This window comes from Danio rerio, chromosome 7 (assembly GCF_052040795.2).
Source record: "Danio rerio strain M-AB ecotype USA chromosome 7, GRCz13ab, whole genome shotgun sequence".
Classification (NCBI taxonomy): domain Eukaryota; kingdom Metazoa; phylum Chordata; class Actinopteri; order Cypriniformes; family Danionidae; genus Danio; species Danio rerio.
The window spans coordinates 7,931,543-7,982,188 of NC_141027.1; the positions used below are offsets into that span (position 1 = coordinate 7,931,543).

The following is a 50,646-nucleotide window of genomic DNA, read 5'->3' on the forward strand; positions in this document are numbered from 1 at the left end:
ACATATTCAGTGATAGACCGACGGCAATAACTCACACACCTCTTACCCTAAACAGATCTAAACTGTGTTTCCTACAAAAACACAAAGCAGGTTATGTTTCACATGTTATGTCTTTTTCCCGCTCAATATTATGAGCACTGCTCTGTTTAAGCCTTAGCCATAGTAACGTTAGTCATACTAATAGCGAATAGGTCATAATGACATGAGTTAATGATCCGGAAAATAGGAATCTGTGAATTTGTTGCTAACTTTACTGAACTTCATAGCTACAAATATTTGAAATGACAAATCAACAGAACAAAACAAAGGTATGATCACAAACTGAGCACTTGCGACCAATATACAGTACTTTACCAGCAGCTGTTTTTCAGTGATTCATAAATAGCACACAAACATACTGACAGTAATAGGTACTGCACATTGTTATAGGTCAGTGATGCTAATATTTGCCACAAATCCATCAGTTTCCCCCTTTTGGCTGTTCTTTCTATGAATTACCTATGTGAAAGCACTGTCCATGCATGTTTCCTCATCGGTTAGTAAGGCTATATTTCATTGCACAACATTAATCTATCAGGATTTTTGGCTAAAAATAGAGAAATCACAGTTTAATCGGTTATTACTAGATTATTTTTAAATTTCACCTCTGAAGCTGAGCATGAACTAAGCTGTTGAATGGTTAGCATATGAGGCGGCTAGGCTAAGCTAGCTTTAATTTTGATTAAATTATTTTCTAACCGGTTGCCTATTATGTGGTAAATATACCCCTGTAATGCAGACTGCAGTGCTTTTTTGTCTGGCTTTCTCGGATATTTCACCTGTTCACCAAAAATGACTAATTATATCCCTGGTAATGTCTGACACTGACGCTTACACAATGTAAAAGCCGTGCCAGGCACGAAAGCTTGACAGGTGTAGCAACCGTAACTAAGGAGGGCGGGGCTGAGCGAAGGGTCAATTAGATAAAAATAAATGCATATTATAGGACAATGAGTGTTTTTTGACCTTGCATGCATATCAGGCTGTTTTTGGAGATCCTTAAAACCAAAATATGACTGTTTTAATGCATGATAGGTGCTCTTTAATAAGTCAATCATCAAATTATGAGTGAATAACTTAACGGTCACCTGTTTTCATGATTATGAGTAAACACATAGAAAGAAGTCCAAATCAATCCATGTGGCTCCAAGAGATACACTGAGGTCTGTGCAATAATATGAACATTATTTACAGTAATATTAGCTTTAATCCATAGCCAGGGCAAGCAATTTTTGACATGCAGATGAGTGTGTTGAGCATAAGCTGTGTGTGAGAGCAATTTTTTTTGTGTATCTCCTCAGTGTATCATCATCAGAAGGCACAGGTATGGAGTGGACTTGTTTGTGTTTGTTTATTGGGTGATCATTGACTTTCATTACATGAATCACCAAGGCAAGTATCATGAATTCAGCTTAAAATGTTCTTAACATTCTACTGAAGAGAAAAAAAGATGTTCAATGGCTTGAGGCTAAATTAAGTCTATATTTTTGCTTTTGGATCAACTATCCCTGTAACACTTTACAATAAGGTTCATTAGTTAATGCATTTACTAACATGAACTGATCATAAACAACACATCTACAGCATTAATAATCATAATTGAACATTTACCAATGCATTATTAACATCCAAAACGTTAACTAGCATGAACAAATATTGTAGTAAATGTATTGTTCATTGTTTGTTCATGTTAGTAAGTGCATTACTTAACATTAACTAATGAACCTTATTGTAAAGTGTGACCACTATGCCTTTAAGGTTGACGTGTTGCCATGGACATGAAACTGGAATAAAGTGTAATGTTCTAATGCTGAAAAAGAATCCCTCCAAGAACAAATTCCCAAATGATGAAAGGTTGTCAATCAAACCCAAAAACCAGAAAACCTAAGAACAAAGTTTTTTTAAATTACATTTATTGTTGGATTTCAATAAAATTAAAATAATTTATATGCAAGAAATAACCTCTTAAGCCTGTAAAATGTACTGTGTGATCAAATATTTAAATCCTGCAAATGTTAACATGGCTCAAAAATTGATAAGAACCTGATATACATTATCTGCGATATGACCATCATCAGATTTATAGTTTACACCATTTTAGCTAATAAAAGGCATTTTAGTGTAATAAAAGGTAATAAAAATAACCATTAGGCTTTGTTATTTCGTTCAGGTTTACCTCTACATGTTCATAAAAATAAGTACTTAAACGTTTATTTGCATTTATTTAAGTATCTGCAGTATGATATAGATATTCAGGATGAAAGATAAACTGTTATATATATATATATATATATATATATATATATATATATATATATATATATATATATATATGGGTAATAGCATTAAACAAATACAGCTGAGAATGAAGAATTGAGTTACAATGGAAGTTTCATGAATGAAATGGAAATTTCATTACAAAAGTAAATTTGCAATCACTTATTATAAACTGCTGCAGAAATAAATGTTTATCGTATTACTAATATAACTAATTAGTTAGCTCTGACAAATATAAAACTAAATGTAATTTAACTAACTGGTTCTAGATCTCTAAATTAATGCGTAGATTTTTTTAATTAAACTAAAGTGTATACGAAGCGAGGCAGTGGCGCTGTAGGTAGTGCTGTCGCCTCACGGTTTCCTCCGGGTGCTCTGGTTTCCCCCACAGTCCAAAGACAAGCGGTACAGGTAAATTGGGTAGGCTAAATTGTCCATAGTGTATGAGTGTGAATGTGTGTGTCGATGTTTCTTAGAGATAGGTTGCGGCTGGAAGGGCATCTGCTGCGTAAAAACTTGCTAAATAAGTTGGCGGTTCATTCCGCTGTGGCGACCCCGGATTAATAAAGGGACTAAGCTGACAATAAAATGAGTGAATGAATGAATGAATGAATGAATAAAGTGTATACCCAGCAGACACACAACGTCATTATATGTTAATATTCGGTTAGATTTAGGTCATCAGCGTCTAATGACAACGTTATTTTGACGTTCAATAATAGTGTGAAATGACACTGAGATTTGATAGATTTTAGGTTGTGTTGAAAAGTGACCAAAATCCAGTGTCAAGCCAACAGCGTAAGCCAACGTCATGTTGACGTCAAATACTGACGTTTATTCGTCAAGTATGACAAACAAAATCCAACGTCTGATAGATGTCATAGTGGTAATGTCCACACAACGTCAAGCTGTAACATCATCAGATGTAGATATTTTGTTGTTGTTTTTAATTACGTTGGAAAGTAACCAAATTGCAACGTCTGTTCAACACAGGACATTGACGTCAGCCTGACGTTGGGTTCTGACGCCAATCGGATTTTAATTTCCAAACACAATGCAACATCCCACAATGTTGGGGCACAATGTCAATCTGACGATATGTTGACAATCTGTGCCTGCTGGGTAACTCATACTTATAAACCATCCAGTGTTGACGCTAAGGCTGATTTTTGTTGAAGTTCACTTGAATGTAATGAGGTAGTCTGGATAAGCCTGGCAGTCGTGAAAAACTACAAACATTGTGGGATCCTGGGTGTTATCTACCACACTGTCATAGAGCTGGTCTGGAGCAACACGGACAGGGGGTTTCTTCATGCTCCCAAGACCCTGAGTATAATGACCCGTAAGCACACGAGCCACAAACATCAGCTGAGTCCCGTCTGCTGCTGGAACTGCATAGGTCGCCTGAGCAGAGTAGCTGGCGTTCACTGCAAAGTACGTCCCATGACCGTAGGCAGTGGCTGAGAAATACATAAAGATAATCACCATCAGTTTCAAATAAGCATCAGTATCAGTTGATTATTCTGCAAACTGAACCGTCAGTGGAGAATCAGTTAGCTATGTATTTAATAAAATATAAAGTAGACGTTTAATCCATGTAATAAAGGTAATGTTCAATGAGAAATTACAATTGTCAAGACTTTCTGCTGTGACAAAATCCTAGTGTTATCAGTGCAAGTGTTATCAGTGAACAAATTACAGTGTGAATGAGTAACATTAATGTAGCTGTTTACATCCACCATTTTTTTGTACATGTTGGAAGATCGCATAATTTTTTTTAACAGAAACACCAAGGTGTGCATACATTTTGAAAATGTGAATTAAAAACTCTTTACCTCATGAGAAAAATGTGTTTAAACTTTGATTGAAACACATTTACTGAATAAATGTCATTTTGTTCACGTGATTTAGTTTTTACAGGTCAAGTGAAAACAAATGGTTGTGATGGGACTAGGCATGGGATGACAGCTGGTTTCAAGGTTTACTGTTGTTGAAAACTCATTGTTTTTTACCCAGACTTTTAAAAACAAACCTATTTAAGAGCAGTAATTTAAATACCGTGACTATCAAAGGTTATCATATAATCAGAATCTTATACCGAGGCCTAGATGGGATGAATTAATGGATAAATCTGAAATCTGACATGTAGTTTAGGTCTTTCTAAAAACCCCTTAGCCAAAGTACATCATGACAGTGGTTCAGTATTATTATATTATTATTATTATTATTACCTCCAGAACTGTCTTGATTATCTGTGCTCCCAAAAAGAGTCTCACGCCTCCAAATGCGGACATGTGTTTCTGTTACGCTCGCGTCTTTTAAAGCACTGCACACTAGCCATGTCAAGTTAAAAGAACATCTACTTTTACACGCATCGCTTTTTGTCAATGTCAGTTTTAAACCAGTGGACCAATCAGAAGAACTCAGAGGCTGCTGCATTTCACAATTTTAGAAGTGAAGATGTTCAGTGTAAATGAGCCCAAGACAAGATGGCGATATTTATAAAAAACAACATTAGAATTTACATGCAAAACATAAAAAAAGGCTATTTTCTTTGCATTTGTTGATAACTTTTTATTTTAATCGACTTGAATCAAAATGTTTTATCTAAGTTTGATAAGAAGCTGTTTTTATATGCTGCACAGAAAACAGCAGTCAACATTTGAAGTGAGCCAAAAAAGTTTTTCAAAATGATCCAACACAAGAATGGGTGTTGATTAATAGTTAGATGAAAGGTTTTGATCCACTTCAAATGTTTTTCCAGTGTAGCTCCATCATTGTTATAAATAAGGTAAATCTTTATGATCTTAGTTTTATTGAACAACAGGGGCCTCATGTACACCAGGTTTCACGGCCAGAATCGATCACGTTTGGATTTACTAACGATGAACTGAACGTGGGAATGTGCGCAGCTTCACGGCAGCTTTATGGCTGGTGTACGCACATTTTTTGTGCGTGTCTGTTTTATTTACATTGGCGACTCCTAGAGGCAGTTGTGTTAAATTGCTCTCTACAAAGTGTCTGAGCCTTGCAATGGCAGCTGTATGAGACGGGTTCATCTAGCAGGTATATAAGGTTTCCATACCATACAGTTGACCAGCTAAACATTAAAGCACAATTTGCAGCGGTCGCCTGTTTTCCCAATGTAATCTGAGCTATCTACTGCACGCACATTGCTATAAAGACACTATCTGAAGATGAATTTGCATGCGTGAATCAGAAACATTTAAAATGCAAATAAAATATGATGCACAAACTTATTAATGATTCCTACTTGTCTTTCTCGTGATAAATAGTAAGCAAAATCTGATATGTAGTGGGAGAAAAAAGACGAAAGAGTTCATCAGACGCTGGTTTCGAACCGAGTTCATGCTCAAATGTGTCAAAACATGTTGACATGCGCTTTACGAGCTGCGCCACTGAGACTATTAAGAGCACTGTAACATTTTACACATATAAAACACACTATTTCTTTTTTAATGCACTCAGTGCGATGTTCAGACCCAACTGTGTTAACCGCATCAGCTAAACTCTCCCACTCTATTTTTCTCTTTTGTTGTTAATTCCGGAGAACAAACTTGCAAATAACACAGCTTTTCTCCAGTCTACCTCCGAAAGCAGCACCTCCAATTCACATTCTGTTCAAAGTTTCTCTTTTTGCTTGCTTTTGATGTTGCTTTTTCGTTGGGTTTTGCCAAAGTAGAGTCATTTGCATATTCATACGGAGGAGGAGGCAGGGAGGGGTTTTGCGCTTGTGCATGTTGCGCTCAGTTCTACGTTCATTCAATGTACAAAAGAATATGCGTGGGATTTTATACATCTGAATTATTTTCTGCGTACGCACATTTACAGCTTTGTGCGTACGCAATGTTTTAGTATGATTTCCAAGCAAGTCTTCGTACATGAGGCCACAGATGTTTAAAAATCAAGGATTTTTCCCCGTTTTGCTGTATTGAAAACATACTGAACCATTACACCATTGTCATATCGAACCAAACCATTCATTTTGTGAACACAACATTATAAACGACAAATCATTTATAACCTAAATTTTTTAAACATGCTAATTATTTGTCTTTAGAAAATAGACATAGATACATTTTACAAATACATTTTTAGAAAATAATACAAATACATAAAAATCATATTTACGCTTGAACTTTCAAAAAAACTTTGAAATTACCATTTTGCCCAGCCAAACTGCGGTCGAAGTTTGTGCTCATGATGGATGAGCAGGATGCCTGTGATGAGCCGTGATAAAGGATTTTCTCTCCTGCTCCCACTGTTTGACTATTTTTGGTCTCTAGCTCTGATTTTCGTGCCTCATATAACCGCCGAAGATTGATGTTCTGGATGCGCTCGATCTGTTGAAATGCATTTACACACAATCAATAACAAATAGTGTAGGTTATTTTTAAAGCCAACCGCACATGAGTCCACACTTGTAGGAATTTTCAGTTTATTGCCTCTTAGTAATCAACCATATTTTTTTAAAATCTGTAACTGTGTCCAAAAATCCAATTCTCTTGTGATTATAGCACAATAAAACTTTTTTTTTTTAGTTTTTTTTTAGTTTAGTTTAGTTTATTTGTTTACAGGGTCAATGCACATTAATAAACATTACTGTAAAATGTGCCAGAATTAGCCAAGAATGGCTATTTTTCATCCGTCCCATTCAACTAATTCTTGTTCTTTAAAAAAAAACAAACAAACAAAAATTAAAATATCTTGCTGACTCAAACTACAAAACTGTTTATGTCTTTCAGGATGTTTTTTTGTCATGCAATGGCCATTATAGTTGTGTCGAGTATCAAACCTTGAGCACAGTCTGTTTGACGGTCTTCTTGAAATCTGCCTTCACTGTCTGGTACTCTGTTGATTGCGGATCCAAATCAACCAATTTTAAATGCTCGTCTTGTCTCATGTTGTCCCAGTAGATGGGCAAAGAGAAATCTGAAATGAAGAATAGTGAGAGATGCGTTTAACCCTTTTAAGGACAAATTCTTTCTTGCAATTTGAAAACATGTATTAACAGCTTTTATTTCCTAACACACAAACCATTCAGTTGATAAATTGGTTTAAGTCATACTTAGCTGACCGTTACCAGTTTGTGAATATTAATGGAGATGATACTCAATTATATATTTCAACTAAACCTGATGAGATGTCTGAACTGTCTAAACTAACTGTATTAAAGATATTAAACACTGGATGACCAACAATTTTCTTCTCTTAAACTCAGACAAAACACAATTATTACTTATTGGGCCTAAATCTTGTACACAGCAGATCTCGCAACTCAATCTACAATTAGAGGGATACAAAGTTAGCTTTAGCTCTACTATAAAAGATCTGGGTGTCATATTAGACAGCAATCTAACTTTTGAAAATCATATATCCCATGTCACAAAAACTGCCTTCTTTCATCTGAGAAATATCGCTAAATTACGAGGTATGCTACCAATCTCAGATGCAGAAAAACTAGTCCATGCTTTTATGACCTCTAGGCTGGATTACTGTAATGCTCAGTTTGCTGGCTCCAGCATCCTCTATTAACAAACTTTAATTAGTACAAAATGCAGCAGCCAGAGTTCTGACCAGGTCTAGAAAATATGATCATATCACCCCAATTTTATCCTCCTTACACTGGCTGCCTGTTAAGTTTCATATTGAATTTAAAATATTACTTCTTACCTATAAAGCTTTAAATGATCTAGCTCCTGTTTATCTAACCAACCTTCTGTCTCGCTACAATCCAACTCGCTCTTTAAGATCTCAAAACTCAGGGCTTCTGGTAGTACCTAGAATAGCAAAGTCGAGTAAAGGAGGTCGAGCCTTCTCATTTATGGCTCCGAAACTCTGGAATAGCCTTCCTGATAGTGGTATGATACATGAATGTGCTCCACGCAGGTTTCTGCATCTCATGTATATACACTATGAACAGCAGCTACGCTAATTATTCTCTTTATTCTCCATTTCCACTTGGGGATTCTCATCCCGAGGTCCTCAGACTATGCAGCGCCACTGATTTATACCAAGACCAGCGACGAGATGATCTCAAGGTTTCCATAATCCTGAACCAGGCTGTATCCTGAGCAGCTCCTATGGTGGTCAAGGAGGAGCGGGCAGCATGAGACTGATTTATGTGATGCTCCGGGAACAGACAAGTCTTCTATGAGGTCCAGCATTCTTCAGCCTACGGCACCTAGACTGCAGCTTTGCACAAGATGTTTGGCCATAGGAGACATAGTCGTGCCCAACTGAGTCTGGTTTCTGTCAAGGTTTTTCAATTCTTCACTTTCGCCAATTGGTGAAGTTTTTTCCTCGCCGATGTCGCCACTGGTGCGCATGGTTCGGGATCTGTAGAGCTGTGCATTGATAGGTTTGCTCTTCAGCGTTTGGACTCTTAGTAGTGATTATTAAACCACACTGAACTAAGCTGAACTTAACTTAAACTTTGAAAACTGAACAACACTGATTCAATTCACTATGATCTTTTATGTGAAGCTGCTTTGACACAATCTACATTGTAAAAGCACTATACAAATAAAATGCTGGTTAATTTAGCTTTTCTACTAAGGAAACTGTATTGGAATTTAATCGTTCTCAGTTGTTAACAACTGAACAATGTGTTCAACTAACGGTAACAATTATGCCTGTTAACAAATGTCTCTCATTGGCTGTAGCTCGTCACTACATCTGACCACACGTGGGGTTGAGTCGGCCGACTGCTCTGGAATATTAAGCATGCTAAATGTTGGATTTCCGTCTGCGAGGTGTCAAAACTAGAAAGTTTTCAAAACTAGAATATGGCATAAAACATCTGCAAATTTAGCAGCTTTTTCATCCAATGATTCAAAGAGGTTATCGTAATTGATTAAAAGATTACGAGTGCAAAATGTACAAATTAATGAAGTGCACTGATAAACCATCATTTATAACAAGCACTACAATATACAAATAAAAATTAAAAAATACTTTTTGATTTTATGCAGATAATTATGAAAATAATCAGAATCATATATAAAGAAACCTCACCTGGAAGGTTCTCCAGGCGTTTGAGAGCTGTCACCTGTCCTGAAACACATGCTGTGGCCTCCATTTTCTTTAAATCCACAGTCCATTTCACACCTTGTGCGTCCACAATCCCATCATTTACATCAGCTCTCTCAAGTTTATGATTGGCCTCTACTGAAACCTTCTGCCAAATGCCTCGGAGTCCCAAAATGCACCACGTCACTTGAGTGAAGAGGTTATCCTGTTCCTTCTCTCTTACCTGAAGGTTTGAAAGAATTAATAGTTAGGGCTTCTTAAAATTAAAAATAAAATATTATTTGCTCATTTAAAAGGTGTTTTAAGTTACACATTAATCAAAATTATCCTAAACACTGCAGCAATAATTATAAAAACTATTATTCGTAACTTTTTTGTGACTAACTTATTTTTGCAAGTAAAACATCACAAAAACATGCTATTTCACACTGTCATTGTCTGGCAAATGCTAATTTTGTTTTACTGTTTAATTTCTCACCTGTCTGCGAAGTGCATCACGCCATATCAGTCTTGCCACTTCATTCACTCCATCTTTCAGCCCTTTTACCACCCATTCTCCAGAGCTGTTGGTTTCTAGCTTAAGGTGCAGTGAATCTACTTTAGAGCGCAGCTTGTCCAGCTCATCCTTAGTAAGATGCTCAATCTCATCAGAGTGGAATGACTGTGTTAAACACTGACTGTCGTACGCCCGCTGAAGCTCTCTACAGGCATCAGACACGTCTTTATCACGGTCACCAATCACCAGGAATGCTGCTTTGTCCTCTGTTACTGGCAAAGATGTCAACAGAGACCTGAAGTCATATGTAGTTGGTAAAGAAACTGCTCGTGATCTGGTTGATATTGCTGATCCACTGCGCCCTCTGGTGGGTACGCTGATAGGTACAAGAGGAGCAGGCGCTGAAAGAGGTACAAGTGCAACATTGTGAACTACCTTTGTGCAATCAACTTTAATAATAATACACTAAATGAAAAGCTCATCATTCACTGTCATAATCATCTTTTTCCATACACATCAGAGCTCCTATGTTGCTAGATTTACACTGTCCTAAAAACACAAAACATGGAGCTGCGACATGTGTAAAATGTTTTATCCTTGACAGCGATGTGCAATTACTATTTTAAAAACGGTTTCTATTCTATTTTGCGTTTCTATATGTCGCGTCTTTAAAAATAAATAAATAAAAAATACAGGATTGTAATGCAATAAATCTGCACAGAACTCAAAACATTTTCTTGAAATTTAATAGAAAAACATAGTCATAGCCTTTACTTCGCTATTCTTTTACATTGGCTTTTCTATTTTAAACTACTTCGAAATGATTAAATAAACAAGTCTTTTCTAAAGTGATATTACCAAGAAATTACCAATACCAAGAAATTATAAATGTTTTGGTTACGTACATAACCCTCATGCCCCTCAGTTGATCACTGAGTTTACGTCGAGTGGATCGACTAAGGGATCACTCTGATTTGTATAAAAATGGGCTAAGTGACCCTTCGCTAAGCCCTGCCCTCCTTAGTTCCCCTTCGATTGAGAAACTCCAGTACTATAAGTGGATTTGATGTTTTAAATCCACGTATAGGAGATTCGGTTCAGAAGCTACTTGTCTGAAAGAGTATTGAACGGGCCAATGAAAGCAATTAATTGGCAGCGTAAGCTTGCGCAGGTGTGCTGCATCGCCAATTAACTGAGCATATAAGCACACCTGGTGCCAGCAAACGCTATCCTTTTCACTTCAGAAACTTTTCTGATCGAGCTTCATGAGGGTTCCTCTTGCTGTCTACAGCCACAGAGCGAACGAGTGTCTCCCGGTCCAGAGCGAGTCCACGCAGCGGCAGACGGTCGAGCTGGGTTTTCTCCTTTGCCTGGCGTCCCTTTGGGTCCGGTCCTCCAGAGTGGTGCGTATTGTTGCAGTTTCCTAAAAAAGCAACACAGTCGTGCAGCACGTCCTTTTCAGGATGGCGCTCTGACTGTGCGTTTCTGGTTGCGGGGGTTTCCTGGTTCCGGATGATGGGCACGATCACTGCATTACATGTTTCGGGGTCCAGCATGTTAATGTGGTGCTACGGACCGCGAAGCGTCCCTGAGACAGGCCATCCGGAGAGGAGGAAACTTGCTCTTTCCCCGCTGGAGGGCGGGGCCCATATTCCAACGGTACTTTTCAGTGCCACCAAAGTTTTGAACAAAGAGCATTTTTCCCCTTCCCCGGATGTCACAGCTCAAGCCCTGCCAGTCTGAGACACGCTGCCTCTCAGCTCGCAGAGTGTGCATACTCTGCCAGAGGCTCACGCCGGTCTCCCTTCTCCCAGCCCCCAAGCCCCCCTTCGGAGTCAGGGTGCGGAACCAGAGCGAATCGCTCTCCTCCAGCTCTTCTGTGGGACCTTCGCGCTCCACGGATCAGCACACCCACTCCGCGCTGCCCCTCCGCGGGTACGTCAACGATTGCTGCGATGACTTCATTAGCGAGGGCTCTGCCTGCCTGGTTAGCGCGGGCCAGCCTCTCGCGGTGGCTCATACGCACGATCAGACTCGGCTCTGAACTACAGTTCTCCAAACGGCCTCCCAAGTTCACGGGCGTGTATTTTACCAGGGTCAATCCCCTGTCCGCCCCTGTCTTGGGAGAGAAGATTGCTGCCCTCCTGGCGAAGGGTGCAATCGAGCCGGTACCTCCAGCCGAGGTGGAGAGCAGGTTTTACAGCCCGTACGTGATCGTACCCAAAAAGAGCGGTGGGTCACGGCCAATCCTAGATCTGCGCGTTTTAAACCGCTGCCTTCACAAGCTGTCGTTCAGAATGCTTACGCAGAGGCGCATCCTCCGATGCGTCCGCCCTCAGGATTGGTTTGCAGCCATAGACCTGAAGGACGCGTATTTTCATGTCTCCATTCTTCCACGCCACCGTCAGTTTCTGCGGTTTGCGTTCGAAGGTCGAGCATGGCAGTACAAGGTCCTCCCCTTCGGGCTCTCTCTGTCTCTGCGGGTCTTCACCAAACTCGCGGACGGTGCCCTAGCGCCCCTTCGGCTCGCAGGCATCCGCGTACTCAATTATCTCGATGACTGGCTGATTTTAGCCCACTCTCGGGAGCAATTGACTGCGCACAGAGACGAGGTGCTCCGGCATCTTCGCCTATTGGGGTTGCAGGTCAACTGGGAAAAGAGCAAACTCGCCCCGGTGCAGAGGATCTCTTTTCTCGGGATGGAGCTGGACTCGGTCACCATGGTAGCGCGCCTCTCCGGAGAGCGCGCTTGCCTGCTGCTGAACTGTTTGAGGGAGCTCGACAGCAAAGTTGTGGTCTCACTGAAATATTTTCAGAGGCTCCTGGGGCATATGGCTTCCGCTGCGGCTGTCACGCCGCTCGGACTGCTCCATATGAGACCACTTCAGCACTGGCTTCAAGATCGAGTTCCAAGACGTGCATGGCATGCGGGCGCACACTGAGTCTCTGTTACTGCGCTGTGTCGCCGCACCCTCAGCCCCTGGAACGACTCCTCGTTCCTGCAGGCCGGTGTGCCTCTGGGACAGGCGTTCAGTCATGTTGTTGTCTCAACAGATGCTTCCAGTACAGGCTGGGGAGCCGTGTGTCGCGGGCATGCAGCTGTGGGTAGGTGCCCAGCTGCATTGGCATATCAATCGCCTAGAGCTGTTGGCAGTGTTCCTTGCTCTCCGCCGCTTTTCTCCGGTGCTGGAGCAGCAACACGTGCTGGTCAGGACGGACAGTATGGCAGTGGCAGCGTATATCAACCGCATGGGGGGTATGCACTCTCGCCGCATGTCTCAGCTCGCCCGCCGTCTACTCCTCTGGAGTCACCCGCGGCTGAAGTCGATGCGCGCCATTCACATCCCAGGTATGCTCAACCGTGCAGCCGATGTGCTCTCACGGCAGCAGATTTACTCTAGAGAATGGAGACTCCACCCCGAGTCTGTCCAGCTGATATGAGCGTGATTCGGGGAGGCCCAGATCAATCTGTTTGCTTCCCCCGAGAACGCTCATTGCCAGTTGTTTTATTTCCTGACCGAGGGCACTCTCGGCATGGATGCACTGGGCCACAGCTGGCCTCGGGGCATACGAGCCTCGTATGCATTTCCCCCAGTGAGCCTGATCGCGCAGTTACTGTGCAAGGTCAGGGAGGATGAGGAGCAGGTTCTGTTAGTTCTCACCAGCCTGCGATTTGATCCCTTCGAGCCACTCGATTCAGTATCCTTAAGATTTCTGTCCCTGAAGACAGCTCTGCTGGTCGCGTTGGCCTCCATTAAGAGGGTCGGGGACCTGGAGGCATTTTCGGTCAGTGACTCGTGCCTGGAATTCGGGCCGGATTATGTGCCCAAAGATCCTAACACTCCCTTTAGAGATCAGGTAGTAACCCTGCAAGCGCTGCCCCCGGAGAAGGCAGACCCAGCCCTGTCCTTACTTTGTCTAGTTCGCGCTCTGCGCATTTATGTGGACCGTACTCAGAACTTTAGATCTTCTGAGCAGCTCTTTGTCTGTTATGGCAGACGGCAGCAGGGAAGTGCCGTGTCCAAACAAAGATTATCCCACTGGATTGTGGAGGCCATTTCATGTGCTTATTTGAGCAGAGGTCAGCCGCGTCCCCCGGGAGTGCGTGCGCACTCCACTCGGAGCGTTGCATCCTCTTGGGCGTGTGCACGCTGCGGGCTGGGCGACACCCAACACATTTGCAAGGTTTTACAATCTGCGAGTGGAGCTACTGAGTGCATCTAAGTTATCGAAAAATGCAGATGTTTTTTTTTTCTCTCATTCGCCGTGCTGTATCAAACATTGCATAAAAATTACATGCTCATCAATTCCTCGTATCAAATATCTCGTTTGTCACGAGGGGCATGAATGAAATCTTCCTAAATGAAAGAGCAAAACTGCAGTTAAAGTCCACCATTTAATAATTTGGCAAATAATTTGATTACTGATGCCCTTGTAAACACAGTCACTGTATTTCTCCTCTGCGTCTGTGTGTTTGTTTTGCCTCTGTGAAAATCAGCGTGTGCCCAACTTCTAGGTGGTGTCCCAGACAGTGTCCCCAAATGGGCCAGCCTACAATATGAGGGTGTCAAGAAAGCAAGCTTTGTTGACATCACTCTTATTCGCCAGTTTTAGCTGTGCTTTGGGAAGGCATGGGTGGCTGCTTTAGTGGTAATCACAGCAAAGTCAGTCACCGACCTGAAGTCGTGAATGACCCCTGGGAAAGGACCACCCACATGCAGATCAGACATCAATTGGTAGTGCTAATACGTTGCCATCACAATGCAGCAATGTAGGCTATGGCTGGCCGCAAATGATGCAGAAATCCTACATGCTTAAAATGGGAGACAGGGATCATCTTTCTTATCTGGACAAAGATTGACTGCTACCATCATTTTCCAGCTGATTTACTCCAGACAGGCCAGCATTAGTACACTCTCTGAAGAGATGCACTCTTTTTTGATTTACTGCAATTGCCTTCTCAAGCTGGGGAATAGCCATGTACCCCCTTGCCGCATCATTGTCAAGTGTGGTGATGATGGAGGTGCTAACTAACCAGGCCGAGAAGGGAGCCTTTCAAGCCAGCATAAGGAAAACTCGCCCTCCGATGCTGTGATGGACATGGAGGTTTTAGCTGGTCAACTAGGCTGGTTTTAGAGGGGTTTTGGCCACTTCCAGGCTGGTTTCCAGCCATTTCCAGCCTGGTCTTAGCTGGTTAGGCTGGGAGATGACCAGCTAAAACCAGCTTGACCAGCCTAGCAGGCTGGGAACCCAGCCAAAACCAGCTATGTCCAGCTTAAACCAGGCTGGTCAAGCTGGTTTTAGCTGGATTTAGCTGGTCATTTTCCAGCCTGACCAGCTAAGACCAGGCTGGAAATGGCTGGAAACCAGCCTGGAAGTGGCCAAAACCCCTCTAAAACCAGCCTGGTCGACCAGCTAAAACCAGCCAACTAGCCTAGGCTGGTTTAAGCTGGATTTTACTAGCAGGGTATTGTTTAATGACAGGAAACCACCGCATCCCAAAATGCATGGTGGACCTGAACAGGACCCAGGCCAGCATTGCTGAATGCTCTAGATTGAAGTCTATTGAGCTCCTCTGAAAGGCAGCCTTTTATACCCCTAATTTAAGAATGGCCACACCTGTGAGAGCTTCACTCGCCAATTTCATATGCATTCCATTGGCCCATTTTTCTACAAAAAGTAACTGGTAATTCTAAGTGAATTACCTAGCGATAAACTTTTAGTGATCTGTCACGTTATGCAGATCAAAACAGGAAAAAAAAAAAACGGAAGTAGAATCCAAGTGCAGTTTAATATAGTATTGTGCAGAGAAAGTGACAAAAATGCAAAAATCCAAAGTGCAAAGTAACAAACAAAACAAACAAACAAACCAGGAACTCAAACAGATCAAACTCGAACTAGACTTTAACAAGATACAAGGATACAGACTGTGTTGGGATAAATTGCAGACCGTCTGTGAGTTTCCTCAGTAAGCTGGAGCTCCAGGAAGACAACAAAAACTGAGATGTGAATTCAACAGTTTATTGCTCTCTTCTGAAGAAGACTGGGGTATTCCCAGCTTTTATACATCATACTCAAGGGTACATGGGCTATGAATACGTGCAAATATTAAGCTCAGTTAAGCAGAACAATTTTATCCAGTGCCCAAGAATGTCAAGGCGCAACATCAAGGCGCCTGCCTTGTACAGGGACAACTTAAGATAAGACAGTTACAAAAACAGAATATTTGGAGAGTGACTACATGGATATTTCTTTCAGACTGGAATCAGGAACAAATATACCGATAAAGACGACAACGACCAACTGACAGAGGATGAATGACTGAATATATAGTCCAGGTAATCAACGGAGAACGGAGACAGCTGTGGTTGTAAATCAGTGTAGATGACAGACCGGGTGTGTGCGCGAAAGAATGTATGGAAATGTAGTTCTAAAGCCACTGTAGTTCGCTGGGGGTTGCTGGCGAACTACAGTGGCATCTGGTGGACAAACACAGTCATGACAGTGATCAACCAAAGGGAAACCAGCCAACACCAGTTAAAAAAAACTTTGTGTTTAATGTGACAATAAATGTGTATAAAAACTACATATTTATTTTGCAGACAACTGCAGTATTCTATAATATGAAACACTGTTTTCCATAAAATAACTGTATTTGTCATTTTCAAATTCAAAGGGCAGAAATATTAAATAAATAAAAACCAGGGGCCTCATGTATCAACGCTGCGTACGCACAAAAACTTTGCGTACGCCAGGTTTCACGCTCAGAATCGCTCACGTTTGGATTTACTAACAATGAACTGAACGTGGGAATGTGCGCAGCTCCATGCCAGCTTTATGGCAGGCGTACGCACATTTTTTGTGCGTGTCTGTTTTATTTCCATTGGCAACTCCTAGAGGCAGTTTTTTAAAATTCCACTCTACAAAGTGTCTGAGCCTTGCAATGGCAGCTGTATGAGACGGGTTCATCTAGCAGGTATATAAGGTTTCCATACCATACAGTTGACCAGCTAAACATTAAAGCGCAATTTGCAGCGGTCGCCTGTTTTCCCAATGTAATCTGAGCTATCTACTGCACGCACATTGCTATAAAGACACTATCTGAAGATGAATTTGCATGCGTGAATCAGAAACATTTCCATTCAATAAAAGTGCAAATAAAATATGATGCACAAACTTATTGATGATTCCTACTTGTCTTTCTCGTGATAAATAGTGGGCAAAATCTGATTTGTAGCGGGGGAAAAAAGAAGAAAGAGTTCATCAGACGCTGGATTCGAACCGAGTTCATGCTCGAACATGTCAAAACATGTTGACATGCGCTTTACATCTGCGCCACTGAGACTATTAAGAGCACTGTAACATTTTACACATATAAAACACACTATTTCTTTTTTTAATGCACTCAGTGCGATGTTCAGACCCAACTGTGTTAACCGCATCAGCTAAACTCTCCCACTCTATTTTTTTCTTTTGTTGTTAATTCCGGAGAACAAACTTGCAAATAACACCGCTTTCCTCCGGTCTACCTCCGAAAGCAACACCTCCAATTCACATTCTGTTCAAAGTTTCTCTTCTTGCTTGCTTTTGCCATTGCTTTTTCGTTGGGTTTTGCCATTAGCATAGTCATTAGCATATTCATACGGGGGAGGAGGCAGGGAGGGGTTTTGCGCTCGTGCATGTTGCGCTCAGTTTCACGTTCATTCGGATGTACAAAAGAATATGCGTGAGATTTGGCGTAAGCAGTGTTTCATACATCTGAATTTTTTTCTGCGTACGCACATTTACAGCTTTGTGCGTACACAATGTTTTAGTAAGATTTCCACGCAAGTCTTCGTACATGAGGCCCCAGGTGTGTGTGGATTTTTGTTCATTTGACAGTTATGATCCATTACTATTTGAAAGATTCAATGACCAAGACACAATGAGTAGCTCTCTGTCACTTTCAGTTTTTAAAAAGTAGCTTGCATATGTTCCAAGGTTGGAGACCTCTGATATAGACAATATTGTATGTTCAACTATATTACGTGCAATTTAAAATTTAAAGTAAGTGTGTTAAATAAATAAGTGTACTTATGTGTATAAAAAAGTTGTATGTTTTTCAGTTTTGTCCACAAAGTACAAGGTTTTTTTTTTAATAAATTTGCTTGCCACCTCTGCTTGTTAACCTCACCTGTCAACTGGGCATTCCCTCCAAAGACTTGCTGTGCCACTGCTTTGAATGCCAAGAAAACATTTATCTTCAGCAGAATGATGCGAATATTTCGGAGATATTGAAGATTCGCTCCTTGAACACCCTCCTTCACTCCCTCTAGAATGGAATTGGCCACCACATTTGGATCCAAACCTCCTTGTCCTGTAAAGCACACAAACATTACATTGACATTATATATATATATATATATATATATATATATATATATATATATATATATATATATATATATATATATATATATATATATATATATTCTGTAATGTTGTACAATGAAAGTTAATTTTCTTTCCATTTCAGCTGCTCAGTGTTTTCCGACTGTCTCTGTAGCTTTAAAGGGGAAATGAAGTACTCAGTCAAGTTCACTTCATGCATTGCAACTTCATGCATTGGGTTAAATTAGGCTTTACAGTCTCCTTTACTTCCATTGTTTCTGTTCAGCGCTGGAAACTCAACCAACACCGTGATATCAGAAACAGGGACATTCCAAGATGACTGCGCCCTAGGTCTAAAATCAATAGTAAAACACAACGATTTCTGCTTAATGGTTATATTGATCGAGTTTGTTTAATATATTTTCATTAAAGTGGAATCCAATGCACAAAATAAGGTGAACTTGACTAAGTACTTCATTTCCCCCTTAAAAACAAAACATTAATCTCATAACACAAGATCCCAATGCAGCAACAAAAGATCACAATGTTTGTGTTTGAAATGCAGTTGCGTTAACTATCATACACCCGGGGCAATAAAGCAAGACATGTTTGCCTCGACGTGTTGCTATTTTTAGACCAACGCAATCTTAATTTTCCCGTTTCCCGCCACATTATTTAAATAGCAAATCCATTTGCAGCACTTTCTTTATGGATTCATGGGGGTATTGGTATAGAAAGGAGGTGTGTTACGGCGCATTGTTGGAGCGTTGCTATTTTGAGCAACTGAAAAAGACAGCGCTGGACTTTAGACTTGCTTTCAGCTGGTCTATTGAACAGAGTGTGTTAGTTACCTTGCTTACACATTGCTGAAAACATGCAGGATGTAGGGCAATACACTAATATCTTTACAAATTAAACAATTAAAGAATTTAAATATTACAAAAATGATTATTTTCTACATAAATATAAAAACCACTGCCTCCATGCCCTCATCTCTGGGCTTTATTTTTTTCAGTTTATTTATTACAATTTGCTTTTGTATAATGGTATTATTATCATTAGTATTATTTATTATATGCATATTTATATTTGTTTTATTAAAAACAAGTTTAGATTTGTCCACTTGTCAGGTTTTAGACCATTTGGGGCAGCATGTGTATTTTCGAAATAACTCAGTTGTTTGACCACTCTTCATTATTACTGTTCATTTATTCCTTTGCTGAAAATTAGAACAAAATTTTGAAATAGTTTTAAAACAAATCTTTGCTCTTAACAAACAAAATTAATAATGCAGGCTAATGAATGTCTGTGTACAACACGTTTCCTTATTCATGAAAGAGAGAAAGTGAAAGTGAAAGTGAAGGCAGATTGGAGAAGGCTCATTCTCACGCTGCAGATGCTCTGTTTAACTGTTCTCTCTCTAGTGAATTGTTCAGTTTTTTTCCCACTTACAAAGTCCACCATGTAAATAGTGAATGCACCATGGTGTGATGCAGCTGACTCTTAAAGGGAATGGGAGATGAGACTCTGATTGCTTTTCTTAAAATAGCAAAAGTGGATTCGGATGTGCCCTTAATGCTTTTGAGCTCTGCGTTTTAGACTTTGCGCCTAGATAGTTAAAATAGAGCCCCATGTTTGCTTTCTGAAATCTTGTTGAGTTGTAATCTCAATGTCGCTGCACTGTGCGATAAATGCATGCTTTTTGAAATGTTATTGTGTTGTACACTACTGAACGACAATACGTATCTTGTGAGATACCAAATGTTCTTGAGATAAAAAATTATAAAGATCTACAGTTATTTCATGTTGTGTATATTTTTACAGCAAAACGTAAGTGTATCAGTTTGAGTACTGACTGAGCAGGATAATTACAGCCACAGAGAATTTTTTTTAACAGGTACAGTCTAGTGACTGCATTTGAAAACAGCATAACAACAGGCAAAACATGTCAAACAACATAATAAATAGCACAGTACAGAAAAAATACATGTTATACACAGGCAATGAAAATTAAACAAACATAAAAATGACAAACAAAAATTCCCTGATATTCCACAACATCAAAGAACATTTTATGACCTGTAAGAACCCAATGTTAATGAAGCCAGGAGTACTGACCAGCACAGATGGCAGGAATGGCCACAGACTGGTAACGGCTGCGCTCACACTGAACCACTATTTCTTTTGCTAAGGTCTTGATGACGCTGGGGCTTCTCTCTCCACAAACATGCATGATGGTCTTACAAGGGAAGCTTCCTGCTGAGGTTGTAAAGATCTGCCCACTTGCGGTCTGAGCTGAAATATAAAGACATAGGATTAAAAAAATTGGATGCATAGAATTTCTGCCTTTTAAGTGTAAGTATTAGCAATGTTAATTTAGCATATGCCTTTTTTTAAAGATAATATTACATTGTTACACACCACACACGTGCACTGTGGGATACTAGTGTGCAAAATATAAACTGCAGCAGCTGTACCAATGCTGCATTTTTTTTTTTTTGCTACATTATTTAGCACTGCTTTGATTCTTGGTTAAATCACACTGCACTGTTTAAAAAATATATTCAAAGAACCTATGAACATAAACATGAACACAAAACAGAAATTGAATATAAATTGTTCATTCATTTATTTTATTTTCTTTCAGAAGATGCCCTTCCAGCTGTAACCCAACACTGGGAAACACCTATACACTCATTCACAAATCGGCCAATTTAGCTAATTCAATTCCCCTATAGCACGTGTTTTTGGACTGTGCGGGAAACCGAAGCACCCGGAGGAAACCCACGTGGACATGGGGGAACTTGCAAACTCGATAGAAATGCCAACTGACCCCGCCGTGGCTTGAACTAACAATCTTCTTGCTGTGAGGTGATCGTGCCACCCACTGCGCCACCGTGATGCCCAATATAAATTCTATTATATTTTTTTCTAATGAATGCACACATTTCTGCTTTATTTAAAAAACTGCAACACAGCAAGAACAGATAAATTTACTGATCCTATAAAACTCTGACAAAAATACAACTGTCAATACCATGTACGCAAAGTTCGGACTTGCGGCTTTGGAAGTTCAGACTTGGAAGAATGAACACCCGAGGACATGAAGACACAAGTCGGCTACTTCTTTAAACGACAGTGCACTATATAACGTCACTTACCTTACCATGAATTCATCGGTTTTACTGTACATTAACAATAAAATGATTTAATTATATAAAGCACGGCCTTATATTTAATATTACGTTATTATTATGAATCAATATATTTGATAAAATTTTTTTTAAACATAAATCACTACAAATGTGAAGTAAAATGGTTTATTATGCACACTTAAGTCTCAGATTATCGGACGTAATAAACTACAATGCACAATATCGAGGATAAAGTACAAGACCTAAACAATAAGAGACAATAGGAGATAAGGATAATGTTAAGCAATTTGGTAAACAAAGACAAACAGCATAATTGTAGCATAATTAAAAACAATTATGAAATGTAACAAAATGACACTGGCAAAATAATACACTTAAGAAAGAATTATACATTTAAATGACCAAAAACTGTCCGTTAGATATTCACAAGATGTAGTAAATTTCATGTTTTAACTACAACAGACAGATGCAATCTAGCAGTACATCTGAGATGGACTGGTTAATGCAAAGCTGCTCTTAGTGAGGGAGGTGTTCACGAAGCTCCCGCTGACAGTCTGGGTCTCAGAGTTCACATAATCTGAAGCACATCGTCAAAGATGCGCTATGTAAATAAACTGTTGAATCGAGTTTAAAACAACTACATTCTTGCCTGAAAAACTCTTGAATCATTATTTTGTAACACAACAGAGGAGACTTTTTAAAGCCATGCAGGTTTTCTCCTCTGCCATTAGCTTTCACTGGTTACGCTGCAATGCATTCTGCACTTTGCAAGTTCGCACAAGTCACCTCTCGATGCATCCTTGACAAAAGGGGCGGAGCAAGAACACACCCTGGAATTTTATCTGTACTTGGCAAGATGCAAACTTTGTATTAAAACAGTACTTCGGCGATGACGTTTTACGGGGACATAAGAATGCAAATACAGTCAAGAACGCATTTTGAGAAAAAGCCAATGTATATGTACACAGAAAGGCACATTATACTGCACTCAAAGATACAGTATTTAAAAATGCTTATTATACATGTAATAAATAATAAGCTCATTTTCTATAAGATATGATGGTTTATTTATTTTCTTACCTCCTGTCAGCTGACCCTGAACATGAGGTCCAGCTTTAGTGAGGATGTCCTTACACACTCCTGTGAAAGATTAAGTAAAAAAAAAAAATCTCGGTTACGTACTGCATACAAAAAACTTGTTCTCAGAAAGTGGGAACAGAGACTTGATGTCAGAGATAGATGAATGGGGATTTGCTTACAAGTCTAATCACTCTGAATTGTCTATGAAATTGAAAAGTGCAATCTGTGCAGCCAAACCTCCAATTAGAAGTTTATAAGTCACACCGGAGTGGGACTCTTTTTCAGCCCTGGAGTTTCAAGCCTCAGACCGGCCCACCTCAGTTCACCACTGACTATATTAAAATAAGGTCTTTTCCAATTCAGTTTCTAATTACACTATAACGTCTTTTTTTGAGAAAACAGCTGTTTTAGAACTTCAAATGTTCAACAACCCTAACAGTATTATATGTCTTAAAAAAAAAAAAAAAAAATGTTACACAGACGAGGACCGAACCCGGGGTGGCGGCGTCATAATTTAACATGCTAACCACTGAACCACAACAGCTGTACAATGAGGGGTGACTTATCTAGTTATATCACCATTAACCTGCAGGCTGCATCTTGCTCATGAAGCTAATAGAGAGAATAGATAAAAAAGAGCAGAGCTGCGGTAAAATAATGAATAAGAAGGCTGTGGTCAAGTAAATAAATAAATAATTTTTTAAAAGTGTGACTGCTGAAAGCAACAGTTTCTAGAGCTTGGGACACCGGCCCTCGCGGCCAAAAAACAGACCGGCCCACCGGAAATTCTCCCGGTCCTCCCGATTAGCCAATCCGGGCCTGCCTATGAGATGGCACATTAGGCTTATCACTGAGAAACCAATCATTCTGTTTGTGATTCAGCTTCTGAGTTTGATGTGCGGCATCAGGATGAGCAGAGATGGCAGCAATGTAAATTTTACATCATTTGCTCGCCTTTAAGAGGACACTAAGGTAGTCATCACAGTAGCTTGAGTGATGTCGTTAACTAGAGTTAGGTCACCAAAGTCATGAAGAGGTTCCAAAGATTTGGATGCAGGTGCCACCCTAGTAGCAAAGAATTCTGGCCCAGATTTGGCATAAAGCTGGCACAGTAGGCATTCATCCGGCAGTGGCATACAGCATGTGGGCCAAACATGGCCCAGGTTTGGCAGAGGTGGCACCGCCTTTAAGGTGGCACACAAGATTTGGGCCAGATGAAAAACGTAGTATCTGGCCCAGATTTAAAAATGTGATAAGTGGGCCATGTGAGTTTGGCCAGTCTTGACCCACATTTAAAATACACTAAAATCATTTTTGAGTAAAGAAAAAAAATTCTACCAATCAGGTCACTTTGAGAAAAAGCGTGCCCATAGTGTGCCTAAAGCGCATCACTTCATGGGTTTATCAATTTCATTGCAATCGTGACACACCAACCTATCTGGCCCAGTTCAGGCCCAGTTATGAGTTATTAACTTGGCTGAGACTTGGCCCAGATATGGTCCGTGTTTGGCCCTTGTCTGGAAGCCAGATTTGGTCCAGTCATGTACCGTAATTCACTGCGGCATGTGGGCCAAGCAAAACCTGATTGTGTGGGCCAGAGCTGGGCCAGAGAAATTTTGCTATGTGGGCAGATGGTGCCACGTCTCTGAGAAAAAATGTCTTTATGTGAGTATAAGGTTGGCAAACCAGACCAAATGAGCCAGTGTGTCACAACAAATAAGACCTGGTCCTCATCCTCCCTGAAAGACAGAGACTGTGTCAGAAGGCCCACTGGAAAAACACATACTTGTGCAGACCCTGGGGCCAGCTGTGAGCCAGTGCATCCTTAGTGAGAGAATCCTCTGTCAGGGGATAACACAAATGGCAATAATGCAGAAATATTTTTTCATCTACAATAGTTATCAGGCTAAGTACATAAACATAACCTGGAGTTAAAATAAAGTTTATATAATTGCTTGATTCCTAACATTTATATTGTGCATTTCTGGACACTCAAAGTTGTTTACACATATCTGGGCAGAATCTCCTCATCCACCAGTCTGCAGCATCCACCTGGATTCACCTGGCAACCATTTTGCGCCAGACTGCATACTACATACCGGCAGATTGGTGTAGAGGAGACAGAGTGATAAAGCCAATTAGGATATGGGGATGGTTAGGAGGCCATAATGGACAGAGGCCAGTGGGCAGATTTGGCCAGGATGCCGGAGTTAGACCCCTAATCATTTCGGACGACATCTGGGATTTTTATTGACCACAGAGAGAGTCAGGACCTTGGTTTAATCACTCATCCAAAAGACGGCATTTACTGAGCAGTTTACAGTCCCCATTACTTTACTGGGGCATTAGGACTCACACAGACCACAGGTTGAGATTGGATTTATCAAAACTTGTGCTGGATAATAAGTGTCAACGCTGCACTGAAGGTACTGTATGCCCCAAGAGACTATTGAATGTGATTGGAAAAGTATTTGGATTCAGGTATTTACATGCTCATATTTTGCTGTTGGAATGGATTACAAAAGAGATAATCCACCCTTTCCAATTCAATCGAAATTTCAAACTCGACATGAACAGTTTTTAATTCAATTGAACCATCAATCTGATTAAAAAGGATTATTTGGGTGCATGTAAATGTAGCCAAAGAGTGCTCACTGCAATGTGAGGAAAAACAGAGGGAGCTCGCACTTGAGTGCACCAACAGTCATGCCTTTACTTTCCCGAACAATTCAGAGTGATTGTTCTTCTTAATGAATTCTCATTTGTCAATCTCCTACCTCAAAGAGACCAACTAAAGGCAAACAAGCACGTATAGGGTCTAAACCAGAAGTGCCCAAACTGGATCCTGGAGGACCGGTGTCCTGCAAAGTTCAGCTTCAATTTGCTTCTATACACCCGATGGAAGTTTCTAGTATACCTAGTACGAGCTTGATTAGCTGGGTTCGGGTGTGTCTACTGAGGGTTGGGGGCAAATTTTTCAGGACTATGGCTGTTTCTCAATTCCAAGAACACAGAGAACGGACTTGCGTTCTTGTGAAGACCGTTCTTGCCAGGTCACCTCAGGAGATTGAACTTGGGAGACTGCAAGAACAGAGAACGTGTCCTGTAAGAATTGAGATGCTGCATTCTTCCTGATGGTCACATGACCTTCACCCATTTTTATTGAAAAATTATTTAAAGATTACATCATTCGTACAAAAATGTATTGTTTTTCCTCTTTTCACTATATATACATTGCATAAAGCCTTTCAAATATACTTTGCACAATACAAATAAAACAGATTTTAATACGAATTTCAGCAAAGCAACACCCTAATATGTTTATGCCTTTATTAAGATGTCCATGATAATGTTTACTTTAACTGTTTAATTTAGGGAAACTCCTGAGATCAATAAGTGATATCTCTGAACTTTAATAATAACTCTAAATAAAAAGCTGTGCTTCCCGCCTCCAGTCGCAATGACTTCTGGGACTTTAAGAGCAAGTTCAGTGCTCAAGCCTGCATCGATGCGTCCCCGATATCAAGAACACATCAGGAACTTTTTTACGCGTCCTCTGTATTTGTGGTCTTGAGTATTGGAACTGAACTTTGGCTGTTGACGATGACGTTACACGAGAACACGAGGACGCAAGACCGCTGAAGAACGCATATTGAGAAACAGCCATTAGCTCCTTTCACACAGTGATATTGGCAAATATCCGTTAAATTTCCAAAATGACTTTAACGTTCCGTAATTTTTCCAGAAAAGACCATTCACACATTCATCCCAAAATACAGGTTTCAAGAGTTCCCACTTAGATATGCTTGGCACTTATAGCAGGTTTGGCATGCTGTCCCGGGAGAGAACCCTGAGTTTGGAGATATTTGAGCCCAGGGCTCCCGCCCGGTCTAAAAGCATATCAGGAGAACTGAGATCAGGTAGGTCTCGATCGCTCCCCCTTTAGAAGGGGAGAAAAAAGGAGGAGATGGGGTGGAAGGGGGGATTCTTCCAAAACGAAAATAGAGCAATAAGGAGAAAGTGATCCATTTATAGTAAGCTAGGATCATTCTGATTGGATTATTACTGATTACGGATGAGTGGCCAGCGGTGCACAATCATATCATGTGCTCCTCTCGAAATTAGTTTATGAAACTTCACAAATTGACACCATTAATCAGAAATCTAAATGGCCACGCTTGTATTTGTAAACATAAAGGGGCTCAGGCTTTTTGTTAATGGTTTCACTATTTAAAACTTACGCATTCAGGCAACTGCTTTTGTCCTGGAAACATCCAAAGGCAGAAGTGCTAACCACAGCAGCATTGCGGTAAATTACCAGTAATGTTACAACTTCCCTTACTGTAAAATTGGCAGAATTAATTTACCGGTATTTTCAAATTGGGCCTGTTTACACATGATCTGAACACATGAAAGGTCTGTAGGTGTGAAAGTGGCTATTGTCTCTCCAGGAATTAGTCTGGGCACCCCTGGTCTAAACATCAACACATTAAGATGTTTGGATTATTTAAAGAAGGAATTTGCATGAATACCATTTTTCTGGAAGTCTATAAAGTTTGTGCTGTTCACGATGGCATCAGTCGTCTCATTAGTGATGTCACCAAACACTAGATGAAGTTCAATCCTGTTTACTGCCATGATGACCTCATCAAGGTCAGAAGTCAGCGAATGAAACAGAGCTGTGTTGACAGGGGAAGATGTGCAGATATGAGAAGATGTGCAGATATTTTTTTTTTTGTAATTCTTTGCGAAGCTTCTGTAAGAAGCTGAAAACTTAAACTTAATTAAAGTCTCAGATTTTTCTTCTGAGCAACCTTCTGTTGTCATCAGTTTGATGGCTTCAACCACAATATTTGAGCTATCTCTAGGGAATGATGCACAGAAGGAAAGCCCCACCCTCTACTCAATATTCTGTTTCAGTTAGATGTACATAAACATACCGAAATAAAACTTCCAGGTCAAACAGACTTTAAAGAAGATTGTTTTAGCCCTCTGATATGAATCTAATTGAGCATGCATGCAAAACATTATTAAGCTCTTTGCCACACACTGACGTCTTATAAAGTGAAACAATAGCTTCAAGCAACAAACTGAACTTTATTTACTTACTGTAACTTTATCTATCACCTGTTATCCATACATGTTTGCTTAACTATGCCTTTAATTTATAATTGCTTAAATTCTTAAATCGCTTGCCTTGTCCTGTTCTGTCCACCATTTTTGCACTCAGATTCCCAATGACTGCTCGAAACATCTGAAAAATATTTCAAAGATAGAGTTAGGTATTAACATCACTTTGGCAAACATCATTTCATAGGGATTCTTTTATAGTACATAGACTGCTTACCTCTTCAGAATGGGGGTAATTAGGCATTATTGGGATATAGATGGTTTGCAGGAAAGCAGTGGGCTGAGATAAAAATGTACAGATCTCCTGAGTAAGGATATTAACAGAATCTCTGACAGGTAAAGACAATACTATTCCGGGTCCAATTACTGGAATCACAACTGAACCCCAAGAATTCTGCTCACAAAGAGTAAAAACTTGGCCAAGTCCACAGCGAAGTGCCTACAACAAAATACATATTATAAAAAAAATAAAATAAAAAAATGAGTAAACTAAAATCTTTTCTGGGAATACCGTACCATCTATTTTAGTCTTTTTCCACTTACTTTTTCGCTTTCTTGTTTTTTCCCCTTTGGTGCACATTCGATGAAGAGAACCTTTGAGCATCCCAACCCTGCTGTCGCATCCACCATGAGCACATCACCAGGTGTAAGAGTACAACGTCTCTTAGCAGTGTTGAAGTTAGTTTGAAGCTGCTGTCCTGCTTTATACAACAGCGACGAACCAATTAACGTTGAGGTCATGTTTGCTTGGACCATTGGCACAACAAACACATCGGCCTGTATTCATGATGACATTCACAAAAACAAAACAAAAAACACACATTAAATAAAATAAAGGTAGCTTATTCCACGCAAACATTTTCTCATAATTTACTCTCCGTCATGCCTTATTTATTTGACAAAAATCCTTCTAAATATGCAAGTAAATGGACTTTTCAAAACCCATACAAAAGCAGCACAACGTTAATCCACACAACTTTAGTTTATGAATCGTCTGAAAACAAACACTGACAGTGTGTGAAAGTAAAAACATCTGGACAACAGAATAATTCAATTCTGTAAAATACAGCAAGTTGGAAAATGTGTTAAGATTCACAGAATCTATGCTTTCTGTGTGACATTCGACATTAGTTGCTCAACTTTGTTGTTCCAAACCCCTAAGACCTTTGTTCATCTTTTGAACATCAATTAAGATGTTTTGGGTGAAATGTGAGAGTCATCTGATCCTTCTTAGAAAGCAGTAACTAGAAGATTACTTTTGAAGGCTCAAAAAACAAAAATAATCACTTCACCCAAAATGTTTCTTCTCTTCAGCATCGGTTCAGGGCACACATTCAGAAGATCAATATGCATGTCACTGCTGATGTATACCCAAAATGCACACAAGTGACTTCTTCTATTAAAACAAAATGTGGGTGCATACAGATTTTATGTATATAGTATGCAATGCATATAAAGCACAGGTCTCTCCTGAACTGAAAACAAAGAGAAGAAACAGTTGAATAATATTGGACAAAATATTTATGATCTGTTCTGAAGATTTTTATGACCTTTCTGGACTTTTAGGGCTCTATTTTGACGGTCCATGCGCAAAGCGCAGAGCGCAGGGCGCAAATGCTTTCCACTTTTGCTAATTTAAAGATGGAAAATGCGCTTTGCGCCATGGCGCATGGTCTAAAAGGGTTGAGTTAATTTTCTTAATGAGTTATAGGTTTGTTTTGAGAATAAACCAACCAGAGTCTCATCTCCCATTCCCTTTAAGAGCCAGCTGCGTCGCGCCATGAGCGCATTCGCTATTTACATGACATAAAGTAAGTGTAAGTGGAAAAACTGACCATTTCACTAGCAAGAAAACAGTTAAACAGAGAATCTGCAGCGCGAGAATAAGAGATAAATTACCTACTATCACTTTAACTCTCGTGGATAGGAAAACCTTTACGCACAAACATCAATTAGCCTATAAATAATTTATTTGGTTTGTTAAGCGCAAAGATTCGTTTCAAAACTATTTCTAAATTCAGTTCTAATTTCCAGCAAGCGAATAAATGAACAATAATAACAAAGTGTGACTAAAAACTGAGTTACATCCAAATACTCATGTTGTGCCCCATATGGTCTAAAACCTGCAGGTGGACAAATCTAAGCTTGTTTTTAATAAACCAAATATAAATATGGATATAATACATAATACTGCTAATAATAATAACATTATACAAAAGCAAATAGTTATGAATGAACTGAAAAAGCATCAGGAGATGAAGAAGGCAAAAAAAGCAGTTGTTTTTCATATTTATGTAGGCTAGAAAATAACATGTTTGCTAGTTTCACCTTGGCGCAAGAGTCGTTTTAAGGCGTTGCGCTATGCTGTTTAAATAGCAAATGCATTAGCGCTCATATGTGCTCCCATAGGTGTTCTGCTCTAAAAAGAAAGGCGTTCTGAGACGCATTGTTGGCGCATTGCTATTTTGAGAAACTATAATAGATTTTTCAATAGACCAAAACCAACCGCACTGCTTAATATACACAAGATGTAGAGAAATATGCAAATATCTTTACATATTAAAAAGAATTTAAATATTAATATAGGATATAATAAGGATATATATAGGATATAAATATAAAGGATTACAATATTACAAAACAACTATTGCGTCACACCTTGCGCCGGGTGTATGATAGGGCCCTTAATGTTTCAGGAATCTTTGCTGTCTATCAAGGATCGGAGTGCTTTCGGATTTCATCTAAAATGTAATTTTTTTTTTATAAAAACAGGTCTTAAGAGTTTGGAATGACAAAGGGTTAAGTAATGAAAGATTTTCATGTTGGGGTGACGTATGCCTTTAACATTATGCGCTTATGTCAAACATTAAGCCATATGACTATTGGTTTCAACTTATAAAAATGTACTTTCCTCAAACCCATTTTCTCAGATTTGTTCAACTGAAGTTGAATGGATTATTTTTGCCTTTGGTTTGTGTGGTTTTTGAATCATTAACTACAAGGGACCTGCCCATGTTTAGCCATACCTGTTGCTGCTCAAGGCTTCCAACCGCAACATTAATGTGAACTTTAGTCTCATAGACTGGAGACTGATGGGTTGATGGAGCAGATGCTAGGCCAGAATAACTCAAGCTGGTTGAGTATCTGGAAACTTGATATGTTGGTTGCCCATCATCAACGTGAAAAATCCCAACCATATAAGAATTCTTCACTAATTTCAAAGTCTGTTCACCATCACCTTGAAAAAACTGCTGAACTCCAGGTCCTTTCACTTCAAATTTTTTAGTCACAAGACTGCGAAGAAATGACACAAGGGTTTCCTTTAAGCTCTCAACTTCACAGCGAGGTCCTGTAAGGTGGACGCATGGGGAAGGCGAACATGTTGGCCTTATTTCCACTCCATTGCACTCCTTCACACCAGCCATCGACATGATCTCAGAGAAATGCTTTGCCATCTCTGGGTATTCAAGTAGCAGGCGTTCTTGATGTATCTGATGGTTTATTTTATATTGAAGTAACATGTTCTTCAGCTCATTAACTTCAGTAGTGAAGCCGACCAGTTGCACTTTGGCATCAGAACTTGACTCATTCTGGTATTTCAGCTCCACTTTTACACTTTCACGATTGGCCTGCTTGACCGCTTTACTCAACTCTTCCTTTAGCGTAGGAAACGCTGATGACTTCTCAGTGTTATTTAAGTGTATAATCTCCAAGCTCAGGTCTCTCTGAATGGCAGCAGCTGCCTCCTGAAGAGCTCCATCAGACAAACTCAACAGAAGCAGATCTGATCCTGAAGTCTCGAGCATTACTGGGCTGTAGAGGCTCTGCTGAAATCTTCTCTGGAAGTGTTTTATACCATCGCTTGAATCCAAGAAGGTCATAAGAGCATGATTGGATGGAACCCTTTTCTCCTGGATCTCTTTTTTCAGTTTTGAAAGCTTTTGTTCACCTTCTTGGACATCTTTCTCCAGACCCTTTAAAATGATTACACCTGATTGTTCATGTGCAATCTGAAGTTCGGGTAAATTAGACGTTATGTATGACTCAAACTGCTCTTTGATGAGGGGAAATTGTTTCTCAGACACGCAACACTCTTGTTTGACCTGCTGTTGTTCCTGTGTGTGGCTAGTAGATTTTAAAATCTCGTCCACTTGATTTTGTTCTCCGACCACCACAGCCAAACATGCCCCTTCTTCAAAATAGATTTTTAAGTCCTCGTTTTGATTGGAACAGTTTTTTTCCAGAATTGCATATTTGTCTCTTTCAACCTCAAAGTGGACAGTATAGTGAAACTGTAGCTGATCAACCACTTGGTCCACACCAAGTTCCCATTGCTTTAGTGGACAAACATCTGCAGCTGCCGGATTCCTCAGCACCACCAACTCTTCTGCCTCAATGTTGATCTCAAAGGTGCTGGAAAGAGCAGAGAGGAGTTTCTCCAGTTGTGAATATGGCTTTTTACAGTCAGTGAAAAATCGTAGAAGATATTGGTCCAATTTGTAGACTTTCTAAAAAACAAAACAAAACAACAAAAACAAGGAATTGAATGTTGAATGATTCCGATTTTACTTGCATTTGGCTGCCCAGAAACAAATAAGAAATTACATTGACAAGAAATAACTGTAACTTTCTAATTAGTTGCATGATCTAAAAACACATGTACACGATCAACAAATGTAATGTTACTTTCTGTTACTGCTAATGTAATATTGATTCAGCCAGTTTTAAACAAACACTCCAACAATTAAAATCATTGACATTATGTGCTAACTGAAAATAGTGAATGATGATAGATTATAAAGCTAGTTTGGCGTGCTGTCCTGGGAGAGAGCCCTTAGCTTATAAGATCCTCGAGCCCTGGGCTCCCTCCCGTTGCAAGGCAAGAGGGGAGTTTGAGCTCAGGTAGATCTCGATGACTCCCCCTCCTGCTTATTGTAGCTAAGTGTCAGATATGGATGCTGAGAAGGTGTACTTGGAGTTTGGCTAAAATATTTTGGATTAATTGTTTAGGATGCTTGTCTTTGAACTGTGGGAGGAAACTGGAGGTCCTGGGGAAAACCCACGCGATCACGGGGAGAACGATTCTTGCTGTGATGCAACAGTGCTAATCACTGGCCACTGTGTCGCCTGTTTGAAAGGAGGAAAAGTAGGGTTGGGTGGGGGGGGTTTCTTCAAGACGAAGCTATTGAGATGAGAAAAGTCTGGTTATTTATAGTGAGTTAAGGATCGTCTGATAGGATAATCAGTCATTAGCTAAAATTGGAACAGCTGTGAACAATCATAAGCACGTGATCCTCTCGACATTTGTTTATAAATAAACTTCACATAAATAATATTATTCATTTTACTTCGGCTTAGTCCTTTATTTATCGGGGGTTGCCACAGCAGAATGAACTGCCAACTGTTCCAGCATGTTTTACGCAGCGGTTGGCCTTCCAACTGCAACCCGGTACTGGAAAACACCCATACACTCTTACATTCACACACGCACTCGTATACCACAGGCAACTTAGTTCATCCAATTCACCTTGGACTGTGTTTAGACTGTGGGGAAAACCACACCAACACAGGGAGAACATGCAAACTCCACACAGAAACACCTACTAGGACAACGATAACTTGAGATGCTGATTTTGTGCTTTATGTAGAGTTAAATGTTACCACTGTGAGGTTGAATAATATTTTATACCATTTTATTCATAGCCATACTTAAAGTAGCAGCAGACAGTTTACCTCAGAGCTTGAAAATAAAATAACTAGCCAATATAAAGGTAAAACCTATATTTTACAGTCTATGGTTAAAACATGAAAGTGTTTCTGCTTTGTCTGGGTCCGGTGCATACAGACAAATGGCTTGATCACTGGAATCTTGTAATGTTGCATATTGTTAGGACACAGAATAACATGATTGTGGACAAACTCAGTGGCGCCTGCAGCCGTACGGCTGTACGCACTGTGCGTACCTACTACGAAAGGGCGAGAATTAATGCCGCTTTTTATTTATTTATTTATTTGTGACATTATTTAAATTGATTATTAAACAGTATACACTACAGCTGCCTGCTTTTCCACTATCGTGCCAAATCGTTCTGAGAATACTTGGGTATGTTTACGGTTGTTTCTCCACTGAGGACTCCGAGAGAGAACTTAACCAACAGCTTACATGCACTCATTGAAAAAAAATTATGTAAAGATGATTCCTTGGATTTACTCAATTTTTTTAACGTTAAGTGGTTGTAAATAATTTATTTGGGCTGAATTTAAACAAACAAATTAAGTTAAACATTATTGAACTTAATTTGTTTGTTTAAATTCAACACAAATAAATTGTTTGCAACAGTTCTGCATGCAACACTTTTTTTAGTGCTGCTGAAAGACTTTTTTTTCTGCTGTGCATCGAATAGACAAGCTTAACATTATTGATGTTCACAATCGTATACTATATTCATGAAACACGAACTTACAGACTCTATGAACAACGAGGAAATAACTGCACTTCTGTCAAGCCAGACGTCTTGTTTTCTGATTTAATGCTGGCTACACCACCCGAAGGACGGTTACGGCATGTTGAGAGAAAGCCGTCACCGGAGAAAGTCTTATCTTTCATTACTTTATTGGGGTTGTGTTTGAAAGCTTTGCTGTCCAAGGTACTGTTGTATGAGTAAAATTATATATGCACCAATAAACAGGTCAAATTAAAGAATAAATAAAATAAACATGGATTCTTAATTGCCGGTATAGTTTTAACTCAAAAAATAATAATAAAATGTTTTATAAAAATAAAAAGCAATTTTCACAAATTTTTACGATTCGGTTAAATATAATTTGGACATTTATGGGGCCATTTAACATGTTTCTGTTTTTTTTTTGTTCTCAGTGATCTTTAATACATACTGGGTAGCTACGCAAAATATTTTCTAAAATGTCAAGCAGGAATTTGTCTATAGCTTTAATTACGAAGACAAAATATTAAAACTAACAAAATAAAATAATAAAAATGCAAAGATAAAAAAAGCATAATTTTGCTAAATTATAAAAAATATTTGTTTTTATTTTACTTGATGCATTTGTTATTTAATGTTTGAATACTGAAATAACAGCCATCGGAAGGGGGTGCGGCGGTGCTGGATTTGTGCGTACCTTGGAATGAAATCCTGCCGGCGCTCCTGGACAAACTACAAATATGAAAGAGAATGCGACCAAACTACAGGCATGTATGTGATAAGCCAAGGATGAAAAAAAAAGAAGTCCAAACATATGGGCTATAGGTGAATTGGGCAACTAAAGTGTATATGTCGTAGTTCTCCAGGTTGGGGGTTGAGCATTGGGCTAACAACCCACCTTGTAAAAATTAGATGTTATGAAACACCAACATGGTGCAGCTAAATACCAACTTTGATATAAATGGCCCTGGGAGTAAGTATTATATTTATTATGTGCATTAACACACACACACACACACACACACTGCCCTCATAACTCAAATCCTTTTTGTCTTGCATTTCCTGATGAAACGGACACAGTCTGTCCTGGCTCATTTTGAATACCTATATTTTCTGAGAGATTATGAGATTTACGTGTGTTGAACATCAATTAAGTCAATATTAACACCTTTTAGCTTTAATTGTAGGTGGTACTAGGTACCAGGGGGTACTGGCAAATTTTAAGCTTTGTTCCTCTAATTTCATGGGTTATGTCAAGTTGTAACGCGTCATGTGACTGCAAGTACTGATCACATTGGTGTCCAAATATTATTCATGAGACTGAGTTGTCTTATCTTATGAGAAATTATTACTTTTGAATTGTTCAATCAAGCTCTGAGGCTGCACAGTGGTTTGTATGATTTAAAAGAACTTCTAAGAGGCGTGTTCTCAGTTCTTTCAACAGAGTAAAGAATTCTGAAAAACAGGTTTGACTGTCTTTTATCAGAAGGAAATAAAAGGTAGAACAAACACATAAATAGAAGCTTAATATCTATTTATTTTATTATTCTGACACTTACCTGATTAGCAGATGCTTTTGGTTGTTCGCTGCATTTAAAATCATTTTCACGTCTTACTGAAACATGGATTTCTTCTTGTTTATTTATTTTTATGACATGATCCTTCCGGTTTAGCACCCTTTCTTGGGCTGTGAATATAACATTTTTAGGAGCATTTATTTTCAATATTTTTTTTTGGTTAGATAAATTGTGATACAATAATGAATTTTATGGCAAGAAAAGCATGCTTACCATTTTGATTTACAAAACTGATCTTGTAGATGTCTTTATCCACTTTGCTGACCACACACTCTCCTCCTCCAGATCGACTTCTTACTTTGAAGTATCTTTTTATGTGTTCAAGTGCCACATCAGAGAGATTACTGGCCTCAAAAAACACATCGTACAGGTAGTTCTCCATTTTTCATCTGTTGTTTGAGCTTTGAGGTGAGGATACTAACAGTAGGTGCTCATGCTTTCATTTTTACTTTGGCTCTGAGGTTTTAACTAAGACACTCCTCCAGCTTCCTCGTGATGCTGTGAGCTTGAAGAGTGCCCCCAGAAAACAAAATACACACAGCAAATTCATCTGAGTTAAATTCTCGGTGTTGAAGCATTTCAGAGTAAAGTGTTGACGTTAAAGAGTTAGATTTTGATAAATGAATATAATAAGAGTTAGAATTGATTTTATTCAGTGCGAAATCAAGGAGTTATCTTTTCAACTCTTGGTGGTGTTATTTCCAACATCCGGGAATTCATGCAGCCCCAGTCACTGAAGAATTTTCCAGACGCCATTTTTCATCTGAGGTTTAGAACAGCAACTGGTGAGTCAAACTACCTAAATGTTGGTATTTTACTGACTTTCTTTGAGGAAATACAGTTGTAAACATATTGTTAAGTTAATAACTTTAGAATGGAGTGACAATTTTAATCTTCTGCAGTTCATTCATGGTCGTTTGTGTATCTAGCTTAACTGCATTACTATTCACTTCTTTTCAAGAATGTTTTTATATATGCTCACGCATACATAGTGCATAAAAACATCAAATGTACATGTTCAACACATTTCTGTTACGCTTAATGCCATTTTGTGCGTTGTTACCCATCTGTAAAATAAAATCGACACTTCTCCTTTAATTTGAAGCAAACTAGCGAGGGACTCCCCGGAGCAGCCTAACGTTAGCCTACTCTGCCCGGATGCAACAGAGGACGGTTTCCATAAGCTCTGAAGAGTTTCTAAAACATATCTGGTGAGTAAATTAACATATGCTTACTTGTAAAAGGCTTCCTGACTAAAACATATGATTGTTTGTTATTCGTGTACGTTAATTTGGTTATTTTAAACACCGCGGCCCTTTTAAACTGGTTCATTCGTGGCCGTCCATATACCGTTAACGTTAGTTCATAGACTCGCGTGATAACGTACGCTTGAATTATATTAAGCGTTGACAACCATTAAAGTCGGAATGTTAACATTAATGTCTTTAAATGACCGCGTTTGCACTTTCTCAGGCATTTAAGGTTACAGAAGTCTCCCGGAAGTTGCGGGACTAACATTAACGTTATCCCGCAAACGCACAGAGACTCCCAGATGCCCAAGTAGATGCCCGCAAATGAATGATAATCTCCCGGAAATCGCGCGTCTCCCGCCCGGTCATTAAACACTTTGCACACCCCTCTCCACCGCATCCCTCCCAGCTCTTCAGGTACGTCGCGCGCAAGTCACCCCCACCGCTCTTTAGGTACATCGCGCGCAACTCATCCCATTGCTCTTCAGGTTCTCATCTCTCCCGCTACCTCCCGCAAATCAACTCTGTATCCCCCGAAAATTACTTTTCCCAACTCGGGATGTCTGACGTTAGTAAGTTAGGCTATTTATGTAGCCAGGAACATCTTAGTCAAGCTTTTTCTCCCGCATGATATTGTGCTTAAAACTATAGGCTAAACTTAGCATGTACTGTACACAACATTTCCTTTTTATTAAAGACAATTTAGTGCGTTGTAAACAGCCACCTGTCTGTAAAATTAATCAACTGATTCATATTTGAGCAGCCTAATGATGGTACAGGTTTGATTTGTAGATTTATTATCAATAATCAACATCTGAGTCAAAAGATATCTGAAAAAAATGTGAGGCATACTTTGTGATGTTCATCTCTCCTTTTATCTGAAGGTTATGCATATGTGTTAGATACTAATTTTTTGTTGTTTTTTTAACAGCCACAGTTCTCTATACAATAACACAAGACCCTGTGACGGTGGCTGATTAGAGACGGATGGTGTATTTCCAGAGTTGGTGAAATGACCAAGCACACCTTCTTGGTCATATGTGGTGATAATAATGAAGGTATGTTTGATAAAGTTCTGTATTTGTTTCACAATAAGCTGAGAGGGTATTAGAGCATTAAAGAATAATGAATGACATGAAGGTGATAAGTTTTGTATTGTGGGTGAACTGTTACTTAAATAATGTTTTGCTCTTTGCTTTGCACTTTTCCTCTTCTGCTTATCCTAATATTTTAGATTATATTTGGACCTGAAACATCTGCTTGACTCCAGTAAAGGTGGCGTCAATACTGGACCTGAAAGGGCCTAACAAGTTGAATCTGGTAAAGAAACATGCACGCGCGCACACAAGCACGCACGCACGCACACGCTTACAGAAAACTGTTGTTTATGAAGTTTATGAATATTTTTTACACTGTGGCCAATATTTTGGGGAAGTCAGCATCACTAAATGATATAAAAGATGTTAAGCTCCTCTAAATTTTGCTCCAAGTGTTGTGTTAAATTCAGGATTCTGGACAGACAGCTGCCTGTTTTTCCAGTTCTAGCCATAGTGGTTAACCTAATTGTTTTTGGAGATTCCAACAGTGATGTATGTGTTTTTTCTACTTTTCCATATCCTGTCACCTCAACCAGCTGGGAGAGTCAAGTTGTGGATCATCATGAAGATTTTCAAAAGGTGAGTTTAGATTTCTTGAATGTTTTATTTACTTTAAATGTTCTTTTAAATATATCATAGAATTTGATTGCAGTTTGTTTTCAAACATTTTTCTTTTCATGCTGAAGTCTTGAAGAGTTCTTAGATGAGCATCACCCTATATCCGTGCATCAGGAACCACCAGACGAGCGATCAGCAGCTACTACTGTACATCGTCATGGATAAAAAGGTCATCCTGTGGCTGGGAAGCACTTCATTCACAGGACATGCTTGATGAGATTTCCTTGCTCCAGTTTGTTTTCACACAAGTTTACAGCATTTATACCTTCATTTAAACTGCTGTGTTTGATATGGAGGACCAAGGAAACACCAGAAGTGAAAGATTTGCACGCCAAGTTGTTTAAAATGTAATTTCACAAGAAAACTATGAGTTCAGAAGAAAACTATGAGTGACGCTATATTGAACTTTCAAATTGCTCTGATAACACATCAAGTTTGGACCAAAGGACTGAAACAGCCTTATTGAGCACTGGTCATACATATTTTGTTTATACTGTCTGTACTAATAAAACATTTAAAGCATATTTGACATTGTTGCATTTTAAAAACTGAATGAATTGTTGAAGTGGTGAATGTTTTCAAATAAAATGTTTTTTCTTTTGTAATTTACAGTCTATTTTGCCTTTTTACCATATTTACACTCAAGAGAGTTGAATAAAATAACAATATATTACACCAGGCGGTGTTAAATATAGTTACATTTTTTAACTCTGCCCAGAGTTAAAATTGACCCTTTCTTCGGTGTCAATGTGCCAACCCTTTTGAAAGTGTTGATTTAACTCTGTTTTGAGTGGACCCCATGAGACACTTTCAAAGTGTTGAAATTAACACCCATAGAGTTGTTTTGGGTCCCCATATTTTGCTGTGCAGCTGAAGACAAAAGTATAAGATTTTAAATTGTAATTTTTAATATAAGTGATAATACTCTTTTGGCTTTGCCATGATGACAGTGTGTAATATTTCACTAGCTATTTTGAATAACTAGTATTCAGCTTAAAGTTTAATTTAAAGTCTTAAATAGGTTAATTTTTCAAGTGATTGGACAACAGTGGTTTGTTCTGTAGCCAGGTAAAATAATAATAATAATAATATAGATATAAGATAAAATTTCATAGGAGGGCTACTAATTTCATATATATATATATATATATATATATATATATATATATATATATATATATATATATATATATATATATATATACACGCACACACACATACATACACACACACTCACCTTTATTAGGCACACTTCCCATTTATCCTTCAGAACTGCCTTAATTCTTTGTGTCGAAGATTCAACAAGATACTGGAAATATTCCTCAGAGATTTTGCTCCATGTTGACATGATAGCATAACACAGTTGCTGCAGATGGTAACGCTTTCTTTTACAACCCGCAAAGTACCGCGTAAGTACAGTGAAATTACAGTGTACTTTTCTGTACGTACTGTGTAAGTATAATGAACGTATGTGTAGGTATCAGGGAACAAACCATAATGCTTGGGTAAAAAGGGGGTAACAACCAGATGTTCATCACGAAAATTACTGCGTAAGTACAGTGAAATAACGGTGTACTTTTCTGTACCTATAGTGTAAGTATAAATAACGTTTACGTAAGTATAAGGGAACAAACTGTAATGCTTGGGTAATAAGGGGGTAACAACCAGATATTCAGCATGAAAGGTACAGCGTAAGTACAGTGAAATAACGTTGTACTTTTCTTTAAATTGCAAAAGAACAAACCATAATGTTTGCGTAAAAGGGAGTAACAATAAGATATTCATCACGCAAATAAGTATATTAAGTTTACGATGTACATTTCTTTAAGTATTGTATACATATAAAGAATTATGCAGTGACAACCTATTGCTATCTGCAAATGTACTGTACATGCACCTGCATGAGTACATTAGTACTCTTACTCAGTGCTTGGGTTTTATATGGGGTGTTTAATGAATAAAAGGTTTACAGCCTGTGAAATTATGAACCCTTATTGTATACTGTATTTTAAATCTGCAATTCAATAAAAAATATATTTCCATACACTACTTACCTTATGTTTACTCGTCGATCTCACCAAAGCCATCAATGTCTCCATAACTCACTATCAACAAATAACTTTGCATGACATAGGCCTACCGTCAGGGTTCAGTGCAGATTAAAACAGGCTCGCATCTTTACTGCTGTTGCACAGGGGGGCTAACTGTTGCATTTCAGTAAATGTATAGCTGATGCTTTATAGAAAAATCTAGTAATTTGGTCTTCAATCAATAAAAACTGCTGCTGTAGTTTACTCTGTTCTTAGTGTTCAAGTATACACTAGTATGTTAAAGTTCAGCTTCTTCCCTCTTTGTTCCCTGTAGTTAAAGGGTAAATACAGTATTTGTTCCCTCCTTGTTCCCTGTACTTACAGGGTAAATACCACATTTGAGGGTTGTAAATTAAAGTGAAGCTTTGTTCCTCCCTTGTTCCCTGTACTTACAGGGTAAATACCACATTTGAGGGTTGTAAATTAAAGTGAAGCTTTGTTCCTCCCTTGTTCCCTGTACTTACAGGGTAAATACCACATTTGAGGGTTGTAAATTAAAGTGAAGCTTTGTTCCTCCCTTGTTCCCTGTACTTACAGGGTAAATACCACATTTGAGGGTTGTAAATTAAAGTGAAGCTTTGTTCCTCCCTTGTTCCCTGTACTTACAGGGTAAATACCACATTTGAGGGTTGTAAATTAAAGTGAAGCTTTGTTCCTCCCTTGTTCCCTGTACTTACAGGGTAAATACCACATTTGAGGGTTGTAAATTAAAGTGAAGCTTTGTTCCTCCCTTGTTCCCTGTACTTACAGGGTAAATACCACATTTGAGGGTTGTAAATTAAAGTGAAGCTTTGTTCCTCCCTTGTTCCCTGTACTTACAGGGTAAATACCACATTTGAGGGTTGTAAATTAAAGTGAAGCTTTGTTACCCCCTTGGTCCCTGTACTTACAGGGTAAATACCACATTTGAGGGTTGTAAATTAAAGTGAAGCTTTGTTCCTCCCTTGTTACCCCCTTGTTCCCTGTACTTACAGGGTAAATACCACATTTGAGGGTTGTAAATTAAAGTGAAGCTTTGTTCCTCCCTTGTTCCCTGTACTTACAGGGTAAATACCACATTTGAGGGTTGTAAATTAAAGTGAAGCTTTGTTACCCCCTTGGTCCCTGTACTTACAGGGTAAATACCACATTTGAGGGTTGTAAATTAAAGTGAAGCTTTGTTCCTCCCTTGTTCCCTGTACTTACAGGGTAAATACCACATTTGAGGGTTGTAAATTAAAGTGAAGCTTTGTTACCCCCTTGGTCCCTGTACTTACAGGGTAAATACCACATTTGAGGGTTGTAAATTAAAGTGAAGCTTTGTTCCTCCCTTGTTACCCCCTTGTTCCCTGTACTTACAGGGTAAATACCACATTTGAGGGTTGTAAATTAAAGTGAAGCTTTGTTCCTCCCTTGTTACCCCCTTGTTCCCTGTACTTACAGGGTAAATACCACATTTGAGGGTTGTAAATTAAAGTGAAGCTTTGTTCCTCCCTTGTTACCCCCTTGTTCCCTGTACTTACAGGGTAAATACCACATTTGAGGGTTGTAAATTAAAGTGAAGCTTTGTTCCTCCCTTGTTCCCTGTACTTACAGGGTAAATACCACATTTGAGGGTTGTAAATTAAAGTGAAGCTTTGTTCCTCCCTTGTTACCTGTAGTTACAGGGTAAATACCACATTTGAGGGTTGTAAATTAAAGTGAAGCTTTGTTACCCCCTTGGTCCCTGTACTTACAGGGTAAATACCACATTTGAGGGTTGTAAATTAAAGTGAAGCTTTGTTCCTCCCTTGTTCCCTGTACTTACAGGGTAAATACCACATTTGAGGGTTGTAAATTAAAGTGAAGCTTTGTTACCCCCTTGGTCCCTGTACTTACAGGGTAAATACCACATTTGAGGGTTGTAAATTAAAGTGAAGCTTTGTTCCTCCCTTGTTACCCCCTTGTTCCCTGTACTTACAGGGTAAATACCACATTTGAGGGTTGTAAATTAAAGTGAAGCTTTGTTCCTCCCTTGTTACCCCCTTGTTCCCTGTACTTACAGGGTAAATACCACATTTGAGGGTTGTAAATTAAAGTGAAGCTTTGTTCCTCCCTTGTTACCCCCTTGTTCCCTGTACTTACAGGGTAAATACCACATTTGAGGGTTGTAAATTAAAGTGAAGCTTTGTTCCTCCCTTGTTCCCTGTACTTACAGGGTAAATACCACATTTGAGGGTTGTAAATTAAAGTGAAGCTTTGTTCCTCCCTTGTTACCTGTACTTACAGGGTAAATACCACATTTGAGGGTTGTAAATTAAAGTGAAGCTTTGTTACCCCCTTGGTCCCTGTACTTACAGGGTAAATACCACATTTGAGGGTTGTAAATTAAAGTGAAGCTTTGTTCCTCTCTTGTTACCTGTAGTTAAAGGGTAAATACAACATTTGTTCCCCCCTTGTTCCCTTTAGTTTACAATGTAAAATCTTGAAGGCAGTGAAATAAATATACAAACACACAATATATTTCTTCTTTACTTTGTAACCTTTATTTTAATAAATAAGCATTTTAAAACACTTCATATTAATCAAACATTGTCTTGTCTATCATTGCCTATACTCATTCATTTTCTCTATGGCTTTGTCCTTTTGTTAATCTGGGGTCGCCACAGTGGAATAAACCACCATCTTATCTAGCATATGTTTTACGCAGTGGATGCCCTTCCAGCTGCAACCCATCTCTGGGAAACATCCATACACACCCACTCACACGCATTCACTACGGACAATTTAGTCTACCCAATTCACCTGTACCGCATGTCTTTGGACTGTGAGGGAAACCGGAGCACCCGGAGGAAACCCACGCGAACGCAGGGAGAACTCCACGCAGAAACCTTCTTGATGTGAGGAAACAGCACTACCTACTGTGCCACAGTGTTGCCACCCAGCTGCAACTCATCACTGGGAAACATCCATACACACTCATTCACACACATACACTACGGACAATTTTAGCTTACCCAATGTCACCACATATTTTTGGACTTGTGGGAGCACCCGGAGGAAACCCACGCTAACATGGGGAGAACATGCAAACTCCACACAGAAATGCCAACTGACCCAGCCGAGGCTCAAACCAGCGACCTTCTTGCTGTGAGGCGATTGTGCTACCCACTGCGCCTGCCTATACTCAAACAGCAAAATAACACATAATTTCCGTCCCCCTTTTTTTCTGGCATCTCTTGCTTGGCTTCCTCTTCTGCTCTTCTCAGCTTCCACTGAGGACTCTGATGGTGAGTGGCTGATGAAATCCCATGGGTCTTGCTGCTCTGCATTTATATAAAATATATGAACAGACAGAAAGGCTTTTAGTAAGCTATAGACATGTTTATTTTCCTGTTTAATGTGTGTGTAGTGGTTGTCCAACAATTTCACACACTAAACATTTACAGATACCATACACACACTATACATTACTATCAAACAAAAGTACTATCATCAGATCATATGGGAGATTGTGATCATTTATAGTGATAATAATTAAAGTGCAGAGGGGAAAAGTCTTAAATATATGTGCAGGCAGTATAGACTTTGAAGTAAAGATTATTTGCAGTTCAGTGTACATATTTAAATTCTGTGTTACTCATTAAATGGTAAGTAAATGTAACGTTTGGGTGAACTACCCCTAAGGTTAGTTTTTGATTAAAGTACATGTCTTAACCCATCATTAGTCCTAAATAAAGTGAAAGATAACATAATATGGTTGATGTACTGTTATGGACCCTTTTTACATTTCAGCGCAGTGAATGGGAAAGTACAACACATTTTTTTACAATCTTCTTTGCTCAAATAAAATGAAAACTTTACGATGGTGTTGTCTCGACAATTAGAAAAATAAAAAAATAGTGTGAAACTGATAACGCCAGCAAGAAGAGAGAATAACTTCTAATTTACTCATGACCATAGACACTGTTTGAAACACCTCGCACATGTAATCATATTATATAATACATACGTAAATACAAATAAATGTTATTTTATAAAAAAAATCATATAAAAAACTCAAGGATTTTAGATCCTGATGATCGTTAAACGCGTCATAACAGTGTTGTGAAAAGGGTGTAATTGTTAAAAATGGGTACAAACATCAGATAGAAACAAAAACCTAAACAAACACTTCTATGTACATAACGTCATAAAAATACTTATTTTATTTACCTCGCGCTGCCGTCCTTGTACTGCCGTGAACAGGAAATTCTGGGAATGGAGGACGGAGAGTTGAATCGATTCGTCTTCAACAAACCGATCAGTGTGACATCAAAACATCGAGAGAACAGACAGCTCCGTGTGCATTTGAATCCATCTCGCGATATTGTATCACTTCAGGTACGCGCCTACTGATTCGTTGATTCAAACGAGTTGTGAATCAAGAAGCCTCTAAAGATCCGAATCAAACTGCAGCAGCACGCCACGAGGTTTTGCTCAGACTTTTGGGACGTTTGGTATTGCTCCGTCTTGTCACCATGTAACACATGTGAGTAAATCGTTGTTAAATAAGGCTATTGTTACGATTAGAAATTGTGCATTAACCAGATTATATTTAATTTGTTTCATTTGTTTTTAGCGTAACATTAACGTTAGTTCATGGCCGAATCTAAACGGCCAGCAGCGAATATTTACCAATGTTTACTGTCGTTTACTTTGCACATCTTAGAGATGTTGCCAAAGTTCCTATGGATTTAGTTTCTTCATGTTATTCCAGACAGACTGGATGATGATCAGGTCAGATTTCTGTGGCTGTTGTCATACTGACTGTGCGGACGATTTTCTCCCTGTATACGTTAATTACAGCAAAGTTAATGACAAAATTAATGTTTGGAAATGTAAATTGATATTTTCTGTAGCATGCCAGTTTGATATATCAATACCTCCCCACCCAATTACTTGTAACGTTTGCCTAGGACTTTAGCACAGTAGCCTACTATTTAAGCCTTTTCCCCTCTGCGGTTTAATTATTATCACTATAAATGATCACAATCTCCCATATGATCTGATGATAGTACTTTTGTTTGATAGTAATGTATAGTGTGTGTATGGTATCTGTAAATGTTTAGTGTGTGAAATTGTTGGACAACCACTACACACACATTAAACAGGAAAATAAACATGTCTATATCTTACTAAAAGCCTTTCTGTCTGTTCATATATTTTATATAAATGCAGAGCAGCAAGACCCATGGGATTTCATCAGCCACTCACCATCAGAGTCCTCAGTGGAAGCTGAGAAGAGCAGAAGAGGAAGCCAAGCAAGAGATGCCAGAAAAAAGGGGGAAGGAAATAATGTGTTATTTTGCTGTTTGAGTATAGGCAGGCGCAGTGGGTAGCACAATCGCCTCACAGCAAGAAGGTCGCTGGTTCGAGCCTCGGCTGGGTCAGTTGGCATTTCTGTGTGGAGTTTGCATGTTCTCCCCATGTTAGCGTGGGTTTCCTCCGGGTGCTCCCACAAGTCCAAAAATATGTGGTGACATTGGGTAAGCTAAAATTGTCCGTAGTGTATGTGTGTGAATGAGTGTGTATGGATGTTTCCCAGTGATGAGTTGCAGCTGGGTGGCAACACTGTGGCACAGTAGGTAGTGCTGTTTCCTCACATCAAGAAGGTTTCTGCATGGAGTTCTCCCTGCGTTCGCGTGGGTTTCCTCCGGGTGCTCCGGTTTCCCTCACAGTCCAAAGACATGCGGTACAGGTGAATTGGGTAGACTAAATTGTCCGTAGTGAATGCGTGTGAGTGGGTGTGTATGGATGTTTCCCAGAGATGGGTTGCAGCTGGAAGGGCATCCACTGCGTAAAACATATGCTGGATAAGATGGTGGTTTATTCCACTGTGGCGACCCCAGATTAACAAAAGGACAAAGCCGAAGAGAAAATGAATGAGTATAGGCAATGATAGACAAGACAATGTTTGATTAATATGAAGTCTTTTAAAATGCTTATTTATTAAAATAAAGGTTACAAAGTAAAGAAGAAATATATTGTGTGTTTGTATATTTATTTCACTGCCTTCAAGATTTTACATTGTAAACTAAAGGGAACAAGGGGGGAACAAATATTGTATTTACCCTTTAACTACAGGTAACAAGAGAGGAACAAAGCTTCACTTTAATTTACAACCCTCAAATGTGGTATTTACCCTGTAAGTACAGGGAACAAGGGAGGAACAAAGCTTCACTTTAATTTACAACCCTCAAATGTGGTATTTACCCTGTAAGTACAGGTAACAAGGGAGGAACAAAGCTTCACTTTAATTTACAACCCTCAAATGTGGTATTTACCCTGTAAGTACAGGGAACAAGGGAGGAACAAAGCTTCACTTTAATTTACAACCCTCAAATGTGGTATTTACCCTGTAAGTACAGGGAACAAGGGGGTAACAAGGGAGGAACAAAGCTTCACTTTAATTTACAACCCTCAAATGTGGTATTTACCCTGTAAGTACAGGGAACAAGGGAGGAACAAAGCTTCACTTTAATTTACAACCCTCAAATGTGGTATTTACCCTGTAAGTACAGGGAACAAGGGAGGAACAAAGCTTCACTTTAATTTACAACCCTCAAATGTGGTATTTACCCTGTAAGTACAGGGAACAAGGGAGGAACAAAGCTTCACTTTAATTTACAACCCTCAAATGTGGTATTTACCCTGTAAGTACAGGTAACAAGGGAGGAACAAAGCTTCACTTTAATTTACAACCCTCAAATGTGGTATTTACCCTGTAAGTACAGGGAACAAGGAGGGAACAAATACTGTATTTACCCTTTAACTACAGGGAACAAAGAGGGAAGAAGCTGAACTTTAACATACTAGTGTATACTTGAACACTAAGAACAGAGTAAACTACAGCAGCAGTTTTTATTGATTGAAGATCAAATTACTAGATTTTTCTATAAAGCATCAGCTATACATTTACTGAAATGCAACAGTTAGCCCCCCTGTGCAACAGCAGTAAAGATTAGCAGTAAAGGCTGTTTTAATCTGCACTGAACCCTGACGGTAGGCCTATGTCATGCAAAGTTATTTGTTGATAGTGAGTTATGGAGACATTGATGGCTTTGGTGAGATCGACGAGTAAACATAAGGTAAGTAGTGTATGGAAATATATTTTATATTGAATTGCAGATTTAAAATACATACAGTATACAATAAGGGTTCATAATTTCACAGGTTGTAAACCTTTTATTCATTAAACACCCCATATAAAACCCAAGCACTGAATAAGAGTACTAATGTACTCACGCAGGTGCATATACAGTACATTTGCAGATAGCAATAGGTTGTCACCATCCTTGCATAATTATATGTATACAATACTTGAAGAAATGTACATCGCAAACGTAATGTACTTTGCGTGATGAATATCTTATTGTTACTCCCCTTTTACGCAAACATTATGGTTTGTTCTTTTGCAATTTAAAGAAAAGTACAACGTTATTTCACTGTACTTACGCTGTACCTTTCATGCTGAATATCTGGTTGTTACCCCCTTATTACCCAAGCATTACAGTTTGTTCCCTTATACTTACGTAAACGTTATTTATACTTACACTATAGGTACAGAAAAGTACACCGTTATTTCACTATACTTACGCGGTAATTTTCGTGATGAACATCTGGTTGTTACCCCCTTTTTACCCAAGCATTATGGTTTGTTCCCTCATACCTACACATACGTTCATTATACTTACACAGTACGTACAGAAAAGTACACTGTAATTTCACTGTACTTACGCGGTACTTTGCGGGTTGTAAAAGAAAGCGTTACCAAATTCCCCACACCATTACACCACCACCACCAGCCTGAATCATTGATACAAGGCAAGATAAATTCATGCTTTCATGCTGTTGGTGCCAAATTCTGACCCGACCATCCGAATGTTGCAGCAGAAATCGAGACTCAGACCAGGCAATATGTTTCCAATTTTCTATTGTCCAATTTTGGTGAGCCTGTGCGATTTTTAAAAAAATCTCACATCTGTTGTTTTACATAGAAGCAAACTATAATATCAGACACTTACTTGTGCTCTTTACAGTCATCGGACACATCAATGTTTGTGTGATCAATGATCACACAAACAATGATCTGTTTGTGTAACGTGGTCTGCTGCTTTGGAAGGTCCATAGCGCCGTCTGGTGGATTTACTGGAAAATACAAGTGGTAAAAACTAAGAAAACAGTTAAACATTTTCATATTAGTCAATGAAATTACTGAAATTAATTTAAAAACTGAATGAATATAGATTTACACACATTTGCTCAAGTAAATAAACAGAATAAACGATGGGCTAAAAATCTGTGGAAATCTGCGGAATTCTGCGTGCGCAGATTCCGTGTAGCTCTATGTTTTTTGGACTTGTGGGGGAAACCGAAGCACAAGGAAGAAACCCATGCCAACATGGGGAGAACATGCAAACTCCACACAGAAATGACAACTGACCCAGCCGAGGCTCAAACCAGCGACCTTTTTTGCTGTGAGTTGATCGTGCTACCCACTTCGCCACCGTGATGCCCTAAATAATAAATAAATAAATAAATAAAGCGCAGCATGCAGATTGTTCGTCCCAGGCGTGTGTTATGGGTGTCAGCTGTGCATCAAAGTGATTAATTATGCAATTATGCAGAAGTGAGTTCCAAAGACAAGCTTATTTGGTCCCCTACACCCTTCATCCCTTCGAAGCGGTCACTCCGGAGGGTAAACCATTCGAACGGTTCTCTTCTGAATAGAACGCAGTGTAGGTCTGCTAAATTTGCGCACTAATCCAGAACTCCACACCCCTCCGGTGATAATGGTACGGCCCGATTGCGAGCGCAGAAAAGAAAAATGGAAAATCACAATAATGTGTCATTATTTAAAGTTTGCTCTGACATCAGATTTAAATGCAACAACCTCAACTTGTAGAATCGAAAATTAAACCGAGTGACAATTATCCATTGTTGAAGAAAATGTTTGAGATGCATTTTTCATTTGTTTGATTTTGACGGTGTGAATTAAACAAAGCACTGCAAAGTGTTACACGGGCCCAAGATATTTATATTCATCATTGGTTGATTTTGGCTTCATATTTTAAGAACTTAACTCCCCTGCTACCTAAATTTCTTTAGCATTTACTTTTTGTTATTTATTTATAAATGTTGTATTATTAACGAGAATGGAAAGATTGTGAATGTATGCAATTGGATTGTTATCTCAGTCTTTTGTGTAATTCTAAAAAGTATTAATGCCTTTCTGTTACTGTTCATTCATTCATTCATTTTCTTGTCGGCTTAGTCCCTTTAATAATCTGGGGTCGACACGGTGGAATGAACCGCCAACTTATCCAGCAAGTTTTTACGCAGCGGATGCCCTTTCAGCCGCAACCCATCTCTGGGAAATCTGTTACTGTTCAAGCATTAAAAATATTTGGGGCCATTCTATGTAATTGGCCCCACCTATGGGTTAAACCATTCTACAGGTTGTAGGGTAACATGTAGAAAAAAAAATTAAACATAAAAAGACATTAAACAAAAGTATAAATTAATATAAGTATATTAATATGCATACAAAACTCAAAATACAACACATCAAATAACCAATACAGATATAAACAACAAAACAGTGATTTTTATTCACTGACCAGGGGGTCGTGACGCTGATGATGTCATCCAAAATGGCTGCTTAGAAGTGAAGGCGGGAAAAGACTGTATAAACGTCTTTGTTTGAAATGTAAACTGGTTTGGTGCTGAGGAAATGGAAACTGGTAAGTGTATGTGATCTTTCTATGTCTGGTAAATAAATAATGTTTAAAAGAAAATGTGTCAGTGTGAATGAGAAGATGATATGGGCTATTGTTTGACATGAAATGGAGATTTTTACATAAACGCAATGCTAACTTTGACAGTAAATTAATCTATACACATTACACAAACACACACATGCACAATACAGATAACACAACAAAGATCCATGTTTATAAGTATGTATTTTA

The 50,646-nt window shown here is 39.0% G+C and overlaps 1 protein-coding gene and 2 long non-coding RNA genes across 3 annotated transcripts; 1 reads left to right on the plus strand and 2 right to left on the minus strand.

Moving 5' to 3' along the window:
* Positions 1-3,264: 3,264 nt before the first annotated feature.
* On the minus strand, positions 3,265-36,002 carry parp14rs2.1 (poly(ADP-ribose) polymerase family member 14-related sequence 2.1). The gene is made up of 15 exons (XM_087260159.1): positions 35,834-36,002; positions 35,603-35,730; positions 30,627-32,108; positions 28,144-28,377; positions 27,818-28,039; positions 27,667-27,724; positions 27,003-27,149; positions 22,471-22,530; positions 20,354-20,530; positions 18,039-18,221; positions 9,848-10,266; positions 9,355-9,592; positions 7,133-7,269; positions 6,500-6,680; positions 3,265-3,776 (listed from the first exon to the last, which is right to left on the minus strand). Exons 1-15 carry the CDS (start codon positions 36,000-36,002, stop codon positions 3,496-3,498), a joined length of 4,116 nt encoding a protein of 1,371 aa, XP_087116285.1. The 3' UTR covers positions 3,265-3,495.
* On the plus strand, positions 35,486-39,190 carry LOC137496145 (uncharacterized). Its single transcript, XR_015495253.1, has 7 exons — positions 35,486-35,542; positions 35,906-36,405; positions 36,726-36,831; positions 37,802-37,928; positions 38,105-38,190; positions 38,504-38,546; positions 38,654-39,190. It is a non-coding gene; the product is annotated as an uncharacterized LOC137496145 (long non-coding RNA).
* Positions 39,191-39,960: 770 nt separating this feature from the next.
* Positions 39,961-43,221, minus strand: LOC141375435 (uncharacterized). Its single transcript, XR_015495313.1, has 3 exons — positions 42,971-43,221; positions 41,769-42,522; positions 39,961-41,200 (listed from the first exon to the last, which is right to left on the minus strand). It is a non-coding gene; the product is annotated as an uncharacterized LOC141375435 (long non-coding RNA).
* Positions 43,222-50,646: the final 7,425 nt, after the last annotated feature.

Excerpts from the sequence above, each read along its gene's own strand:
- parp14rs2.1 (XM_087260159.1), bottom strand. The coding sequence starts at position 36,002 with ATGGAGAACTACCTGTACGATGTGTTTTTTGAGGCCAGTAATCTCTCT. Across the intron at positions 32,109-35,602 it reads CAAAAGCATCTGCTAATCAG|AAAGTCTACAAATTGGACCA; the intron begins GTAAGTGTCAGA and ends TTTGTTTTTTAG. Across the intron at positions 22,531-27,002 it reads TATAGACTTCCAGAAAAATG|GAGTGTGTAAGGACATCCTC; the intron begins GTATTCATGCAA and ends AATCTTTCACAG.